This window comes from Melitaea cinxia, chromosome 13 (genome assembly GCF_905220565.1).
Source record: "Melitaea cinxia chromosome 13, ilMelCinx1.1, whole genome shotgun sequence".
Taxonomy (NCBI): domain Eukaryota; kingdom Metazoa; phylum Arthropoda; class Insecta; order Lepidoptera; family Nymphalidae; genus Melitaea; species Melitaea cinxia.
Window position 1 is genome coordinate 10769251 of NC_059406.1, and position 65956 is coordinate 10835206.

Here is a 65956-nt window from a genome sequence, read left to right on the forward strand (position 1 = left end):
AAGCAAACACTGTTGTGTTCTTTTCGCAGACGAGGTCTGGTGTCTATGTTAGTCCTGAATTTATAGGAAGTCGGCTTGTTCAATCAGATCTTGTCTGAACCAATATCCCAATGTGCTAAAACTATACTAGAGTGTGTATTTAGTAGTATTAAGTCTATGATCTAGTAGTATTTCTGTATTATAATTTAGTTTATTTAAAAATGTTAAAATTGTTAGTGTTATATAGATAAGTTTAGTGTAGAACTGTAGTAACTGAAAGATTTAAAAAAAATTATGTTCTCTTAAATACTGATATGTGATGATCGGTTTTTGGAACGAAGTTCCTTACGGCAGGCTTGACATTTGGCTGGGCGACCGCATTGAAAAAAATGTGATACTAAAACCGTAAGAAAAATATATAACGGAAGTGACGTAATATCAGTCACACGACTGTATAGTATGACGTTTGTAAAACTAAAATATTACTAGTAAAACTTTTTTAAAATTATTTATGTAATTTTATACTGTCGGTAAGGTTCCACAACCACCTTGGAACTTAAGAAGCCGACCGATGGCGGGATAACCATCCAACTGCTGGCTTTGAAATACACAGGCCGAAGACGGGCAGCAGCATCTTCGGTGCGACAAAGCCAGTACTGCGGTCACCAACCCGTCTGCCCAGCGTGGTGACTATGGGCAAAACACATGAGTTCACGTTATTTTTGGCGTAAACTTGTGGAGGCCTATGTCCAGCAGTGGACTGTATAGGCTGTAATGATGATGATGATGATGATGACAATAATAAATAAAGACATATGTTTTTTATTTCACTTAATAGTTTGAATTATTGTTATTATTATTATTTTCTTTGATTTATTTTATTTTACGGTATTTGTTATTTTCTAAAATACTAAATTTCCTAAATACTTTTTAACTGTACTTAATTAAAAACCAATCAACAAAATTGAAAAAAAAATCTAGGACTAGAAAATATATATAAAATTAAACATTTTTTTTTCAAATTGTGTTGCTTCTATACTATCGGAAGGAACTTCGTTCCTACCTGGTGTCCCATGACACCACGTAATTTTTTGTTTCTAATTTTTCGCTTGCTTTTTGTTTTTGGGTAAAATATACTTTTCCTTTATTCATTTAACATACTTTTTTCATGCAAAACGTCATGTAATTTCTAAGATAGGAACAATTGAACGTGAGCTATTTTTCGATCCGTTTAAGACTCCTCCCCCCTAGGTGAGATTTGGTGAGATTTGCCTGGACCCCCGTCTCTTTATGTGAGATTGACACTAAAAGTATTGTAAACTAACTCTCTTTTCTTGAATTCTTTTGAACTAAATGACTAATAACCATGAGATTTATTGTAGTGGGCAAAATGAACACTCTTTTTTTAATATTTGTTATATTGAATATTTTTTGAAGTTGAGGTGAGATTTCCGATTATCCCCCCTCGGTATTAGGCGAGATTTCATTGGACCCCCCCCCCTCATTTTGAGCTCACGTAATTAATGGATGTGCCCCAAACTAATTCATTATATGTCCATGCTGAATCAAATAACGTTTTACGTTTTTTTTTAAAATACGTTATTCTTCTACCTTGTAGTTGTATTATATGATACCCAGCCACACAATTATGTTCTGTACAAGATATTAATGACAAATATATGCAAGTTTAGTCATGGTACTGGGTTACAATTAGCGGTTCTTAAGACTGTTGAGTTTTTTGCCGATTTTTCTCAGCAGTATAACCAATACAGTACATTACAGTACATTTTAAATAGGTGATAGTTTCACATTAACTATAATTAGTAAAAAATAATTTAGTTTACTTTATCAATTGACGATTCAAATTTTTTTTAAATTCTTATTTCATTATTTTTCAATTCGATCCACAGGAAAATAAGTATATCAGCTTTGAGTTTTGGTACCTGTTAGATTACTTTAAAAGTCGTCCATAAGTCACAGCGTAATAAAATATAGCCTTTATTACAATCTGGCTAATGTAGTTATTTAATAGTGATAAAAGTATTAATACCGATCTAGTAAGTATTCTAAATTTATCGATTACAAATAAACAATCTCTTTCCAACTAACAATATAAACATTGATGTAGACTAAGGCGGTACTCCCAATTCCGACTACGTTAATATTTAGAGGCAATTATTCGTAACATGGTGTTTTACATACATCAGTCACTGCTCAATAAATCTCGTTAATGCAAGTTTCGTAATGATGAAACACTTATTAATAAAGCAATAACTGTTTAAATTCAGCTTTAACTTACAAAAATTTATTTTCTCTTTGTAAAATAACTGTAAGAATTAGGGGAATAGATAAAAAAAAACACAGACAAATAACTCGCTCTTATCGATCCCCTAGAATGTGATTTTGCATCGAGGGGTCAAAACTCCCAACACAATCCCAAACACCGAGATCACAACAAACATTTGCGCGAGCAATATTTTATTTTGTCATATGCAAAAATCGCTTCTTTCTAATAAGTTATTGAGTTATTTTCGTGTCAGGTACGGTTCGTTAAGTGATAACGTTGTGATTATGAAGAAATTAAACAAATCAGTAAAGCAGTCAAGTTCTATATTTATTGTTTACTTATTTTATTTTGTACAAACTTCAACAATATATATATATATAATAAATATTCAATTAAATCTCTATCATTCAGCAAACTGAACTCACTTTTTGTCATAAGTTTAGTTAAAGAAATAATACAATGATATCGTAACTTATTGTCTAAACTTAATTAAACACAACTTTTTTGTGCCAATATGCCTAATAGTAGATAAAATATTTGGTTCCACAAAAACAATAATAAACATAATAACTTTATAACCAGAAAATCAAGCGTCATATAGTCGAGCGTCACGGAGCGGTTCAAACAGTGAGTGAGATTTGAGCCATTCGCCGGTTAACTGTTCTGTCGTTACCACGTAGTAAATTAATTCTAATCTACAAATTTGTTTCTACGAAAACTTAGTTTGTAGATACCTATCTATCAGACAAAAGCGCATTACTAATAAAGGAACTACTTCCAGACATCTGGCGATAATAATTTTGATAAATACTAATTTTGTCTTCATAAATAGATTATAATTATATGTAACGTAATACGAGAACTGAAAATGAATTAATCTTAATTATTCGTATATAAACTTAGAACTTAAATGCCTAATATGGATGAACCGTTCCTTGACGCTATGCTACCGTCAGCTTGAGTGCGACCGCGACGCAGCGCGTCGCGAACCGCGAGAATGTCGAATGGCAATGGTAATCGTTACGAGTAACTGAACTCTGAAGTAACCAAGTAACAGAGGTTGCGCTGGGCGGCGCGGTGCGTGCGCTCGCGACGGGGAATTTCGCTGGCCCATGCACCGCGCTCTCGTAACTTTTTTATAAAATATCTACGTATTTATTATCTGTAACCGTAATTATTATTATTATTGCAAAATAGGTGCAAAACGTTAAGCGTCTCATCTTAGTTTACAAATACACCGACTCTTAAAACGTTGCAATGTTTAGATTGTCTTGCACTTTCACAATTTTCTCATTTTATAAAAACGAATTGAAAACAACCGACACACAACTATTCAGTGACATGACCCATAATAAAAAAGCGAAATTCGAGGACACGATAACGTTATTGCTTCAAGCTTATTACGTATCGCTTGCGCGACTCGTTGATATCAATATTAACACGATAAATTATGTGTTGCGTCGTGCGGGTCGGGCTCCGCCCGGCTGTAAGCTCTGAATATGTACAGAGAAGTAGAAAATGGACCACTTCCAAAGGTAATATACAAAAATTTTTGATTTATAAATTTTCTTGTGCTAGAAAAGACAAAACTGACGGAGCACAATTTCGACTAAAACAGATGCGTCGCTCGGATCCTCCGACGCTACGGTCGGTGTAGCTTTAACATCGTCACAATCGCGCTACTTCCATTATCTAGAGAGATGTCAATCGAAAAATAAAATATTTTAATAATATCTACCTTACTCGGTAAGGGACGTTCGATCTCTTAGGTTATATATTATCTCTTATTGCTAATTTCATGTCTTTCGAATAACCCATTCGGTTCGATTAATCGGGATAACATACACAGTAATGCACCTACAGCGCGATAGATTGTTACAATACTGCAGTCGAAAATATTTAAAATGAGGTGCGAGATAGCTTTAATTATAATAGAAGCAGTGCCAGCCTGCTGGCAGCGACAGACGGGGGAGGCGCGAGGGCGCGCGGGGGAAGGCGCGCACCGCTCGGCCGCAGCAGCTAATGTAATTCAGGGGAAGGAAATTACATTAACTACGGGAAGGTGCGCATTACGTAAAATGGCTCGATTCCAATGATGCGTACTGAATTAGGACGGAAGTGAACTCTGGTACCAATTTCACGGCTGTTTTGCTAAGCTTACACAGAACTTTGCAAAAATTTCCTTTTTAATTCCGAGACAACCGACGTCGATTAATAAGATGTGACTTGTTTTCAATATCGTAAGAAGTTTAAATATTGGTACTATTAAAAATTATTATGGACAAATTTGATAATAATGGGTGTAGCCATTGTTGTCTTAAGCATTAAGGTATTTTATACAATCACGCTAGCGTACAAACGCTGAAGACGAACTTGCAATAATTAATAACAGAATAAATAAAATGTATCGATGTTTATAAAAATTGCATAAGTAAATGAAGTTTAATTTGATCGATAATGTGAGCGCGGCGCCTGTCCGCCGCCAGCGGCACACGGCGGGTTCACGGCGGACAGGCAGCCGAGAGAAGCGGTACTCGTCAAGCAAACGTCACTCCGCGTCACTCTCCGGCACTAACACCTCGGACCGTCGGATACCATTTCAGGGAAGATAAATGATATCTCACAGTCGTTTACATTTAGACAATCTTAATATTCGTAGTGATCTGATTTATGAACATTTACACAGAAATAGTGTCAATCGTCAAATACAAAAATAAGCATTTAATGTTTTTTCAACTTTATCCGATATCTTACAGTACTAGTGACAAATAAACGGCGTGCTCGCTAAAAAGATTCTCTCCAAATGATACACGTTTCCTCTTCGAGAACGGGACGAACGCGTCAACGTTATTCACTAAAAGATAAACTCAGTAAACGCGAACATCGGTCGCAAAACAAATCGTCTCGCAAGCTTCGGCCACGCGAATATAAAACACTCCGATAGACGCTCACGTCTCCACACGCGCAAGGCTCTCGTCCGCGAGGGGGCGCGGCCGACTCGCGTCGCGTCACTCGCCCGCCAACACTACGTACTCGAAACATCTAGCGTAAAAAATAATTAAGTGCGCTTGGGTGGGCTCAAGAGCTCGGGCAGCGGTGCGGGCAGCGGCAGCGGCGCGTCGTCGACGAGCGCGGGCAGCAGCGCGAGCGCCAGCGCGGGTCAGACGGGCGCGGGCGGCGGCGCGGGCTCGGGCGGCCGCGGCGCCGCGCCCGCCGCCTGCAGCACCACGCGGTGCGCGCCGCCCGCGCCCGCGTCCAGCAGCACGGCCGTGGGCGCGCCCTCCTCCCCGCCCGCGCCCGAGCCGCCCGAGCCGCCGCCCGGCGACTGCGCCCGCCGGTGCCGCCGCCACGCGTGCTGTATCAGTCGCGCGCAGTACTCCTCACGCTGTCGCCACAGGGTCGACGACACGGGCTCGTAGCCCACCTCGTCGGGTCTTCCCACGTCGACGGGCTCCTCGATCGGATTACCCTTTCTCGCGAAGAAGTCCTTCGTGAGCGCGTCTAAGATGTCGACGCAGAACATCATATCTCCGCGACATATAGGTATATCCATGGATATAATTTTGTATTTGTTCGGTTTGTGGATTTGTAATGGCGGTTCGAGGACGTCTAAGAAATCTGATAGTTGATCGTATCTAATGTATTGCGTTCCTTCAGGATCGAAACGCTGCCATATTTCGTAGTACATATCGTAGTCGTCGTCGGTTAGGCCTTCCTGCACGTCTTCGGTAGCCTGAAATTTAGTATAAATATTACCACGGTTATGTATATGCGTAGATGCCAGAGATTGAGCCAGAAGATGGAACACATGATTCGACTGCAAGCAGTAGGAACACTAAGTTCCATACGATGAATTTGCCTCTAAAATTCTCTCGTGGTCGGTGAAGTAAGATATCGTAAATAAATCAGCATGTTATGAACGAAATATGTACATATTAGTTTAAATGTATAGTGTAACATCGTGGATTATTAAGCTCTTATCGTTTTTCTTCATAGAAAAGGCATTAAGTAGTCGAGATAGTGCTGTGATACAATATAACATAATCATATGGGACTGGTACATATTATTAGTTTTGAATACTTTGTACAGAGTCATACCTGAGAGTAATTTTCGAGAATCACAGCGATGTACATGTTGATGACGATGAGAAAAGAGATCACAAGGTAGGAGAGTAGGTACGTAATACCGATGGTAGCTGAACCACAATTGCCAGGTGATCCACGTTCGTTATCCGGTAGATCACACTCTTCCTCATTTATAATACCGTCTAACACACCATCCCAACCCGCTGATGTTGACATCTAAGCAATTTTTTTAAGTTTTGATGCTAATAATACAACACGCTTTAAACTTACAGATTCAGGATGGTATTAGTGAAAAATATTTACCTGAAATAGCAGAATCATACTCTGCACGAATGTTTTAAAGTTGTACACGTCATCTAGACCTCCTTTGTCTTTAACATGCATGAAAAATGACATTCCAAATATTGCGAAGATAAACATCACGAGAAACAGCAGTAGGCAAATATTGAACAGAGCTGGCAGTGACATAGCCAATGCAAATAGTAGTGTTCTTATGCCCTTTGCACCTTTTACGAGACGCAGTACTCTACCGACTTTTGCTACTCTGACGACTCTTAGTAAAGTCGGTGAAACAAAGTATTTTTCTATAATGTCACTCAAAACCAAACCTGAAGATAAGTTAGATAAATTAATATTTATTTGTCATATTTTATATTTTGTTTCAAATTTCAATTGTAAATATTTATTTCTACTTACTAAGAATAGAAAACATGACAACGACGAAGTCAAATAGATTCCATGGTTCTACAAAGTAATGATATCGTAAGGCAAAGATTTTGAGTAGGCACTCTGAACTAAATATTACGATAAATATCATATTGAGATAGTCCAATACTTGACTAAAGGTTTCTGATTGTTGGTAATGATCAAGAGTCATTGTTAACATATTAAGACCAATAAACAGCATGATTATCATATCAAACTTTTTATCCGTAACTATTTCGAACACAATTGCCTGCGGTCGCCACTGAAAAAACAAAAATAATCTTTATACTACTTTTCCTCTACTTATAAAATATGTATGTTACATTATATACTTATTACAAATATATACCCTTGGTCTAGGAATCGCTTTAAGCGGTTTTTTCGAGCCCATTTTCTTCATTGCATTGTAATACTTTTTCTGATCTTCAGTCATAAACATTTCTAGGCTACCTCCTGCTTTCTTCTTTTGTTCATTAAAATTGTCAATAATCACACCAATGAATAGGTTGAGTGTGAAAAATGAGCCGAATATAATGAAGAATACGAAATACAAGTACATGTATATGTTAGTTTCTCGAATCGGTTGACGACCAACCTGAAAGAAGTGCAATGATTTATAAGATAATATTATTTATTTTCAGTCTATATTTAAACAATTGGTCACATTAAATTCATCGTAATTGTTGGTACCTCTCGTGAATCGATAGCGTCGTTCATGATTTGAATCCAACCTTTGAAAGTAGCAACTTGGAATAGGCACAAGTAAGCCTTCCCAACGTGATCAAAATTCATTGGAGAGTTTTCCCAAGTGTAGTTTTCTAAGATACAAGCGTTTTTATCAGGTATAATTTCATGACTCAGTGTTGTGTGGTTCATATCGACGCACTGTAATTAAAAATGATTAAAATAATTGAATGAAGAATTTGAATAATATATCATCATTAAAATCTAAGAAAGTTGACTGTTAGCCTATTTAATAAAAAAACAATAAACTTACTAAGTAGCTAGTTTTTTTTCACGATAATAAAAATACACAAGTTTAACTAATTACGTATTTCACTGAGATCCATTTTTACCAGCTTAGTATTCATTTATAGCAAATACTTAGCACAAGGACTGAGGAAAAATTTATTGTAAAATTATTCATTTAAGTTAAAAATTAATAAACTGACCTTGAAATATTTTCCAGCGAAGAGTTGTACACCCATAATAGCAAATATAAGCCAGAATATCAGACACACGAGCAGCACGTTGAAGATGGATGGTATAGCTTGCACCAGAGCGTTCACAACCACCTAGAATTTGACAATTTTCTTAGACACCTAGTTAGTAATAACATTCATTTATGATAAGGTTGAATACTTTACAATAAAGTTAGGCAGATTGTTACGTTCTATACACGATAATTTGATTGATAGTAAATGAAAATCGTTTGCATATATTTTAAGTGATACTTTGAAAGAAAATCCTGTAAGCATCTGCAATTTACATAATAAAATATTGCGTACTGTGCAATTACTTATGGCATACACAGTTTTTATAACAAAACAAACACCAAAAAGGACTTTCAAATAATAAAATGGATACTTGTGAAGCCTTAAAGTATACTTTTAGCTCTGCATGAATGACTTGAATATGTTTCAATAATACTTACATTAACAATAATTAATAAAGAAAAAACTATACATATAATTAATCATGCAGACTAAGCGCGTGTGCACACAACCATAACAACAACGCATGTTATTTAATAAATAAAAAGCAAAGCTCTCTTACCAATTCAATAAATTAATCCAATAAATACGCGAATGGAACTATCATCTAACACATGCACGCTGGAATTCTTCAACATATCTTGTCATTGATGAAAGAAGTAAATCTAAGGTGCAATATCTAAAATACATTTCAAATATCTAGGATAAATCTACGCTAAAAATACTAAAGTAACCGAAGAGAAAAGTAGACCAAAAACATGATAGTAATATATATTGACGACTTAAAACCGACTGCTTTTAAAGAGGATGTGACGAGTCATGATGATACTAAGCCATTCAAGGGTGCCATCGAAGACTTCAAAATGATTTACTAATAATCAATAGTCCATTAATGCCAATGAATTGGTTGCGTTTGAAAAGTGAAATTTGATATCAGATTGTTTATTTCAAATAATGTAGATATTGAGTGAATGTTCTACGTTTATATATTTTGTTATTATGAATTTGTTGTGTTTGTGTTAAACGAATTGTGTAGTGATGGATGGTTAGTTAATAAGAAAGAGAAGTGGAGCTCGCGAGGCAGAGGTACGTACCCTCATGCCCTGCATGCGGCTCATAGCTCTGAGCGGTCGGAGGGCGCGAAGCGTTCTCATCGTTTTGAACGCCTGAATGCCACCGGCTCCACAAAGTGCCGCTACGAAGTTTATAAGCGAGACCTGATAAAATCAATAGTAGCTTTTTGAGAATACACAATATCAATACGTTAAAGTAACAGTCTCCACCTAGAGTAAAGTACATAGCCAGGAAATAAACTAGATCGAATATATTTATAATACAGATGTGAAGACTTACGATCCCAACAACAAAATGAAAGGACATTAAAATGTCTTGAAGATAATGGATCCTATCTACACTCAAACCTGCTGACAGCAACGGTAGCACAAAAACAAATTAAAAAAGGTTGAATACATAAGTTAAGAATTTTGTTACATTCCAGAAATACACAAAGCTTGAGAAATCTAAGAAACATTCATGTTTCCTAGACCTCTCAATTTTATTTACATCGAGAATATAGGCATTTGTTTATTATTTGAAACATATGTTTATTATATTCAATACATTGATAGCACAAAATACTGGAAATGTGCCATTTTTATATTTAACAATTGTTTATTTAAGTGTAAGTAATAAAATTTACCTCTTATAAATTGTTTCAAAAACGGCACAGTTGAGGCGAAGGTGAAGGTTAATTACCGTAACATGCAAGTTAAGAGTTTTCTGTGTTAAAAATTAGGATTTATTTATATTTAGTTATTTAGTCGAGGGTAAGACAGAAGCAAATCCACAAATACAACAAGACGACATTGAGAGCTGGCAACAGTTAGGCCGGTCTTGGCCCTCGCTGTAATAGCCATAGAACAGTCAAAGCTCACGCTTATAGGTCGCGCTGCCTGCATTGCTCAGGGTTTAAATTACAATTTTATTAAAGAGGTATTAAAAGAAGATAATTGCCACTTATGTTTGGCAGGCAACACGACGTAACCGTCTGTTGAACAACCAATCGCTTGGTGATGAGTGCGCGTACTCACGCGCATGCCCTCCCATCTGGAGACCGCGCGAAGAGGCCGCAGAGCGCGCAAAGTGCGCATCGAACGGAACGCTGGGATGTCATCTGCACCCGCCATAACGGCTCCGTGGTTTACGAGTGACAACTAACGATACCACTCGTGATTTATATAAAATTACTTAACAGATAATTAAAAAATTCTAGTATAAAGCCTATTTAGACTATTTACGAATATAGGTTTTTATAAGTAGGTACCATATTTTTATATTCAGCTGATAAAAATGTAGTTGTTTTAACTACTTAGTATTTCTAATTTTCATAGTTTCGTTTTCAATTAGGCAGTTAAATCTAGTTTAATACTCTGTTACCTAAATGTTATAAATAATAACAAATAACCCCTAAAACCGATAAAAATTACATAAATAAAAAAATTGCTTAATAACAGTTGTCGTTTACCATGACAATGATGAAATCAAGCCAACACCAGGCATTGGTGAAGTATTTTTGGAATCCAAGAGCAAGCCACTTAATCAACATCTCAATGAAAAATATAACGGTAAAGATTCGGTCCATATAGTAAAGGATATCTTGAAGAATCGGTCGATGCGGTAAATGGACATCTTCTAGAGCCTGAAAAATATAGGAGAGTATTAACTATTTTTTTACTATAGTTGATCATAAAAGAGAAAATTAAAAACAACATACCAAAGCCAAACTACTGAGTAAAATCATAGTTATCACAGCCGTTTCGAAGTATGTGTTTTCAATAAGTCGAAATGTTTTCAGTCTCAACATGGCCCATCCTTGCCAGAAAGGCGACTCATCATCTCCAGCCAAAAACGGAAAGCGTTGATAACACGGGTCTGGACAACAGTCTGCTGGAGTGTCATCAATCATGTCACCCTCTGCTGCTTTTATATCAACTTTAGGTAGATCCATTGGTCCAGCATCTTCTTCTGGTATCATTTCTGTAAAAGACACACAAATATAATATGTTGCGGTTTTCTTTTGGCCACATTTATTATTTAAGTAAAGGTATTTTTTGCGAAAGCCCTAAAATACAAAATATAGCCTCACCTTCCTCCAATCCTAATTCTTCTTTACTGGCGTCTTTCTTTTCTTCACCATCTATGGTGTCTGCTGAACCTTTATGACTTTCATCTTTAAAAGATCTAATTTTGTGACTTCCATACGATTTTTGACTTATCGTGTCATCGTCCTGAAAATACGTACTGTTTATTCAATTCACTATTTTACTACAAGTACTACTTGTATGTAATACTTTATCGAAATAAATGAATGATTATTGTGAAATTAATTATTACCTGAATGGGATATCCATGATGATTCAATTCACAATTAATTCTATTGTCTGTATGATTGTCCGTTATTGCATTTATATTGTTCATTAGTATTTTACCTTTCTTGTATTTATTGTCACCTTTAAAATCAACGTATAATGTAAAATAAGATATTATTTCAATCGTTAATATTTATAATGCTTAGAATTTTATTTTACCCGGTATCGTGAACTCCATGCCATCGCCGATTGCTACTTCTACTTGGTCTTTTAATTTTTTATCTTTGTATAGACCTCCATCATCGAGGTCGGCACCTAATTCGAGCTCGTTGTCCACCCGTTCTGAGGAGACACAGCGACCACATAAAGCCGCCTTTAAGCCTACGTGACGCGCGTCATTTGTCCACCGTGCGTAGACGCAGCACCCAAGCATAGAAATCAGACCAGGGCCAACAACTTAGTTACAGAATCCGTAGAAATTATGATTTATATGAATGAAAAAAATATCAACCAAAAATGGTAGTAATGGAAAAAGATTAGTTGGAAAATAACTTTTTTATTAATATCTTTTTTATTTTTTTCTTCAAATTAAAATAAATATCAAAAGAAAACAACGAGACATTTGGTATTTGGAAGCAGTGTTTCACATATTTTAAAGTAAAACAAACTTATATCAACACATGACTTGCATTTACATGCAAACACATATAAAGCATTTGGGTAGTTACAATGATACGACAACATAAGCAAAAATGTACTTACGACTGATATAAATTACACTGAGATAGCCACTCGAGTAAAAAATAGTATACACAAGGACAGATTATATCAACAAAAACAAATTCACGACAGGTCTGTAGCTCTACACTTGAATGCTAAGGGGACAAGCAACGCACAGTATTCACAAAAAGTATTGAGATAGAGGATACACACAAAATTTCATGCCCTGTATTGTATACGATTAATATTAACCTTGCGTGTTTGTAAAAACATGCCTTAATGTCATAAGTACTGAACACAAATCAAATAGTCATTAAATAATGTTTTAACTTTTAAATAAGCATATTTTCTTTTGAAAACATTTACAGCCTTTTTTTATTAAATTTGATCTCTTTAATCACAAATAGCAAAGCTGTCATAAAAGTGAAACTTCTTACTGTCTATTTCTCGTCACCTAGAGGTCGAAATTCGACCATAATTAAAAATTTAAATTAAAGAAAGCCAAAAACCACATAGAAGCATCACTCTAAGAACTTTTGCTCAAGAAGTTTCACTGCTGCGCGTCCATATATCGCATATTTAAATTAATTACATTTACAAACAACGACATGCCACAACACACTTTATAGAATATAACACATCTTACCGGGAGCGTGTATGGCTATTTGATTTGTAAGTTTATTTTTCACCAATTTCAGTATTTCCGCTGCGTTTCTTTTAACCCAGTCTATGAACCTTGAAATTCTGTTGAAAGCTTCAGCAATTTTGTTAGTATCTTGATCAGCAGTCGGTGATGATAAGTTTGAAGAACCGAAATTTGAGAGCAATAGGGCCAAGAAGAGGTTGAGAACCTAAAAAGAAAACTCTTTATACTTATTTGATTGTAAATTAGACCAGTACCGATGCCTTGAAAATAGTAAAAAGTAAAAATAATTAGAACAGGATGAAATCCATTACAAAAATAAGAAAATTTTATCATAATATCCAGTGAAATTTTGTGGAAATGAGGAGGGGACCCCTCGTCATTTCCCGACCGTAAATTATTTTTCCTTTTATTCTGTTATATTTTTTTACTTTTGTAATGGGTTTCTTCCATCCTATATGTATCCTATATATATACTTTTTTTTATTAAGATCAAGATAAATACTAACCACAAGATTACCAATGACAACCGTGGCTAAGAAAAATGGTATGCAGGATACGTCGCCAACGAGCATACAGTCCCACATGCTTTCTATCCATTCTCCACAGAGTACTCGAAAGACAATCATGAAGCTGTGCATGAAGTCTGTGAAGTTCCATCGGGGAAGGTCTCCGTCCGGAAAACGGTCTACGTAGTCTGTGCGCATACAATGGATGATTACTTAGTAATTAGAAAAGGTAATGAGGTGACTCTAGAATTTAATATGAGATATAACTTATTAAGTGACAAACATTAAAAGGGAAAATTAAAGGAGTTTTGTAACTGTACCTTGGAAACAATTACTTTATCTAAGTATATTAAAAACATGTAATATTTAAAAAAAAATGAAGATATTTATTTACTTGACTTTCTCGCATTCAAACAAATTATTTTGAAAAATACATAGCATTTTATGTGAAATATTTATTAAATAACACAGTTTTAAGTAATATTCACTCGTTAGCAGAGATTTCGTGTTCATTCATTTTGATTGAAAATTACTAATATATTTAATAAAAAAACATCTAAAGAGGAGTAAATCTGTTACATTTATTTGTACTTGTTCCGACTTCTTTAATTTAAGCCTGAGTAAGAATATTTGAAATTGTGACTTTCTCCTTGTTAACTTGATAACTAAAAAAAACGAAATCTCTGTTTATTCATTTTTATAGTGTCAGGAGGAAATTAATAAGAGAACAACCATGCATAAAAATTTGCAAGGTTTTTTACTAACCCCATTTCTTTTGCTGAAGATAATTTACTCCTAGCAAATACATGCAGATTTTAAATCTACTGAGCTGAGTTATTTTAAAGATTGAAGTGTTGATAGGAGGATACTATATATTGCTTGATGGCTTTGTTTGAAATTTGAAGAAAATTGGATGCAGATATATAGATAATTTACTAAAGTTGAAAGAAGTCAGAAAAGCTGGCAATGAATGTCTCACAAGTGAGGCGCCTTTGCTTGGGGCTTCCATAATTAATAGAATATACTTGAAGGTAAATAAAAGCTCACTTGGAAAGATTACACCGATTCTTGCCAATTACCTAACAAGATGAGCACAAGAGTGTGACGCACATCAACACAATAGTTACATTTAACTGTGACCGGTGCCCGAATTAAAGCGTGGAGTCGAACATGTCACCAGAGACATATGTACCGAAACTTTATGACGCAATCCACGCTTTAACAAATAACTTGATATTTCATGAATCTACTTCAACGCGGCAACTATTTTCACAAAATTAACTAACTTTACAAATACGAACGTTGAACACTTCTATATCTAAATGATTTCACAATCGTCACTCATGTATTCTACGAAAGTTGAAGTAGATTCATTTGCAAGTCCAGCGGGCATTCGCGTCACTAACGTTTAACATACACCAACGAACATGCAAGACTCCCACCAATTCGACTTACCAACATAATTTTTCCCGAATAGTTGCATACCCATCACGGCAAATATGAAAATAATGATGCACAATACGAAGGTCAGGTTGCCCAAGGCACCCATCGTCCTACCCATTATAGAGATGAGTAAATTAAGTGTCGGCCATGACTTTGCCAATTTGAATACTCGAAGCTGCAAGTACAAATTGTGAAACCAGGCGTCACACAAGCTCGCTTACCGGCGCTTCACCTATGCTACTGCGGCACCTTTCTGAAGACCGACAATCGCTCAAATAGCTGCGAAATCGATGTTTCAAAGTTTACACCTCCAATATATTTGAGCAATCCTGGGTCAATTTAACTAGAATTAGCAAATGTGTGCTTGAGTAACCTATCAAAACTGTGCGTTGACTTATTTCTGTATGAGTGGGATATATGTTATTCTATTTTCTATTATATCTATGAGTTTGTTATGTGAGAGCTTTTCGATTTATTCGTTTTTGGATATGTGACTTTGTTCTGTCACGAGAGTCACATAAGTGTTCTCTTTAGCCTAATATTACTGACATAGATCCCATCAGTTGTCGACCTGATCCATCGAAATACCCTCGGGAAGCGAAGCTGCATGTTACTTCTATATTACTTGATGCAAAGCTTAACTTATAATCACAAGCTGCGTGGAATAGCTTTATAACGTGTCTCATCTCAGGTCCATTCATGAGATAGAGCCACATTTTGTGTTATAAAGCCACTGCGGGAACCAAATGGTACCCTATGAAATTAATGGTTATTCAAGCCCTGTGTGAAAATACTGGGGAGTGTGAAGCTGAATAATCAATAATCAAGCCTAAATTCTTTAGAGATGCTAAATTGTTTTTTAAAGAGAACCTGTATAGTTTTTCCCAAACAACTGCATTCCCATCACCGCAAATATGAATATAATGATGCAAAGTACAAAGGTCAAGTTCCCTAAAGCTCCCACTGTCCTACCCATTATGGATATAATAAGGTTTAGCGCCGGCCAAGACTTAGCCAGTTTAAATACACGCAGCTGAAAATATTTCATTACACATAAATACATATATGTCATTATACCGGTGTGTGATGCATGTGGTTAACTGTGACTATAAAAAGTGAGGATACGTACTTACATAAATATGCGAATTTCTTTTAATTGAAAATCATATTAGAATATATATAATCTCGCTGTAATTTTAGTATTTTTGTTATGTGTTGGACATTTTTGTTATACATATTGTATACTTACAGTAACAAATCTAATACATATTTTATTTAATAATTAAATATAACTAATACAGTTAAAATGAAACTTACCAAACGAAATGAACGTAACACTGACAAACCCTGTACACCTTCCAAACCCAATTCCAACAATGATAAGGCCACAATAATGAAGTCAAAAACGTTCCAACCCTCTTGAAAATAATATTTAGGACTCATAGCTATTAACTTTAACATGGCTTCTATACCAAAGGTTGCTGTGAAAAACTGAAATAAATATAATCATTATAATGTTTTCGTTCTAATATAGTATTAATTCTACTTTTGAAAACTTACATAATTGCCACTTTTTAGAGCTTTTTCCATATCTCTGTCCATATCATGATGATCCAAAGCCATAAACAAAGTGTTGACCACGATACATAACGTGATAAACAGTTCTACGAAAGGGTCGAACACTAGTAGAGCCACATATTTTTGGAACTCCAACCACAACCAACAGCAATCCCATACACAGAAGAAGTCTATTCCTTTCATTAAGCACTCGAGGAGTCTTTCTTTGAAGGTGGGTCCATCCTCATCGTCTTCTGCTGTTGGGAAGTAGTATACTGACACTGTTGTGTCGCGTTTACCGTTGGTCGTGTGTTTTTTGTGTTGAAGAAAGAGAGAGAGAAAGTCTGTTAGTATTCGCTCATTATTTTTATACTTTAACCAATAACAGCTCCTTTAAACTAGGAATTGTGATTTGGCAAATAATATGGTAGGGCCAATGTTTACTTCAGTTTCAGACATCAATATTCATATTTTTTGAATTTTGTTGGCTGTCATTTATATCAAGGAAATATTCTCTTGTAACGGTTTTTAGATTTTAAAGAAGAAGATAATGGAAGGTTAGTCACTAACTGGTCAATGTGCCTGTTACTGTGCTCACACCATAAACCACGTTGAAAGCGGCTCGCAGAATTCAATTAAGTATTTAAAGGCCTATCTTAAATTTGCAATTAAGCTTACTTAGCTTACATGATGGCGATGTTGCATCAAATATTACTATGTTTCTAAGCTATATTTATATTCAAGGGGTCAAAAAATATGAATATCGTGATTTATCAATACACTCTAAGACTAAGTGATACCTATTGGTACTACAAAGATTTGTTAGAAATTATGTTATATTTACTAAAGGTAAATTATATGTATTGAAAATAAAGTAATGTAAAACATACATGCATTTGATCGCTACAAGCTTGTCATTGTAAAAATTAAATAAAATTATTGAATTAAATCATTTAGATTTCGTAAAATATCATAAATGAGAATTAAATTTAAAAAAACAAAGGCTGGACATGTGTGGTTTATTGACATAGTTTAGGAAAGTTTAGTCTATAAATGTTCAATATGTAACGTATTGTTTTAATTAATTTTATAAAAAGTGCATTATTTGTAATAATGGAAGTTATCTATGTGTTAAGCTTAGCGTTTTGTGTCAAGCGTTTGCAAAATTTCTTAACAAATAAGTATACGTGAAAATAAATATGCGCATTTAAGATATTTTCCATCATAATATGCATAGTTAAGTTACTATTTTAGCTATAGGTACATTAGACAAACAATATAAAGCAAAGCATAAGCATATTGAAGAGAAGCATATTAGTATTTTTATGTTATATTATCTTTTTGACTTGTGTAAGTTTTTGGTGCGTGCTACTCAGAAGTTAGAAATTTGTGCTCCGAGTGCGTTGTCTCTTTAAGATATTTAATAAATGACATCCACAAATGGTTCATTTTGCCAATTATGCTTTTTGCCGCATAATGAGCAAATACCTTTGTGTTTCGTTCTGTTGTGTGTTGTATATGCTGATCATGTACAAAATATATAACAGTGTATTAGTGATTATGTATATTATCTTTTATTATTAATATATTTTACCATAGCCACTTTAAGTATATAATTTTATATAATTATTGTAAATATAAGCGGTATTGTCAAGGAGAAAACATCAAAGGAATAGCTACAAAAATTTTTGCAACTAATGCGACGTACGGAAATAGTTTCAGAAAACATAAAAACATTTATAAATTTAACTTTAACTTATTACTCTTACCGTTTTGTTCGCTGGCTCTACTTTGTCTGCCTGCTTGTTCGATAATTTCATTTAGTACCATTACATCTGGAATAAAGAAGGAAATAAATATACAAATTGTTTTGTATGTGTGTATAATTAGCTAAATCTAAATAAAACACCAACTTTTATCGCGAAAATAATTTTTACCTATATCTAAATACAAACAAAAATAAAATAGAGAGTCATCGGTCTAACATATTATTATTATTATTATTTACCTCTCATATCTACTACGTTGGGCTGCTGCGTTGATTCGATAAAAGGATTGTCGTTAGATTGTTTTAAGACTTTACCAGCCTCGTCTGTGCATTCTGTAGTGCTTATTTCCTGAAAATGTATGTTTATTTTATTAAAACCAGACTCTAAAGCGACATACCATATTGCTTGAACTAAATAACATCGGATCTAAAATATACAAGATTCATTCTTTATAACTCACATATTCTCTAAGCGGTCTAGACGCAAGTGACGAGTCTTGTCTAGGCAGTGGGTAAGCATGAGGCTGTGATGTAACGCTGTGGTTCCTCGAGGCAGATCGTCCTCTTAGCCTCGCTTCTTTCGTTTGCGCTTTTCCACCTAACAGGTCTCCGTGCGAAGTGTACGACAACCGAGATTGATGTGACGTGTAAGAAGAATGTCTCGAACCTGTAATGAACCGCAACCAATTTTAAATATTAAAACGTTAAAGGTTTTATAACTTTCATTAAAAACAAATAAGAAGTTTCTGTTTACACTCACAAATTTCTGGATATCTTTAGGTTTAGAATAAGTAATAAAAATCAGCAAAAAATTTGGTAAAATTAAGTTTACCTAAATTTGCGTAGTAGACAGGTATAATAATAGCTCCGTTTTCTTCAGACATCGGTGTTACAGCATTAGAATCATCAGCGTACGGTAGATGTTCTTGAGCATCCAAATACGTTGAAAGTACAAGTGGTTTGCGGTCAGCACCAGGAGGATATCGATTCCTTCCATTCGGCCTGAGAGCCATTTGATGGGACCCACGAGATCCGCGACGTAAATTGAACGGTGATCCGGGCAGTGACAATGAAGCCTAAAGTCATTTTGAATTTTAAAAATGTTCATGAAACAGGCAGTAGAAGTTCCTATCGCAAGTAATAATAAGATTCAATATCAAGTTAAAAGATCATCTATCATCTTTTTATTTATTTGGATTCGAGAAATACTAAAGTTTTTTTTTCGTCATTGATTCAAGTACAAAGTTCCTCAATTCAGATCGAGTATGACAAATGCAGATGAACTAGAACTGATCGGGAATCGGTCGCAGAGGCATTATTAGTTTAAGCTTTTCTGAATTATACCTACGGGTATGAATTCAACTTTTACATTACTATGCCTTAATACTTACTTTCATGTGCCGATAAACAAATGGTAAACAAAATGTACAGTCAAGAAAATAACTAATAAGGAAAAAATACAATGAAGACTGAAAAAATAATAGTGCTTTCAAATCAATTGCATCAATGCATGACTTTTAATGTATTTGCTCTTAATCGAATATTCAATACTAAAAAAGAATATTTAGAATGATTCCATGAATTGCTGCAAATGAAATGTAAATAGAACCATAAGTAGAATCAAAGTTACGTAAAATTCGATTTTATAGAAAAGAAAAGACAATTTTTTTAAATAATCACAGGAGTGGGAAGAGGAACACAAACACCAATGTGGCTACAAGGACAAACCTGTGAGCCTTCGCGCAGTGGCCCATATGATAACTGTCCGTATTTATTTATGCGTTCGGGGTGGGGAACCTTTAATACACAGAAAAAGTGAATTTGTAAATATCGAGAATTTAAGTCAAAATATAATTAATTAGACATTCACTTAACAAAGAGGATTAAGGATTCCAATAAGAACAATTTGGAATAAGGAAGTTGCAAATAAGTAATACGAAACGTGAAATGAATGTGTGACTAGAATAAATAAAAAATGGACTACTATAAATTCTAACTAAATAAAAATAAAATTAAGTTTAAAATGAAACAGATTTTTTACAATAAGGTTTTGTAGTCACGTATCAGACGATTTTTTTTCACTTTGATCACTGATTTAAACTACAATTCTCTTATTGTAATACACATAAACAAGGAACCAAAGACAAGCAATGGCGATGATGTAAAAGCAACGGTTAGTCAAGTAACTTTGTTTATAAACACATGAAGTAATGTGGGGTTAAATTTCATGCATTTTTGCATATGACTATTTCCTACCATAGCTATTATTTAACATCTACATCTATAGTCATGAGGACTGTTCTTTATATTTAAAATAGATAGCCTCCGCATATCACTCATCGAAATTGAGGAATTCCTAATTTGTATTACAGTTCCTAAAAATCACAATATATGTTATGTTAGTTATATTGACCGAACCTACCTCTCCACCGGTGATATGTTCAGTCTCAGCTCAGCCCGTTCGTACATTCACATTACGAAAGAAACAATCTAACATGACAATAGACTCTGTTTCTCCAACAGTATTTATTCGAATAGCCCTTTTCGGCCAATATTATTTATTATTTGTTATTATAATAGTAAGATAGCCCACGTAGTTGAGCCCTAATTTAATTAGTAATCTTTAAGTTTATTTTTGAAAAAATAATATTGGAGATTGAGGTATTCCAAAACGAAAGTATACTAAAGTGCACTAGATTCAATCTAGAAACTAAGTTGACAGTAAAAAGTACTCTAAGACATGCTTACGTAATTAATACCCCTCTTGTACATTAGTTGCATGTTGTTGCTTGCTTTATGCAAATGATCAAAAGAAAATTAATAAATGACATTAATCAAACCACTTTTTAAAATAACCGTTTATGCATACATGTAAATAAGTAATGCTCTAAAGTGACTTGAACAGATGCAGACATAATAATAAGAAAATGATGGAGTACGAATGAAGGTGATAATAGAGATGGTAGGAGCAACGAATAGCATGCCTCGAAACCATTATCCAAATAAATTCACAGAATCAATGTTTAAAACAATAAAAGAAAGTTAAACAAAATTTAGTTCGCGACAAATATTCAGATTTTATCCGTAAGTTTAACTGTTAAGTTTTTTCTAAAATAGTACTGACTTATATTTATTACGTTTGAGACTTATTTATTGACTTCAAATATTCTCTTTTCACGTCTAAATCTGAATTTTGAAGCTAGCTTCGATGTTCAAAGGAGAGTACTTAAATAATTATATCAAAGCTTACATCAAAAATTATTTTTTCTTTTCAACTTGAATTTTTTGTGACATCGAGTGTTAACAAAGGGTGAGAATGAAAGATGAATGCTTAAATTGTGTTTTAAAATTTATTTTAAATAGAATTTATCTATGTAGTGTAAAAGCAGCGTGAACTCGAATTGAAATCAAGTTGAAAAGATAGTGTTTCGCTGCCAATAGTTCCGTAAGTTATCTTTAGTCTTTACGTTTAATATCTCTACGTATTTGTTTAAATAATTAGACTGAAATTATCTGCAATTTTTATATTATCAAGGCTTTTTAAATTGTTTAATTTAATTCAAACTGTATCATGTAAGATTTAATTTGTAAGAAATATTTTCAAAATCTTATTGTAAATTAAATTTAATTAATGTTTCAAAATTTACGTTTATATTTATTTATAGTTAAGTCAAATTAAAACTAGCAGTTCGATTTCCCAATCAAAAATACAGATATAAAAATCTTTTTCAATACAAATTTAGTTAAACAATTGGCAGCGTGATGGGGGCGTGAAAGGCGCGTATACTCACCATGCTGACCTTCCTCTGTCGGCGTGCCGGTTCGTGGTGCGATTCGTTGGCGGTGGGCTTGTGCGTTGGCTGAGTGCTCACCGAGTCCTGGAAGGGGTCGCTACGGAGGGACATGCGCTCTCGCGTATTGTCGTCCTGGTTGCCGCGCTCCTGATTCACGAACAACTCGTAGCTCTGACAGGAGGAGTCGCTGGGGGACTTGGCGGGGTGCGCCTCGGCGTACGCTGCCGCCTCTGCCGCGGCCGCTTGCTCGCGAGCATGAGCCTCTCTCGCTTCTTGCTTATCAGCTCGAGCAGCTGCTTTTTGTTCCGCTTCCTTTTTTAACAAACAGAAGAGACTTTATCATCATATCATATGAAAAAAGTATAATAAGACTACAATGCTGCAAATTTTTACCCTAAGCGCTTCTTCTTCGGCTTGTTCTTCTTCCTCTGCCTTCTTTTGCAACTCATCATATGACATGGCGACGATGGCCAAAATCAAGTTGACGAGATAGAACGAGCCCAAAAAAATTATAACTACAAAGAACAAGACGTGCCATGAACCTGCTGACCTCAGCACCTTAAAAAGGGAGGCAAAGATATGTTTGTGAATTCATCACCTTTAATTTTATTGTTAAAAAAGATATCCCATATTATTGTTTTTATTTTTAATTTATTGCAGTTATTAATTACCAGTTGATATAAATTTTCCCAGTAATCCTGTGTCATGAGTCGAAAAGCTGAAAGAAAAGCCCAGCCAAATGTGTCAAAACTCGTATATCCGTAGTTTGGGTTTGGTCCATAGCCTTGCAAACATACATAGCCTGGTTCACATTGTCTGAAAAAAAGTATCAGAGTACCAATTAGTAAAAGAAGTTCATAGTTCAAAACTTAACGTTAGACTTATATCGACATGTAGTAATTTCTTACCCAGCTCCGGAAGAATTTCCACAAAGCGGATAATCTCCATCTTCACCATACCAATTCGCTACAAGTTACACATAAAAATATTACATGTTTGTTCTAAATTCGATATAAAAATTTAGAAATTAAATTTGTTTTGGAGCAAACTCACTTTCATTTTGACAAAATCTCTCCCAATTCTCGTCAGTTAGATTACCCCAACTACCATCTTCCGGAAATACTTTTATACACTTCTGTGTTAACACACCCATATAGATTTGTAGACCCATAAGTGCGAACACGGATAATGAAAACATTGTCAATATTATCACATCTCGAAGATTTTTCACTGACTCTATCACCGCACCCACGATAGTCTTCAGGCCTGTAAACCGCATTTATTTCATCATTGTTGAAACAATATTCATTTAATAAAGTTATATCACTCGGTGCTGCATATCATTTTGAATTGTTAATAGAACAAACCATCATACTTACATCTTTTGTCTTTACAATTCATTGTAACCATTCTTTTTTACTAAAAAATGATAATTTATACATCTATTTTTAAAAGCATTTCATTACTGCCTACTTTTGATTTCTAGACACTTAGAAATTTATAAATCAAACTTTGCTATGTAAAATATAATACAAGTATAAAATTACCCGGTACGATGGCCACAGTCTTCAAAGCTCGGAGAACTCTGAAGGTTCTGAGAGCGGCCAAGTTGCCGAGATCTATGCCCATCGTCACATAACTGCAACACACACCCACAACCACAAACGTCTAGATTATTTATGTCTAGCTACAAAATACTGACGTTTTACTAGTTTATGTCACGTCTCTTTGATCGACGGAACTTATCTAAGTTCCCTGACATATACCTCTACACATAGATCGTTTTATAAAAATATTTTTAACATACAATTATCTAATTTATATGTATATATATATTTTTCTATACAAAAACTATTAAATAAATATTTAGACATATAAGAACGAAAATCTACAATTAAACGTTGTAACATTTTGCTACAAATATATATTAAAATTGTCTACTACTCACGCTAAAGCTATAACTACGAAGTCAAGCCAATTCCATGCATCTCTAAGGTATGTGAATGGCTGTAGTATGAAACCCCTGGCCATTACTTTCACCGCCGATTCAAAGGTGTAGATGCCGGTAAAGATAACTCTGTAAAAATTCACCTCCATTGTGGAACGCCGCTCAAAAAGTAGACAAAATTGTCACAATAAAACAATTATATCTATTTGTTTGAAATCAAATAAAACATCTAACTTGAAGTTATGAAGGATAAGGTGGCGGTAACAATAAAATTTACTAAATACTCCTATTTCTAATGAAATTGAAATACGTACCTATTTATTTACAATTTATGGCCTACAGTAGGTAGTGTCGTAATCGGAAATTTTAAGAAGAGATGGATTTCTAATTAATTAAGGAACGTTGCATCAATTGTGGGTTATGAAGTGTAATAGTGTGACTACAGTATCAGAGAGGCTCGCTCAAAACTTTACTTTCATAACAAACCGAAGTCCGCAATGAAAAATTTTATAATGCTTGGTGAAGTAGGGTACAGTTTCATTATTTTTCAATAATTAAGGGTTCACTATTTCTGGTATAACAGTGTTTTGGTTATTATCAGAACACAAACTAATCTGTTTTACAATAATCTTCTGCTTAACTAAAAGTAAACTGCTTAGATAAATACTAATTCTATTTCCAGAGACATTTATATTCTTAGAGATTTATGGTTTAAATTTATAAAACTAGTAAGTAGTAATAATCTAATAATAGATATATAAAATTTACTTCCGATTAACTAAATTATAGAGCACTTAGAGAATTTGAAATCTAACTGAAGACTAATAATTTTGAAACTAGCGTGCATTCTACTAATGGTTAGATGACATATAAATTCATAATTTTATATAAAATTAAATCATTTAGAAGTTTTAAGAATTGACTTCAGTATAAAGGTATATACTTACTCAGTACTCTCGACAGTTGGTGTGGTAGGCATTATCATAAGTATACAGTTCACAAGGATTGTAGTAATAATAAAAAGTGAGAACAAAGGATGCACTAATATGTATATGGCCACTCTTCTTATGGGATTGAACGGATCCAGTATCCACAAGGCATTAGACGCCGAAAATCTGAAGATATCTTTACCCTTGCTTATGACTACGAATGTCTGAAACAAGAATATGGTATTTATGTATATGATTGAATTTTAAAACCACATTTTACTATCCTTTAAAGAGTTAAAACTGTTCTTACGGTTTGGTTGTGGTAAAAAGGATCGATGTCCTCGAGAGGTGTGGACGCAAGTTCGAGGGGAAATGAGCCCTGCATCCGCACCGGCAGCGGTAGGCCCTGTTCCAGGGTCGCGTCTGGTTGGGGACCCTCGTCTTCATCCTCATCGTCGTACCGCACCTAAATCACACACAATTCATCACTACGGATACTTTTTTAGGACCTCCGATGGTTAATCTAAAGTATAATAGTAGTTGTACTTCTACATTTAATTCAGTATCAATTTTTTCTTTAACGATAGCTTTTCTAATTAGTCATATCATTAATTATAATGGCATTGTTTTTTGTGTTATTTGATTGTGAAGTACTTACTTGAAGTTTTATATATATTTTGCAATATCTAAATCTAAACTAGAGTTGTATGTGTATGTACAGTTTTTGTAGACCAAAAAACTTTGTGTATATTATCATAGTTGCACAATTTTAATGGTAATATAAGAATCATATTACACTACTATATCAAGGCTTCATGTAACAATACTGTTGGTCTTATTCTTTATAGCTTGATGACTGAGAATAACAACTATATAAATGCAACTAGTATTATTACTATAGTTGAGCATGGCTCGTGAGCGCGTTAGAAGCTTATTGCTCTTTGTGCTGCTGCTGTCGGTGTAACCATGATGCGATTTTGGCAAAACTAAAAGCGATTGCAGAACGTTTCCCGCTATTGTGTTACCATTTAGGAAGCCAGAAGTAAATCGTTTATAAACAATTTATACGTATAATTCCTTATCGCGCAGCACACGCACTGAACAGGAGGGGAATGAGATCGAAAAAAGCGTAACAATACTTTTTCTCGACACTTGTTTCTATAGTACGTTTGCTTTTTTAAATTTTATTTATTTATTCTTACTATATTACTTTTTACATATAAACTTTCTCTTTACATTAAATTATTATATAGAAATAAATATATTTTATTAGAAATAATTCAATTAAACTCTCTATGTAGTATGTAACTTGATATTTTACAATATAATTTATGACTGTACAGCAAACATCTACCAAAAAGCGAAAGAATCTTCGTTCCGACCGGGGGCCCATAGACCCCTTACGCCTTTTTCGATATTTAAAGTTATGTACTTTTTTAAATTTTTGATAAACAAGATCTATCCAAATTATAGAAACCATTTTTAAGATATAAATATACATACTTAACTTGGTCAACTAGAAACGGATAGTTTAATTTATTGAGACGATAAATAAAGTATGCTAATTATACTCGGTGGTTTATTTTTACTAAAATTCGCCAATTTATTTATTAATTTTACAATAAAAATAACGGGTATCAAAATAGGGGATCGTTCATATACTTGCGCTAAACTAGCTAGGTGATAACACCATGCTAGACCTACATAAATGACAGCAGCTGATGATTTTGCAGACATGAGCCAATCGTGTGCAATGCATGATAATGGTAATATGTTATGTGCTAGTGTAGTTTATTTACTAATCATTAGGGCTGTATTACATTTTTTCTGATTTTGGGATACAGTTGCTTTAACGACTGAAAACGATGTGGGGACAAGACAATATTTTTATTAATCTTGGGTGTAAGACTGTAGACAATAAAACGTGAGGCTCATTTTTAATAATTTACAGGGTCATCTAAACATTTTGCTACATTTTTCTATGTCTAACTTAATGGTTTCTGAGGTTTTTCAGAAGGGAATGTGGCTTATTTTTCAACCATTTTGCATTTTGTTTCGGTATCTTCAGCAATTTAACATAGCGAAAATACCTTTATGTATTGAAAATGCAAATAAACATGACAAGCTTTCTTTTCGTTAACTACTAAACATTTATCATTAAGAATTGGCTGTATGATTCAAACAGCTAAGCTGCGGGTTATTTCGAAACATTTAATTAGTTATTGACAAAGCGATGTGTTTAAAAATGCGATCGATAATAAATTAGAATGCAATGCAAGTTATCGCACTTTGTCTGATGTCTGCCAATGGTTGTCGAAATTTGTAATGTCAGCTAAGAAGTTAATTTTGAACCAGCGATAACTTGCTAAATATTTTTCTAAAAACGAGCCTTAAAAGGTAAAAGGGGCAAGCAAGCACTCTTACTTCTTTTTTCTTTTTCGTCCGCCCCAAATCGGTCTGGAATGGTTTAAATAAAAATTATCCGTCAGAGCTATTATGTCACGAAAAGCTCTTTGGTATTAAGTTAATACTTATATATTTTCTGTGTTAAATATATATTAGATATACTTATATTATTAAATTTATCATAAACTTAAATATTCGCTTATACCGTTGGCTGTTTAGTGATCGTTGAATCGTAGACACTCGTGATAAAGAGCACGCAGTTATTAATTCGGACTTACCTCGCCTTCCGCTCGTTTTTTCTCGAGTTCCTTTTGCTTGGCATGCTCTTCAGCTATGCGGGCCTCGATAATGGCCAATGACTCTCGGGTGAAGGGTCGGAACAAACTTTGTTCTTCCTCGCTGATCGAGTCCAAATCCTCGGACATTGTCTATCGAACTCCCCCCGAGTAAACTGCCTACTGAAAATTAAATTAAAATAAATTAATACCACTTCGGTGAATTGCTAATCAAATTACAATAATATTATTGGTAAAGATCATATCATAAACGTTATGAAGCTTTTAAATTTTTGTAGAATAAAAGCTTTGTAACGTTTATGATAACAGAATAAAGAGATATGGAAAAATATACCTGCTAACAGTGAATGGGCGGGTGTGTGTGGTAGGGAAAGCGCGTGCGGCAGTACGCCCTGCGCCCGCGTTCTCCCGCCGACCACCTACGGGCGGAGCGCCCTTCTGTTTCAGAAATTAAATAAATTAATATCAGTCTTAACTGTTTTATAAAACCCATCAACTTTTCTTAACTTTATTTACTTAAATGATTCAAGATTTCTCACAAAATATTTTTTTACATATTTTTCATTCAAAATGAAGTAAAAGTAACCATTGAACATAAAAATTTTGTCATCCAAATAATAAAAAAAGTAAAGGAAATTAAGAAAGCTCGAAGGAAAAAAGAAAAATCTCAAATAATGTAGAGTTAAGTCTTAAGTTTTAACAAGAAGCTTTTTCTCTTATTTTGTTATGTAGTTTGTTGTAAGTTTATCATGCTCTATGGGCGTACCCACAGTGGAGAGAGGCCCCAGCAATTACCCCACCCTGACCAAAAACTAATAAATAGTTTAGATTTCAACAAGAAAATCTTAGGTTTAGTCAAAACCCCCGTAATCTATTGTTACTATAGTGTAGATAGTGCAGGTAAATGAAAAGTTACAGTAAATAAAAATCATTTTGTATTTCTACTATTTACTGGGTTTTTACATTTAATTGTATTTGCCCCACCTATTCCAAATATTGGGTACGCCTATGCCATGGTCCACACATAAAATCACGTGATCTCAATTATGTTCACATGTAGATGTAAGAACAGGCAGACACATAACTAGTCGATTTTGTTACCAAATAATCATGTAACTATTTAATAGTGGTATTCCTTAATAATTGTATGCTACGCTTACTATATGTATCTATCATATTTTTTTGGATTATCTATTTTTAATTCGTATTCTTTTTTAAAACCTTGCCTGAAATGGAATGTTAACACGATAACTTCTAATTTACTTTATAAATTAAAAATAGTTTTAATTTAGTCATATTAGAAATGTATGTGCCCAACCTGTCGTCCTCGAGAGCAGTGTGGCCGCGGCTACTAAAGAGATGAACGTCACCACGTACTCGCTGATAGGGACAGCCAGCAAATAAGCGAGATTTTTCATGTCCGACCTGAAACAAGTACCTGTACATAACGAACAGTAATTTAGAAACGTGTAGCATACAATAGCACACTTAATGGTGTATGTAGATACTACGTAAAAAATTACGACTCGTATAACGACAACAGCGGAACTTCTAATTTATGCCAAAATGACTAGTTGACGCTTGAATCATCATTAAATTTGTTAGAACGGAATAACACAATGACCAACACTGTATAAGGTAAAATATTATTATACTTTTCACAACAACGACAAAAAAAAATGTTTTCTTTTTGTTGTGTTATGACTAATAAGTAATCAAAAGGAATGTAATTGTTTAAGGAAAGTTGCTGGTAAAGGATAAATAGTATTGTAAAGTACCTTATAGTAATGCAGGGTTTTGTCTAGAGGGCGCGCCGGGTGGTGGCCGCGTCGCGTGCAGGCCGCGCGCGCTCCTCTCTTCTACTTCGGCGCGCGCGCAACATCTGCGATATTACTTCAATTGCGCCTGCAATCAAATGTAACGCTATTCAAGTTTAAACCAATCAAAGGTCAGGTTTGTAAGAAATCTTGACTGTCATTTTATATAATTGTATATTCAAATGAACGAAATGTCACTAACGAACCTTTTTATAGTATTCTAAAAAGATTTTTCAAAAATCAAAGACAGAATACAAAAGGTAGGTTTGAAAATTATTATGAAATTATATTTATAATAATTGTGTTGATTACAATCGAAAAAAAAAAACTGACTTTAAATACATGAACCAATAATACGACGTAGGTAGACGAAAAGATAGTCCAGTCAATGCTCATTATTATCGATAACTTAAAAAGTACCAATCAGATCTCGATTAATTAAAATGAGACACCACGACAAGCATCAGCTTTCGATTTCATTTGGCGTGCTAAGCGACGTTTTTTAATAATCTTGATTGATCAGGGTAACAACTACTGAGATTTTTGTTTGTTTTTGTAAACCCTAAATATAAATAATATCCTACTGAAAAATAATCCTGATAAGAGGTTAAATATAATAAGTATTTATATATCTAATAAAATGATTATGAATATAAAAATTGTGTATCATGTTACCGGGTACGTTAAATTAATATGATGTATTGCAACTACACACATGAGTTCAAGCCATTTTTGGCGCGAACTTGTGGAGACCTATGTGCAGCAGTGGACTGCGATAGCCTGAAGTGATGATGATTGCAACTACATGTGCCTTCTGGTTTTGTTCGAATTACGAGCCTTGAAAAGCTTTACTTTCATATAAGTATACCTATTACGATGTCAACACGGATTAGTGTTACATAGTTTAAGATAACAAGGAAAACGTTTTACCTCAATATCTTAAAACCTATAAATTGTTTTATCTATAAAATAACTAATCTGAAGATTCATTTAGAATCATTTTTTGAGACACAAGTAATCTCTGCGAAAGAACGTTGGTATGTTAAATTTCACCATAAGGCAGATTCAAAAATCTAAGACTATATAGTCTATTATTTTGAAGAAAGAACATGGAACGGATGTTACAAGGCTGTAACAAGCATTTGTGTTTATTAATAGATGATAATGAGGTATAGTAAGAATCTTAGATTTGGACCATCTGGTATTTTATTTATTAAAAAAATTACCTACTACCGAGATCTTTTTCTTCTCATTTCCTTATTATATAAATAGCCTATTTATTGCCTTACAAAAAAAAAATTGCTAACTTCTAGAAAAAATTACATAGAACTGTATCTACGCCGCCTTTATAATGTTTTAATTTATTTCTTTGTGACTAAATCCGTAGAACCATACCAAATTCAAGCTTTCTATGAATTTGGAAAAAACCTTAGAGATTTTAAGGAGTCAATCTCTCGCATACATACGAGACGCAAAATTTGCGTATCAGTAAAGTCTGTATCTATATAATCTAAAATACTAAAAATCCCGATTGACATATGAAAACTACTAGCCTAAACCACTAATGGAATTTTGATAGGATATTGATTTTATACTGTAAGAGTCACTTTTAAGACCAAATTTTTCGAAATTCATCTTCTGAAGGTAATGAAATAGGGAATGAAAGCTTGTATTAAGCTTCGTTACTTTTAATTTAAAATGAGAAAAATGTAGTTTTCTATTAATATTTGTATTTTAGCATCTAAAATAATATTAAGAGGTGTGAAAGTTGGTATGAAAAGTAAATTGTTTATCATTGAGATTATTTGGAATGAAGTATGTATGCTCTTCATTTAAATCAAAGAAACATGAATTAAAGATTTTTTTTTGAATTTCACTTTTTGACGATTCAAGTAGGTATCTAATGTACAGTACCCAGCCGTAAACACATCGACCTTAGTAAAGAGAAAAACGGCTAATTTCAACTTTGTAGACTGTCAGTATTTCATATGACAGATCTAATAGTGTAAAATCTCAGGAACTCCAGACTTTTCTTATTTTTTGAAGATCAAAATACATATTATTATACATATATTATATAGCATAAAAAAATGTCATTTCCCCCTGTCTGTATGCTTAGATCTTTAAAACTACGTAACGATTTTTGATGCGGTTTTCTTTAGTAGTGATTCCAGAGGAAGGTTTCTAATGTGATGTCGTAAATAAACACATTGTTTTGCGCTTACATTGCAAATATTTATTTTATATTTAATATCAGCATTGCACCTATGTGAAGCTGGGCCTGTGGGTCGCTAGTATACAATAAAGTACTGTTATATTAGCTGCTTTATGTACGTGAAATTGTATCAACTAACTATTTTACATTACTTATTATATTTATAGAATATTGTAAAAAAATATGACATTCATACTGCAGACACCTTCTGTCGGCAGTATTTATTGCCAAACACTAATGAGATTATATTTTAAAATCCGTACCAAATATTTTAGCAACTTATTATACTACTATATTGTATATATTTTGTCAATCCGAAAATAAGGAAGGTCTGGGGTGTGGGATCCTGGACTATAGAGCGCTACAAAGTGGAAATTAGCCGATTATATCTTTCATCATTCATCATCATCATTACAGCCTATACAGTCCACTGCTGGACATAGGCCTCCACAAGTTTACGTCAAAAATAACGTGAACTCATGTGTTTTGCCCATAGTCACCACGCTGGGCAGGCGGGTTGGTGACCGCAGTACTGGCTTTGTCGCACCAAAGACGCTGCTGCCCGTCTTCGGCCTGTGTATTTCAAAGCCAGCAGTTGGATGGTTATCCCGCCATCGGTCGGCTTCTTAAGTTCCAAGATGGTTGTGGAACCTTGTTATCCCTTAGTCGCCTCTTACGACACCCACTTACCACCATTATATCTTTAAAAAGCCGGTATTTTTTTTTAGTCGGGTACTGTAATTTGTTATTTTCATTATAATATGACGTATTCTATTCTGTAAATAATGCATGGTTCCTATACCATAAAGTATAGAGTATCAACAAAATTTCCTAACAAATGGGGTCCTGGGCATATGACATGATCCAAAACACATCCAACATATCCAACACAAGGTTTTAAGTTAACATTAATTAATTAATTAATTTATTTATTTATAACATCACTAATATACTGTACACTATTGCTACATAAAATATAATAATACGCAAAAAACGCAGCCCATTGGCTTTTCTATGCTGCGTGACATTGACGAAATCGCCAGTACTTCCCTGCTACAATTGAAAGCCTTTAAATGCAAGAACTCATTCAACTCAGCCAATTAAAAAAACATAATAAGCGTTACATTTATATATTTTAGAAACATTACTCTCGGACTCGGATACAGTTTGAATTACAAAAGCCTGTCATTTTTTTTTCAGTGATCCAACGTCGAAAAAAAAATTATTACTCGCACAAACAAATAGCAATATTTTTAATATTCCAAAAAAAAGAAAAACATAAACAATAATTATTCGAAGATAATAATTATTCAAATAAGTTTTACGTGGTATATTTATATCAATTCATTATTTTTTGTATATAAGGTAATGAGTTAATCCGAAGTATTTATTACCAATGAGAAACTTCTCTGTATTAACATATATTTATTCTTTGTTTTCATCGAATACAACTGGAAATAATAAACAACTATAACATTTAAAAGAAAGCCTTTAAAACTGTGATATAAATATGCAATGAGTTATTTTTTACATTTAATTTTATATAAATACACATTTAGAAATGTCGAAATCTTTATATTAATCCTATTATTTATTATATTTGCCTTTTCTCTTTTTTATTATTTACGAGGACATTTAATTATTGAAAATCGGAGAAAGTTCAAGGATTATCAATAGTTTTTATCACAAATACTTTTAATAGATACCGCATTGGCAAACATATACGTACAAACAATTTTACGACAAATATGAAAAAAAGAAAATCGTGGGACTGTATAGTTCGACCAGTCCCTGCTTTTTGATTCGGATCCCAAAATTTTGGAACATTCACGGATCGTGGGATATAAGTTAGTAAAGAATGTCTAGGAGACAATATTTTTCCCGCGTAATGACAGTTGTGCTAGCGGTTGTCTTCGGTATCGTCGGGAAGGTTGAAACACAACAACAATTTATTTACCATATGAAATAAAATATATAAACAAGGTGAACCAGAACTCGTGGGAGGAGGAGGGGCGGTCGGCAACCCGCTTGCAATACTTATGATGCTGTGATTGGTCTATAAACTCACGGTGATCGCTTATCACTACGTGAGCCGTAAGCTTACTTTCCGACCTTGTCGTGTAAAAAAAAATTAAAGTATCTGTAAGTGTAGTGTGTCCTTAGTAATCTGTGAACTGTCTGTTGTGTACTTAAGAAACCTCAGCTCAGATTAGAAATACGTTTTTGCGTTGCTTATAAGGAAGCTGTATAAAAAATCACGTCACAGCTCAGTTACCTCACCATTACGTGACTGAAACTGAGAATGTCATTTAATTATATTAAACAGAAAGTAAGAGAGAATTCCAATAAGGACTGATATTATTTGTATGGTACACTTTTTTATATAGGTATAGGCCGGCAAACAAGCATTTATATTATTTTAAGTGTGTGAAGTTTGAAAAGCCTTATTAGGAACCGGCCTTTTTTAGTCGAATCTACTTAGTAGGTATCAATTTACAACACATAACTCTACGATATATTAAAAATAAGTATGTTTTAGTAAATACTATGTATAATAGGTACATAGTCTTGCTCTAAATATTGTTACAAGGAAAAAAACATTTTTTCTATTGCACGTAACATTTATTACTATTACAGTGTGCTAATTTAATAAATTAATATAAAATCATAAAAATATATCGCTTATTCAAAGTGATCTCCATTGGCTGCAATACAATACTTCAAACGTTGGGGCCAGTTATTGATAGAAGCACGCACTCTTTCCATGGGAAAATTCTTTACTGCTAATCGCGTGTATTGTTTTAGGGACTCCAAATTACTCGTATCATGGCATTTAGAACAAGCCACTCTATAACTGACCATAAATCATAATCTAGCGGGTTAAGATCGGGACTAGATAATGGCCAGTCTTCAGCTCTGATGAAGTCCGGAAAGTTGGTTTGTAACCTAGATTGGATGGATCGAGCTTCATGACGCGGTGCCTAGTCTTGCTGAAAGGACCATTCTTGGTTATTGAACATGGTGTTGTTAAGGGGCTTAACTACCTTTTCAAGAATGTGCGTACACTTGTGCCGAAGTTTTAATACCTTTTTTACAAAAATATAGCAATCACTTCCTTATAGCTAACACCCCACCAAACCATCACTGAAGTCAGATAATGCCCACGTTGTACTCTGTTGACTAATTGGGAAGCTTCCTTACAGTTTAAGTAACATTTTGATTGTTAAAATATTGCTTAGTTGTAAAAAAATATATATTTTTATTTATTTATTACTTCTTGCATAAACACTTGTACGTAGTAAAAAAAAAAAAGAAAAAAACAGCAGTACAGAAATAAAATTAAACAAAAACTAGTTACAATGACAGCATGCAAAGGCGGTCTTATTGCTTTAAGCAATCTCTTCCAGACAACCCCAGATCAACCTCCAATTTTTTCATCCGTAAACAAAATTTTTCTGTAACCTCCCTTTGCGTACCGCTTAAGTAGTTGTTTTGATTTTACCATCCTATTCTTTTTCAAATTATCAGTCAAGGATGACCATTGCGTCTCTTAGATGCCCAAAATTTCGGTAATTTCGCAGGTGCCACAATAAAGTGATCATGATAAAGAGAAAAGATTTGATTGTTTGTTTGTTTACATGGAACAGGCTCCGAAACTACTAAACCTTCTTGAAATTTTTTTTCACTGTTGAGAAGCTACATTATCCACAGGTGACATAGGCTATATTATATTTCCAAAAAAGTTAGGGAAAAAATTATTTTGAAATTTTTGTTAAATACCCGTGCGATGCCATGGCGGGATGATAGTAATACTATAAATTGGCTATTTAATCGTTATAAACATATAAGTTGAAGTTTTCTATGTATTTTGTTTATGATACTGCCCATCAGATTGCTGTGGCAATGAGTAGACGTTAAACACTGTCGGTTCTGGTATGTATTACCTATGTATGTCACTGGGTTGATACGTATATTGTTGCTAGTAAACTGCAGGCTGTCACATTGAGAACTGGCACAAATCTTACTTCTTTTATATTAATTATTCTTTTCACCACGGTCAACCTCGGTCTTCCTCGGATTCACTCGGGTCTTTTTTCGTTTTTTTATTAAATGAGTAACAAATAAACTGTTACTAATAACATTAAAAACTATGCAGGTTTAATAGTGTTTAGTTAAAATGGATATAATATACACGATGGCAGTTACACGTGTACACACCTTTTTTTTAGTAGAGAAGTTCTGTTAAATTTTACGGTTTGCAATAGTTATATTCACTGTAAAGTAGCGATAACAGTTTTAATTTTTTTTAATACACAACCAGTAAAAAAAAGTATTGTAATATCAAGAATAAATTAAGAAATTAAAAGAACTTTATTTGAAGATTATTAATTGACCTACAATTTCATAAGACTCATTGACCTTTCAAAATATTCGAGGAAAAAACGATTTTCATAACCTTCAGTATCCCGCAACGCCAGCACGATATCGATGAGGACTTTATAGTCGTTAAAATAACCTAAAATTTTGTACTAGATGACCCGGTGAACTTCGTATCACCTACATACATTTGGGAAAAATAACACAAAAGATTTTCTAACGCAACTACAAATATTTGACAACCAAGTGACAATTTTTTATTTCTAAAAAGACATCAAATGTTTATCCTATATATATCATCTCCTTTGCCCTAAGGTTGCCTGGAAGAGATTACTTTTAAGCAATAAGGCCGCCTTTGTACATTTTTCTACTAATTATTGTAAATGTTGCTTGTTGGAACGAAGTTCCTTACGGCAGGCTCGATATTTGGCTGGGCGACCGAACTGAAAAAAATGTGAAAAATAACGTAAAAGTGACGCAATATCAGTCACACGACTGTATAATATGACGTTTGTAAAACTAAAATATTACTAGTAAACTTTTTTTAAATTATTTATGTAATTTTATACTATCAACAAAAATAAAGACATGTTTTTTTATTTCACTTAATAGTTTGAATTATTATTATTATTATTATTATTATTTTGTTTGATTTATTTTATATAAAAAAATACTAAATTTCCTAAATATTAAATTAAAATTATTATTTTATTTCTTGTTTCATGTACAATAAAGTGTAAATAAACTTTTGTTTTTAGTATTGTTCGTTACTTATTATTTTTATATTTATCACTGTTTAAACCATCCCTTAACTCCCATAAATATTTCACAATCAAAATCATGCAAATCAGTTCAGCCATGAGTTTTAGCGAGACAAACGAACAGCTATTGATTTAAAAAATGATATATATATATATATATATATATATATATATATACATATATATATATATATATATATATATAACATATATATATATATATATACATATATATATATATATATATATACATATATATATATATATATATATATATATATATATATATATATATATATATATATATATATATATATATATATATATATATATGTATATATATATATAGGTAAATTACTTTTTTTGTATAACTAATAACACCATTACACGTAATTACGTCGTTTAAGTAATGAATGGATTATCTAACTTTGTTTTATTGTATTCATTCTACATTCACGTATTTGATGTTTGGATACATTTACATAACTTTAAAGTTTAATAAATAGAGATATTGTAATACTTCTGAAGATATCCATAGTAAATTAGACATACTTATATAGACAAAGTGATAGATGCACTTATGCACATAAGTAGGTATATTATAAGTATATTCATAACAAAGGCAAACAATCTTTCTGTAAATATTTATTATTATTTACACATTTAAATCAACCGATAAAACAAAAAATGCTAATAAACATTTTTGTGAACCAAATGACGACTGCTATTCGCACAAATGGAAACTCAATATTCCAACGATTCAACGTCCTCACGAATAATCATTATTATGTAAAACATGACAATAATGAAAAAGTCACTTTATATATTATGTAAATTCTTGTATTTTTGGTGTCTTAAGACTACATTAATTATACATTTCATTGAGCAATGCTGGCGGCAACAAGTCTCGCATTTTTCGGTTATAGTATGAGATCCGAACTAGACACAAACTTTACCCGTCTGCTACGGATGAAAACTATTTTACATTTATTTTAGTATATAAGAAAAATAATTGCGAAAGCAAATGGGTGAAGATCAAGTCTTGTTCGAATCTTAGACTATTATAAATTACTCTTGAAGTTTTGCCGAATTAGGTTTTTGACAGGTAGGTAATTCTATCGTTTTAAGACTTCAAACCTAAATTTTTATAATTGTGTTTGCAGGCAAACTACGAAAAACCGACTTCAATTATATCGACAAGTATACAACATAGATAGATGAAAAAATAGTCAAGTAAATACGCATTATTAAAGATTACTCCATGATAAACATCGGCTTTCGATTAAATTAAAAATCATCAAAATCAGTACACCCAGTAAAAAGCTAAGCGGATTTTCGAGAGTTTCACTCGATTTCTCTGGGACTGGTACCAAACTAGGGATGTCTCCTTTCCAACAAAAAAGAATTATCAAAATCGGTTCACAAACGACGGAGTTATCCCCGAACATACATAATATATATACATATACGGTCGAATTGAGTAACCTCCTCCTATTTTGAAGTCGGTTAAAAATAAGCGGACTTGTTGTAAATTACTTTGCAAAAATAGGTGGTGTAATAAAAATATCATTATGAAAAAGAGGAACAGTTAGTGTTTATTAAAAATTAAAGAACGCTCACGAGCGTGCTTACTACGACATACATAGAGTAGTAACGAAGAACTAGGTCACGGGGAGCTAAAAGCCCTACTTTATGTCTGCCTGAGAATATGATCATACATTAATTTATCTTTTACTTTATCACTGAAAGTATAAGGTCAATATTTTTTGTACCAATTTTCGATTTAAGGCAATAGAAATAATGAGACAGTGTTTGCTCGCAAACGAAAAAAACCGACTTCAATTACATCGAAGTTATCCCCGAACATACATTTGAAAAAATAATATTCTTTATTGCACACCATTAAAAGATACAAACAAAAGTAGTGCATTTAGAGGAAGATGTACAAAGGCGGTCTTATCGCTAAAAGAGCGATTTCTTCCCGACAACCTTTGGGTATAGAACAGGGAAAAGCCGTTAGGAAGTGTACAAATAATTCTTATAGAAATTAGACTACATTACAATAGAATATAAAATTATACATATATACATACATATCCATGCAAACTTACATACACTCACATATAAACATATATATATATATATACAATTCATACATATATCATCCAGAGGTGAAAAGATAATCATGGCGAATTTTAGCGACAAATAGTGAGCCTTAAGATACTTTTTGAAGCTGAAGAGTGATTGAGCTTGTCTTATAGAGAGAGGAAGAGAATCCCAGAGCTTAACAGTTGTTACGGAGAAGGAGTTGGCGTAGAACGAAGAAGTGTGATGTGAAATCTTAAAAACCAGATTTGAGTTAGATCAAAGAGACCGATCATGGGTGTCGCAAAGAAACGCAAAGCGTTCTTTGACGTAGTGAGGTGTGTCAGGATGGAATAATACACAATATAACAACGACAGGATATGAGTATTCCTGCGAAGATGGATTGGGAGTCACTTGAGTTGCTTACGAAAGTTGTCAAAACATGGTCATATTTGCGGAGAGCAAATATGAATCATATGCAAAGATTCTGGAGGCGATCAAGCTTATTCAATTGTTCCTCATTGAGGTCAAGATAACAGGTATCAGCATAGTCAATAATTGGTAGAAGGAGTGACTGTGCTAACGCAATTTTAGTGGGCAGTGGAAGGAAATATTGAAGCCTTTGATGTGATCCGACGGCTGCGAATAGTTTGCGGCTCAACTCTAAGATACCCAAGATGGCTATCGAAAATGAATCCGAGATTTTTTACCTTGTCCCTGTAACTAATAATGGAATTATTAAAAATGACAGATGGTATGTCTAACCAATCTATTCGTCCCACTAGTTTTGGACTACCAATAATAGTCACTTGACACTGATGGAATGATGAAATATATATATTTCATAATATATTTCATATATATATATATACGGTCGAATTGAGTAACCTCCTCCTTTTTTGAAGTTGGTTAAAAGGACTTGTATTTGTGCTCAATTGTTATAGATTTAGATCTACAAATAGGCATATATTGTAAAGTACAAAAAATAGGCATGTCAAAATAATATAATAAAGTTTATTAGAAAAAAAATACACATCAAAATAATATTTTCGACATTAATATTTTAAAAAAATAATTAGTAGTAAATAAAAGTGCTTTATTAAAATCAAGGATCTTATCGATTGCTCATAGCAATTCTAATGAGATTTTTAAGTCTCTCTAAGACGCCTTATGTCAGCAATCTAAAGTGTTTTAATCTAAACGTTATGAAATATTATTTTGCCACGTGACATTGGCGAAATCAACTGTGCCCCCTGGCACAACTGAAAGCCATTAAGCCCAACAATAATAATATTATTTCGGTTACTGGGATTACTTTTGTCTATTTTCTATATTCGAATGACGTGTGGGAGTAATATGAATTTATGCATGCTTAAGATAGGTCGTTATTTTATAATATACTAGCTGTACCCTGTACACGTTGCTACGCTCCATTTTTTTGGTCGTACCAACTCAGAAACCTTTGTGGGCTCATGCACAACACTTTGAAACACATCATGACGGAATCAAATGCATAGTTTACGATTTTATAAGGAAATCGCTTCTAATTGGCGAACAAAAGGCATGAACTCATTTTTGACTTTGAAGTGAGCGAGCCAGGCTGCTGAAAAGTGAAAGTGAAGCTGAAAATGTGCTGTAGGAAGCAATTGAATGGGGTCTGAAGACAGACTACTTAAAATCTAAAAGACGCATATTTGGTGGTTCCCAAAATCGAAAGAATCTTATTCAGCTTAGCTATGTCGAATATAAATACTTATAATCGATATTGCTTGCGTCACTGATGTGGAACTATACAAAAGCTAATGACTTGATTCTATATAAAGCATTCAGTATGTGAGTTTGTTTCATCTAAATAATGTTTTAACGTGGCCGTGGTCATTTCAATGGAAAAATCATTTTATGAGACAAAGTCGCTTTTTTCTTCTTATCGCATTTTAAACATAGCATTCGATTTTTTTTGTACTCAACTTCGACGTCAAGATCTATGATATGAGCATTTGTTTTCAACTTAGTCTTGTGTGGCATTTTAATTAAGGCGCTGAATTTTAATATAATGTATAAATCACGCGCCAGCCTGCATTGGAGCAGCGTGGTGGATTAAGTTCTGATCCTTCTTCTACAGGCAGTAGACGCCTATACCCAGCAGTGGGATATTACAGGCTGAAGGGTACAAATCAACGTTTTATTTCGATTGTGCGCGGATAAAATGCTGCACAAATGAGGTGCTGTACTAATGAAAGTCATAAGCTAAACGGAAAATTTTAATATTTGATGCATGGTGCTTTATTTTCATACATCTTATAAGACTAGGCAAGGCAGCTTCCTATATCCGGGGCGATGTGGCAAATACTAGCGCGACCCCATCTCGCTGCATTCAGGTGGTCTGCTCACACGTGGTGGTTTTTGGTCAGTAAAAGACATAACCTCTTTGGCGCCGTCATAACCTCGCCGGAGTGGTATAGTGTATGAGGATTTTACCCACGTAAAAAAAGGCAACGTCCTGCATTCAAGTTTGTTATACTCCTTTCAGACTAACTAAATTCTTAAATATAACGATAATTATCAAATGAACTCATAACAAAGCCAAAACCGTTTGAACAAAAATAATACTGTTTTAAAAAAAATTATACTTTAGCTCATCGTCATCTAAATGGAGACAAAATGTATTGTAATGTATTTCTATTGTAGAATTAACAAACATACGAATGAAGCCGTTGCAACGTAGGTCGTGAGTGTCCGCAATTGCTGATAGCCAACGCGCATGCGTAGACCGTCCTTAGCCTCTAGCTATGTAATGTGTGTTTATGTAACATCTTCGAAGGATACTTACAAAAGTTAAGGATTGTAACATAGATGTTGTATTAAATTTAGCCTTTATTTTTAAAGAGACCTCAAAAATATGAACCAAGAAAAAATATTAAGATACGTGTGTGATTATTATAAACCACCTAGAGGCCTTTATCATCATCTTCACTCATTCATTCACTCACGAGCTATATGAAACTGTGTAGAATAAAGATAATGTTTTTGTGTGAGTGACTTTGATTACAGGATTCATAGGTAGTAGATAAAGTTACTACAAGGTACATAAACATATAGTATACAATGAAATACAATACCGAGAAAGGACTATGATCAGCTCAATTATCTGGATCTTGTATAAGTAATAATATTAGACAAAAAAAAAAAATTGCCGTCAAACGATATTAATATGTAACAATATTATCGATTGGTTTAACATATTTTTCATGTAAAACATTCAACACAAGAGTTTCGAGCTTTTAAAGTTTTGGCAAAACATCAAGTATCTGCTTGAAGAATGGACTACGGTTGCACTAATAAAAATTTAAGCAGTTATAAAAGTCATAGAAATTGTAAACTTATAGAAAATTCTCGAATGTCTTGTCTCAAACCACATATAACTATAAATATAAATAAGTAAGCACGGGTGTTGGTGTGTGTGGTTTTTGTTAAGTTAAGCAGTAACAAAAATGTCTCTTTCATTAATTAAATGCTATCAAAGTGTTACTTTTAATATTGGCTGTTCAGATAATAGCCTTATTGACTTATGAAAAAAAAATATATTAATTTAAAAAAAAGCTGACGGTTAATGGTAAAACAAAATTTTATACAGTAGTATTAAAATGTTCTAGTAAGGACAAACTTGAAAACTCAACAGTTAAAAATACATGAAGAAGGAACTGACTTAACAACATCTAACTTATTTATAATACCATCAACTTTGTTATCATAACATCTAACTTATTCTGAAGAAATTGCATTTTCATAAAATAAAATTAGTAGATTCATTTTATTTGGCTTTATATTTATTCCTGCTCATTATCAATAAACATTCAAGTAAATTTGCTTCCAGGGAGAGCCAAGTTCTTCCAGACAGGCCGGCGTCAAATGTCTAGAGCGACCAGACGTCGAGAGAAGTACATTATTTTATCTTAACGGTGTACTATTGTTAGAAACTACTTTACTTTTTATAAATATTTATTTTAGAGAGAGTTTAGTAAGTAGATAATAAATGACCTCATTGGGAATTGCATATCGAGTTATGTATTTACTGTCCGCAAAAGTAATTACTGTTTTGTACATTAATCCTTTGTCTCAAGTTCTTTGATATAAATAGAACAAATACTGCTATAAACATAAATCATTGTTAAGAGAGTTGCAGACATTAAACCCGCATGACCCTTGATAGCCATTCAACAGATTTTAGTACAAAGTAAATAGAATACAATCTGGTTAAATGATGGTTTTCACTTTTGACGTACTTTTATGAGTGGTTGAGTTTACCTGAAAAAAAATACCGGCCAAGTGCGAGATGGACTCGTGCACCGAGGGTTCCGTACAAACAAAATTATTAAAAATATTTTGATTATATGATGAAACTAAAAATTTAAGCTTTTCGAAATTTTTCCTTTATCTTGCTGCTTCGCACCAAATTTCAAGATTGTGTCAAGTGTTGATGTACCCTGTAGGTTTTGATTCCTTTGCGAGTATCGAAAATTTGCATCATAAACGGCTGTATCTTTTGATTGCATTGGTTTAGAAGTTTAATTTTTTAACAGCTCCAAAGGACAGTGGATAGTCTCCAAGGGATGGTATTTGATATAAATTTCAGCTTGATACCTCCACGCGTTTCAGAGAAAAAGGGTCTTAACACACAGACGAAAAACAAAGTGATCCTATAAGGGTTCCGTTTTTTCTTTTTGAGGTATAGAACCCTAAAATTGAGTGAATACAATATTCTTAAATCGACGTGTAAAATTTGTAAAATGTGATTTTTCAATGCATTATGTTTTTTTAACCGACTTCCAAAAAAAGAGGAGGTTCTCAATTCGACTGTATGTTTTTTTTTTATGTATGTTACATCAGAACTTTTGACCGGGTGGACCGATTTCGACAAATTTTGTTTTAATCGAAAGGTGGTGTGTGCCAATTGGTCCCATTTAAATTTATTTGAGATCTAACAACTACTTTTTGAGTTATATCTAATAATGCGTTTTTACTTGTCGCTTTTATCGTCGACCTACGTTGTATTATACCGCATAACTTTCTACTGGATACACCGATTTGAATAATTCTTTTTTTGTTAGAAAGGGGATATCCCTAGTTTAGTACCATGATAAGGAAACCAGGATCTGATGATGGGATCCCAGAGAAATCGAGGGAAACTCTCGAAAATCCGTAATAACTTTTTACTGGGTGTACCGATTTTGATAATTTTTAATTTAATCGAAAGCTGATGTTTATCATGTGGTCACATATAAATTTTATCGAGATCTGATGACTACTTTTTGAGTAATCTTTGATAACGCGTAGTTGCTTGACTATTTTGTCGTGGATCTACGTTATATTACTTGTCGATGTAATTGAAGTCGGTTTTTTTTCGTTTGTCTGCAAACACAATTATTATAAAGAAATACTTACTTTTTCTTCCATTTTATTTGTAATACACGAGTCTTCGTTTTTTTTAAATAACCAATTTATATTAAACTTTCTTGAAAATTAACAGCTTACTATCTAAATTCAATATTAATAAAGGGATTTTTATTTCTAAACGTTATGAAAGTAATTTACTAATGGATTTTATATTGAATTATTTAATGATTATACGTCTTATTTCTTTACGTTCAGTTTTAACGCCTTTCAACTTATAGGTAGAGGGTTGAAGTATTAACCCTAAAGCTTGTTACACTGTAACTTCTCATCCGCATTATGGAAATTAACACGCTTAACACACGCTTGCATATAATACGATTCATAAGATATTGGAAATTGCTTCTAAGTTATTTTACAGGATTATTAAGTCGTACAATTATTCTTTGCCATTAAACAACAAGTTTTGTTCTTAAGACTTATGAATAAATGTGTTAACTATAGTGTACGTTCTTGTTACTAATTACAAGAAAATTACAAAGTAAAGTACTATAAAAAATCTACTAGTACAGAACTTACGTTTACAAACACATTATTATGTGGACATTTTTTATCAAAAAGCCCAGTTAAATGTACGATTAACAGAACTAGGAATTTATAAGGGCTATGGAATATTCACGCTTCGACGTGAATCTAAATCGCAGATAAAATTGCCCGTCTCGTCAAATTTGTTAAATTAATACAACAATAACAAGAAAATTATAATAACACTCCGAAGAAAGACGGTATACGTGTATCCAATTTTTTTATCCTTGTTTTTTTTAACCATGATCATATGTAAATAATCAGTATAAAAAATACTTCCCGCATATTTGTAAGAACTTAAGAACGGTTCCATCATGCGAGATTTGTAAAAGAATCAGAGCGTAAACTAAGAAATTGAAATGGTATTTTTTTATGTAGCTATTACGATGAAATATGATTTTCCATTCTTCTATGATCCTTATCAATAAATTTCATTTTCAATAAAATTGGACGAATAGCTACTTGAAAATAAATCGATATTTCATCACATCATCATCATCATCACTTCATCATCAGCATCACTTCAGCCTATTGCAGTCCACTGCTGGACAAAGACCTCCACAAGTTCGCACCAAAAGTGGCGTGAACTCATGTGTGTTGCCCACAGTCGCCACGCTGGGCAGGCGAGTTGGTGACCGCAGGGCTGACTTTGTCACACCGAAGACTCTGCTGCCCGTCTTCGGCTTGTGTATTTCAAAGCCAGCAGTTGGATGGTTATTCCGCCATCGGTTCGCTTTTTAAGTTCCAAGGTGGTAGTGGAACTGTGTCTTAAGTCGCCTCTTACGACAGCCACGGGCAAAGAGGGCTGGCTATTTTCTTTACTGCCATTTTAATACACTAGCACAAACCATTTGAAAATCATTTTTCAAATGATAACGACGTAATATTACAATTTAGTATTGAGAAAATATTTTATTGCTTAATTACAATAAAATGATAGGAATAAGTATAAAAATACATTTATTTGCAATATGTTTTATAAATAAGTATCACATAATAAATTCATACGCAGTGGTTCTTGTCAAGTGTTTCACAATACGGAGAAGTGCCATTCGTAACAAACAAAATGCTGTTTATTCGAGTTTGGCAACATTTTTCAGGCGCAAAATTAATGACGTCGTAAAAAATTTCTGTAAAACATTCTTATGCGTCTGAATTATTTTTATGTATCTTCTCATTAGCGTTTTAAGAAGGTTCGTTACAAATTTTATTTGCTACCCGAATGCGTTAAGTTTGAAATGTCACTATTGAGAAAAATAATATTTACAAGATTAAAAAAAGGAAACGCTTTTGCGCTTTAAAAGAAAAACTCATAGTACAACTATTTTAAGTCTTCAACAATTCACATTTAATTGTTTGCTCTCAAAGATATTCAATATTAAACTAACCCCTAACATCTGTTACTGCAACCATTTTCTTTATCAGTCCGCTCTACAATTTACAAACTATCCGTTTTGGATCTTGACACTCGGAGTTTCTCATTTTCAGACATCCCTGTCACGGAGAGAAATTTCAAGGAATGTTCTTTTATTTCTTGACGATAAAAGATAGAATTTAAATATATCTATTTCCTTCTTTTGTATAAATTGACAGGGATGAGTAAAAATATTTGTATTTTCCAAATATATTTGCACTACAAAGACAAATTAAGCTTCTAACTAAACGTACCTAAATGAAGGTGAAGAGATTATTTTTATTATTTATCAGATTTTTTAAGTCTAATAAATATTAAAACGACATATAATTCTTTTGAACAGACGCAACGACCTTTAATATCAGCTATCACTAAACCCTGACATATAGAATAACATATAGAATATTATAAGCGCTATGGGAACGTTGCGCATAACAACGTATTAGATTCGTGTACATTCGGATAAGATAGTGCTAGTTGATGTATTTCTTGTAATTCTCGCGGATACTTGAAATGGCGTCATTTTTTTAAAGCCTAAAAAGCCTAAGCCTAGTTGTAGTTACCTTACATAAAACTCTTTTGATATTATTTAAAAGTATGAAATTAGATTTGAAAAAAAAATATTTAGTAAAGTAAGTTTAAGTATAATAAATTATGTGAAAATAACTTTATCAAAAATTATTTTGAGAGTTATTACAAGTAGAAAGTCCAATTCAATAAACAATGTAGTCACATTGTCAAGGTGGTCAATATTTAACGTCATCTGTATTAATTAACAGAGAAAAGCTTAAATAAATCAAAAGCTACACTGAAATGGTACGAAAACATCATATATTTTATGAATTATTAAATACTCATACATTGGCGCAGCGGTCACAGTACTGGCTATTGCGCTAGCGATCGGCGGTTCGATCCCCACACATGACCGACATTTGTATTGGTCATATAGATGTTTATAGTGATCTGGCCGTTTGTACTTGTGTATTGTGTCTCTCCGGACCCCCGACACTGGAGAAAATCCTATCGGGGGCTGTTAGTGGGAAGCGTTTATGTTTATTTTACGGTGTGGCTTATTTTAACCTACGACGCTAACATCAACTTACAAAAAATGTGGTAAGTATAGTTTATAAAACGTTCTATAATTAGCTTCATTTATATTTAAAATAAAAGCTATTAATTGAATGTTTTACATATACACATATACTGTAAAATTAAATCCGACTAAAACAGCTCCATTTTATTCGCAACATGAAGTGAGTTAAATATCATTCGATAATCAAATATTTACATTTCATTTAACGTAAACTATTTCATACTTAAACGACTTAAAACATTAGTTCCCCCAACAGATAATTAAAAGAAGAACCAGGCCATTAAAATCAGTTAACGAGAGCATGTTTTGAACACTTGAGCACGGCCGCTCTCATTTTCATTGAAAAGTAAAAACTGTAATTTAGCGCCAACTGAAATAAGAGAAATTTTAATATTAAAATGGTTCTAGACGCGTTCTTGATAAAACATTTTGAAATATTAAAAGTGCGCTACATTATCAATGGAAAAAAACGACACTATGATATTTCGCAATAAACAGACTACGTTCTTTCATAACACTAGAATTATTTTTATTGAATACTGGATAGATTAAATTCGTAATTAATAAATACTTTGACCAATAAATAATTTATAGTTTCATATGAATAATAAGATGTTGTTAGTTTAATACAATCTTTTTTTATATAAATGTTATATAATAATTTCACGAACTACCAAAAAAAAAACACAAAGTGCAAGACGACTTCTCGCACTGAGTGTTATGACGACAAATATAATTAACAAAATAATATACATATGGTCGAAAAATGACAGCACTAGTTAAAAGATTTTTCCATACATTTTAATGCAAATCGCTGTACACAAAAAATCACACTTTTAAAATAACATTTCTATACGTTTTTCTAAATCTACATTTGAAAAGCTGACAAGTCGTGACATCTAACCAAGCGTCTCGCTATTTCGATATTAATGTTTTTGTAACACGAACGTTTTATTTGTTTTCTTACACATACATATTTTTATTTCATGTTCTGTTTTTGGCAGTCACATGAGTTTTCAAATCTTCAATAAGGTACTACCAAATGTATAAGGTTAGAACTACCACAACCTCGAGCTACATCTGGCGCTATATCCTCGTGAGTAATGTAATCTAACAATCCCTGAAAGACTTTAAGATCTCATTGAAATGTTCCATTCGGTAGACAATAAAGTCGCTATAATTTTTCATAGATCAGAACACATCAAATTCTATACTCGTATGAATTCTTTGAAGTAAGAGTCACAAAAAGGTTACATAGAGGAGAGAGAGATAGAAAGTTGTTACACAGTCTCTCCTTTCCCTACTTAGTTAGTATTTAATCCTGGGCTTGTAACCAAATTATTTAACCCTCAATTCTTAATCAATTAAAGGTTAGTGAAATGCAATGATTTTTGAGGTGTCTTCAAAAACGATCTCAACAACCTCATCGAGGTGTGCCAATATCAGGACGTAAACTTTTATGACCTTTAACGAATACCTTTTGGTAAAAATAAGGTATCCAACTTAGGCGCGAGGTACTTTTGAACAATGAAAACGACATCACTACGAGACTAGCCATTCCGGTGATGAAGCGAGTTACCGGATTAAAGTATTATGAACTTTCTCTCTATCTTAGATGTTCTAAAAGTCTTATAACATGACAGTGTAACTTTCTTAATATTTCTCTCTGTTTAAGTCTTCTCATTGATGCTTAAGTTAAGTTTACTTTATATGTTGCCAAGTTAAATAGTGGTGGCATTGGCAGCAGAATATCTGCTTGGGATTTATAGTTTGTACGTACACAATATCTTTTTATTGTTTAAACGGAACCAATTAAAAACTATGCAATTAACCCTCGAAATTTATAACGACAACTGCTATAATATCTAATCTCTTCTTACATTTCCAATTTCATTAAACTTTAATTGGTACTAACTCGATTGTCATAGCCTACAAAATGACATCAAAGCGTAATTAATGAAAATACCAAAGTCAACACGGTTACAATTACAAATGAGAACTTGAATACACATGCATATTAATTCAAACTAGCGACTGGGTAAAAGGTACGAGAACTACTTGACTCGAGTCTAAATGTACAGCTTACATTGTTGAAACTTTGAACAAACCGCTTTTAAACTTAAATACAGTACGTTTAAATATGTACTCTGTGTCAAAAGTGGTCATTTCAATATGAGACCGCTTTGAATGGCTATACAAGTAACATTTTTCCGATATTACACATTAATGACCTATAAGTTGTGACTAGTTCTACTGTAGCGCCTAGTTAAATAGAGCTTAAACGAATGGTACAAAGCGGTTGGCATTTACCGCTGTTGCAGTTTCGCAGGGTTCGTCCCGATCGAGCCGATCGATCCCCGACCCGGTCAACGGTAGATAACCTGATGCATGACCCCAGTATTTGCGGGTTCACTTTACGCTCGATAACGCTTTCTGGACAGGAAACTTAGTCATTCCGCTTATTATCGTAAGTGATGGGAACGGTCGGTATCATATAATATACTGTTATATAACAGTCTGTGTAGTTTTTGTTTATTTTTACGTGACTAAGTAGGTAGGTAGGTAGGGAGGTTGTAACGGAAAGATAATTATGCATCTACTCTACTGTTATTATTCGTATCAGCTCTTACAAAATTAGTAAAATTTATTTTTATTACGTCTATGTGTAGAAGTAGTCAGAGATATAGGAAACACATGATATTAACTGTCTATTTCAATTCGTGACAATTTTTATGAGTCCTTTAATGAAAATTGCATGAATCGTGGAGAAATGTCGCTGAACTCTCTATGTACCTGTTTTTATTTTAATTTGTGCGTCAAAAGAACGCTGCATTCCTAATGAAGAGTCCTTTTTCCTTTGCCGTATAAAAACAATTTTAATTGGTATTGTAGGAGTGATTTTCTGAAAACATTTAACAATAGGAGATCTGAACTAGAGACGAACTTCACCCTTCTGTTTAATGGATGAAAACTATTTTATACATAAGTTTATACACATATTGGTACTAACTACTTTCACCCACATACTTAATATTTAAATCTTACATCAAAATGAGCACTATTGCATTGCGAATACGATAGCTCAGGAGGTCAGGGTTGTCTGCTAAAAATTTGGTTTGAATGGCGACTGTCGAATATTATATAGCCTGGCCAGGAATTTTGTAGCCAACTCTTTTGCTATATTTCTTTAACATTCTAAAGTAGATATAAAATAATTTTTATCCATTAAGCAGATGGGCGAAGATCATATCTACTTAGTTCGGATTCTAGGTTTGATCATTGGCCTTAGTCCGTCTATTGCAGACGATTTAGACAGTGTCAGAGAGACATTGTGTCGCCTAGGACACTCTTCAGGAAGCACAGAGTTGCCTAAGCTCTGCGCCACCCTCTCGACCTTACTGGCTAGGCCCACAAGAACGATGAGTCGATACGTGTAGAGCCAGTTCGGCTGCAGGAGTCTTTCGCATTTTAGAGCCATGTCACAAATGCTTGACGGAGACCCCATTCCGGGTTTGAAATGAAGTTTTCCTTCTTCTGGACCCTGATGATTTTGAGTCAGATTTATCCCTCGGTCGCCTTTTACGACCCCCACGGGAAGAAAGCGGGTAGTGCTACTCTACTCGGCCGAAACCACACGGCACAAATTTTTCGGATTCTAGACTATAATTATATCAAAAACCTAATTCGACAAAACATTAAGTGTACCAATTTATAATCTAAAAATGCGAGACTCGTCGCCGCCAGCATCGCTCAATGAAAGCTATAATGAATGTAGTCTTAAGACACCAGAAATACGTCCATTCTAAAGTTGATGAATATCTAGTATGTACCAAAACTTTTGTAATTTTCAACAAGAATTTCCATAATATGTTCAGTGAGTTTTTCGTTATTGTCATGTTTTACATAATAATGATCATTCGCGAGGTCGTTGAAATGTTGAAATATTAAGTTTGCTTTTGTGTGAGTAGTAGTCATAATTTGGTTCACAATAATATTATAATTTTATCGGTTGTTTAAAAAAAAAAAAATAATAAATACATTCGTTAACATTCGTTAATTATGTTGATTAAAAAATATGTATACCAGTTATAATGCAACAACTTTTTCGGGTTTGGTTTACTCGGATTTGGTGGATTCAACCATGGACACGGAAGGACTCCCGTGACCATGTTTTCTGTAAAGTATCCCAAATGTCGGCCATCTAAAAACTTAATAAGCCGCGATAAAATCAATAAAAAAATATTGTATAGAAAATAATATTATATAATTTAATTCTCGCTCGCTAGTATTACAATATTATATAAAGTATCTATGAGAATCGGCCAACATCTATTTTTCATCCCCCTAAATGTTAGGGGTAGTCCACCCCTAAATTTTTTTATTTTTTTTTAGACAAAATTTTTAATTTCTATTTTTTTATGATACAACATTAAAAAATACATACAACCCTAAATTTTCAACCCTCTACCATCAACCCCTATTTTTAATAGCGTTTAGCGGCAAGACAACGATTGCCGAGTCAGCTAGTATGTATATAGAATCTGAATCTCGGAAACGGCTCCAACGATTTCCATGAAATTTAGTATGCAGGGAATTTCGGAGAAGATAAATAAAGATTCTATCTATTAAATCCTAATTCTATCCTAATAAATAAGATTCATGTATCATAGAAAACAATATGTCAGTAGTGATATTACACAAATATTATTACAACTTTTGCAAATAAGATAACGTATCATTAAATATAGTGTAATGCTTTTATTGGTTTTAAGATTTCACACCAATTTAGTTGCGCTGTAAAGGCATATTTTCTCGTGAATTATTATATAAAGGAAACTTTCATTTTTTTAATACTTTGAATCAATCAACACACAAAGTTCACAAATTTAATGAAGCTCAGACTCCACTTACATTTCAATCTATGTATGTAAATTTGAAATGTGTAATGTATGTATGTATGTATGTATGTATGTATGTATGTATGTATGTATGTATGTATGTATGTATGTATGTATGTATGTATGTATGTATGTATGTATGTATGTATGTATGTATGTATGTATGTATGTATGTATGTATGTATGTATGTATGTATGTATGTATGTATGTATGTATGTATGTATGTATGTATGTATGTATGTATGTATGTATGTATGTATGTATGTATGTATGTATGTATGTATGTATGTATGTATGTATGTATGTATGTATGTATGTATGTATGTATGTATGTATGTATGTATGTATGTATGTATGTATGTATGTATGTATGTATGTATGTATGTATGTATGTATGTATGTATGTATGTATGTATGTATGTATGTATGTATGTATGTATGTATGTATGTATGTATGTATGTATGTATGTATGTATGTATGTATGTATGTATGTATGTATGTATGTATGTATGTATGTATGTATGTATGTATGTATGTATGTATGTATGTATGTATGTATGTATGTATGTATGTATGTATGTATGTATGTATGTATGTATGTATGTATGTATGTATGTATGTATGTATGTATGTATGTATGTATGTATGTATGTATGTATGTATGTATGTATGTATGTATGTATGTATGTATGTATGTATGTATGTATGTATGTATGTATGTATGTATGTATGTATGTATGTATGTATGTATGTATGTATGTATGTATGTATGTATGTATGTATGTATGTATGTATGTATGTATGTATGTATGTATGTATGTATGTATGTATGTATGTATGTATGTATGTATGTATGTATGTATGTATGTATGTATGTATGTATGTATGTATGTATGTATGTATGTATGTATGTATGTATGTATGTATGTATGTATGTATGTATGTATGTATGTATGTATGTATGTATGTATGTATGTATGTATGTATGTATGTATGTATGTATGTATGTATGTATGTATGTATGTATGTATGTATGTATGTATGTATGTATGTATGTATGTATGTATGTATGTATGTATGTATGTATGTATGTATGTATGTATGTATGTATGTATGTATGTATGTATGTATGTATGTATGTATGTATGTATGTATGTATGTATGTATGTATGTATGTATGTATGTATGTATGTATGTATGTATGTATGTATGTATGTATGTATGTATGTATGTATGTATGTATGTATGTATGTATGTATGTATGTATGTATGTATGTATGTATGTATGTATGTATGTATGTATGTATGTATGTATGTATGTATGTATGTATGTATGTATGTATGTATGTATGTATGTATGTATGTATGTATGTATGTATGTATGTATGTATGTGTTACTCTTTCACGCAAAAACTACTGGACCGATTTTAATGAAGCTTGGTATACATTAAATTTATATATAGCTGGAGGTCTAGATCACGGGATCAGAAATTACGTGGGTGAAACCGCGTTGCGCAGCTAGTATAGACATAAGTTATACTTTCGATTCGATAAATGTAAGTGGTAACAAGACACTCTAAAAGTTACCACGCGTCATGTTTAAGCAAAACCAACATTGTGTTGAGTTACATTCTGTTACATAGAGAAAGCGTAAACACTTATAGCACCTACTTATAATTGAATATTGTATGATGTAAGTATATTATTAATGTGTCTTATTTAAATTTGCATATAACTTCTATATTGAAGTAGTTAAAGTATTTGGGAAATTTTTAACCATATTTTGATCAAAATTAAGTTTCCGTCTCCTATTTTTTTTACTCTTAAAAATTTTTTTACCATTAAAATGGTTGAATATTAAAAACCGTCGAAACTTGCCTATATTTCATAAAATAAAAGAAGAAAAAACTTTTACATTTCTAAAACAATGTTTACCTGAATTTCTTTTAAGAAAATTATTTTAGTTTGACTTCCCTTATTTAGTAGAGTTTTCAATAATTATAGTATAGATATATTTATACAATAATTTATGGCACATAGATCTACCGCTTTAAGCTAAGTAGTCTGGAAAATATATAATATTTTTTTTTAATATAGTTACTACAAATTAGTAAAAAACATATTTACAATTGTACACTATGTATAAAGTAGGACTTCTCATAAAACCGATTCGCACGGTGAGTGATGTATACAAACACCGTGATGTATGAACTACCTTCGTTTGACGACTACGTTAAAAAGAACTAGTTATGCGATGTTCACTCAAAGCGAGAGCTTGGAATAGACACGTGGACGTGGTATCGATCGCTGTCATTTACTATTCACACCGGCTTAAGGAGAGCTGCTTTAAAACTCTAAACGAATCGTCTTTTCTCCACTTTTTTAGATATATTTTTTTATCATAAAGTTATATATACGTAAAACTTACACAAATAAAATTATCAATATTTATGTTTGATAAATGATCAATTTATAGTTATTTAAAAATATGATATAAAAATTTTCTGTAAATTGTAAATCGCTTTCGATTCTATTGACTAAGCTCAAGTGACACTCATATTTCAAAGATTCATTAGATCCTATATAGATTACACCTAACCACAAAAAGAGTCTTTAAACTTGAAATTTCATTATTTTTGTACAGGAAAATGTTTCTGAATTTGCGCTATATTTTTTTCTTACCTAAATGAAAAGGTTGAATTTCAAAGGGTATCTGAAAGAGATATGCATTTCAATAGCCGCGGCCGCGTGTATGTCGTGTCACCCATGCTATACCTAGCTATAGTATTTTAGCTTGGTGCAGTAACGGAAGAGTGCCCTTTGCCTTCAAAACAAAGACCCAAAAAACTAGAATCAAGTCACTCTTCAGATGCACTATACGCACTTCTTACTTAGCCAGTTTTTTTTTTCTGCTTCTGGTTTACCTCGGGTTTCGCTAGTAAATTTATGAAGTGACTAGCTGTGGAAAATTTTGATAGTTTTCATATCATTAAGTTTGTCTTGTGGTTTTACTATGTGCTAATTGTAAATCCTCATGTATCTTACCAAGACGGACAGGATGGCATAAAAAGTTATTTTCTAATTATCTGACCATCAAAAAGCAATCAAATTTATACAAATAATAGTATAATACAGTGTTTCGAAATCAAGGTTTATTGTTGTTTCCTTTCTGGTTTAAGGAAGATAAAACATAAAACTATATCTCACTGATTCCAGCAATTTAACAGTAGCGATTGGGTTCACATAATGCTCCTTAAATTTTAAAAAGAATTGTTTCTGTAATCAATCTATTTATTCAAAAACGTCTTCAAATTAATACCAAGAAACGTACTTTCGGGTTTCTTGTATAAAAAATGAAATAATCTTATGTTAATCTACAGAAGTATACAATACAATGTCTTCTGCCCTAAATAGCGTTAAAAAAAACCTTTCGTCTTTAGAGTTATGTCAAGGTAGTATAAGATATAGAATGGAGGTTAAGATTTTTTTGTTTCAATTTTACGTTTAAGAGGGCAAAAAGAGGGCTTGATGTTTCTATAGAAATTTTATTACATTGAGTAGAAAAATAATTCACTGACTTAAAGGTTTTGATAAACATTAAGTACGGTTTTGGAACTTTTATACTCATCTATTCAACTTTATACACTCCTTAATAAAAATCTACAAATTCTCTTTGACCACGTTTTCATAGCCAATATAAATTTCCGATATTTTTAGGAGAAATTTATTTCAATTAATAAATAAACGCTTAAGCTCAACGGGCCCCAGACAAATAAAAATCCCCTGCCAAGGGTCCGGACTCACGAATATAAATGCCCAGACTGTAACAAACATCTATAAACAGCGGGGATCGAAACCACATCCAACGTCATTACAATTTCTTATTAAGTTGTAACCACGGCGCTAATCAGTCGTCTAGCTCTAGACTCTAAAACATCGAATATCAAACATTTATGGCACATATTTGTAGTAGTAAAATATAAAATTTTACATACTGTAAATAAAAAGATATTTATTTTTCTTTTCTTTAATCTCAAAAATTGTAGTCAATTTGCATAGCTCAAACGCTAAGTTTATTAAAGATACCTTGGACCAGAAAACGCGCTCACACGGACATACATAATCGATGCGACACAATTGGACAATTACTCCGAGGAAGTTTTAGTTGACAACAGACAAGGTTATAATAATAATAATACTTTTTACTGTACACCATTAAAAAAAAAAAAAGAAAATGATAACATAACATGCAAATTATAAATAGAAAAAAAGTTCTTAAATAGCTGAAAAAGAAACGGTGCTAATTGGTGATGTAAATACAGTAGAGCACCTGAAACTCTTTAACTCAACTCCTACTCTTTGTGCAATTAATTTTAAAAAACTTGCATCAAGCTGCGATCGTTCAAAATCCGTCATTCACGAGCGAATAACGTCGACGACTTTAGCGGGGAACAGGATAGTAGTAGTTCTATTTGTTCTAAAATGTAGGGTATAATTCGCTACCTAACCATGATTACGAGCTGTTTCAGAGAGACACTCCGAATCATCGATATTTTTTGGATTCCCAAGCATACCAACCGAAAAGATCTGTTCGAATGACCATCGAAAGATAACAGCGACTGAAGCTGTATCTAGAAGATTTGTATGTCAATCTGTTTGTTTTACGGCTTCTATGTAATTTCATACGGCACTGTTAACCTTTGACAAGATTGAGTACATTTTTTTATGTACCACCTGGTGCGTGTCATGTGGTCCCATTTAAATTTAATTGAGATTTATCAAATACTTTCGAGTTATATCTAATAATGCGTATTTACTTGACTATTTTTTCGTCAACCTGTGTTGTGTTATACCTACCTCATAACTTATTACTGGGTATACCAATTTTGATGATTCTTTAGTTTTAATCAAAATCAGATTACTTGTCTTGTGGTCTCATTTAAATTTGATAACGATCTGATGATATTTTTTTCTTTATGAGTAATCTTTGTTAACGTGCATTTACTTAAATATTTTTTCGTCCACTGACGATGTACTTATCGATATAATTGAAGTCGGTTATTTTTTCTTTTGCGAGCAAACACAACAATCAATACGACGAGATAACAAAAACAATTTATGTACACATTGGAAGATTGAGGATCTCTTAAATATTACTGGATATACCCTCTGGTACCCTCGTTATCTCTACTAAATATCTGACTGTCATATTTTGGTATTGGCAGACAAGATCTTAGATTCTTTTAACGCCCTCTTCGGGAAAGAACGTCTGTCGGTATCCACGTTTTTTTCTCTCATCTTGTTGTAACATAATATTAATAAAAATTCTAGCAAAACAAATGTAAAATATAAAAATGCAGAATTTCTATTATTTCTATCAATTAACTTAATCTCTCTAAAAGATAGTTATTTGTTTAAAAAGAAATAATTGTATTTGCTCGCAAACGAAAAAAAACCGACTTCAATTACATCAACAAGTAATCCAAGGTAGGTAGACGAAAATATAGTGAAGTAAATACGCGTTATCAAAGATTACTCAAAAAGTTTTTATCAGATCTCAATGAAATATGACCACACGATCAAAACCAGCTTTCGATTAAATTAAAATTCATCAAAATCGGTACACCCAGTAAAAAGTAACAAGTAAAGTAGTAAGTAAGAACGCATTATTAAATATAACTCGAAAGTATTTGATAAATATCAATTAAATTTAAATTGGACCACATGACACGCACCACCTTTTGATTAAAAAAAAATTGTCGAAATCGGTTCCCACAGTTAAAAGTTCTGAAGACATAACATAAAAAAAGTACAGTCGAATTGAGAACCTCCTCCTTTTTTGGAAGTCGGTTAAAAAGTATACAGGCACTTATTTCATTTTATCGGTTTTAGCTCTTAATATCAAATCAATTCATATCAAATCAATACTTTGTAATCGCCTCTAGTATTTTAATTAAAGTGTCTGATTATGAGCCAGTCTCTTTAACATAACATCCAAACAACACCTAATTTTTGCTGTTACCATCATAGCTTATTATAAATTTCCAACAATGAAACGTTTCAAATGTTAGTTGTAATTTTTAGGTCACAAGAACATAAATAAAATACATATAACTTAACTCTCTATTAATTTTCGATTTCCTAGTCAATTAAAAAAGTAAAATAAACATGCAATGCACGAAAACGTGAAGCATAAATACGTTAGGCATAAATTGTGGCACCATTTCACGAACACAAAATCTTTACAAAGCCTACTACAGAGCCCTCGGCATTGGGTCATCGGTATTGTAAAGAACAAGCAGATGTTGACATTGTCCGATCAATGCCGTGCCATATTCAGCGGCCTTGTTTCACGGAGTAGTATGTTATCTTAGAAAGGAAAAATATCAATTTTTGACACGCTCATCATTGTATATCTACAAAACATGACATTCTTCTGTTCGTTTATTTATTTATTGTTTTTATTTATACTATATACAAATCTAGGAATAAATTATTTTTCATCGGTAATCGTTTTTGTCCTTTTGATTATCAAAGAGTGAGAAAGAGACAAATAAAAATAAAGTAAAGTAATAAGTAATTGTAAACCACGAGTGTCTAAACCAAAACGTTGTTTCAAGTACGTATAAAACTAACTACTAAATAATTCAGAATCAGAATATTGTATGCTATAACAGTTGCACATGGCCTGTACACGCACTGAGAGGGATGAGAGTGAGATCGAAAAAGCGTAACAATAATTTTTTCGACACTTCTTACTACAGTATATAATAAGATTTTAAACATGCATATATGTCATATTTTAGTTACCACAAACCAATTATAACTGTGATTGAAAATAATGATTAAATATATATTAACTTTATTTATTTTTATAATAAACTAGCTGCCCGGATAGACTTCGTTCTGTCAAAAGTTAATAGTAAAATTGATTTTTTTAATTTTTTTTAAACTTACCGTGGGACTTAAGAATCATACAAAAATATTACCAGAATAGTTACCTATGGTATGGCTATGGTAGTACGAATGGGAAAATATTACCAGAATAGTTACCTATGGTATGGTATGGTATGGCTATGGTAGTACGAATGGAAAAACACTATTTAGAAAATAATTTAAAAAGTTCCTAGGACAGCATGTAATTTTCTAAGTAACAAAAAAATCAAAATCGACAATTTGCTTTATTCGAGTACTTATTAAAAGCATTTTAAAATAGAATATTTCAAAAAAAAAATACAAATACCATTATACTGTCGATTCGGAAAATAGATTCTGCTGATAGATGCAGATTAGAAGAACGGACAGAAACTTAAAAACTGTCAATATAGGTAGATGTTATAAATCCCCGTAATCCCCCCCCCCCTTATAACTTAGGGGTATGAAAAATAGATGTTGGCTGATTCTCAGACCGACCCGATATGCATACAAAATTTCATAAAAATCGGTTCAGCAGTTTTGGAAGGATATGGTAACTAACCTTGTGACACGAAAATTATAGATATATATATATATATATATATATATATATATATATATATATATATATATATATATATATAAGATTTTTAAAGCGTTACAAGCAAAGAATGTCTGAAATTTTTTATCTTAATATGTGCAAACATTTTTCTTTCTTTTGAATCATTCGACATCAAAGCTATCTGCAATGCAGATGTTTTGTTTTCATTAGGAGTTTTAATTTTGTATTATTCTTTATTTTTGTAAAATTAATATAATATTAATAAATTATATTTATGATAGTCATATCTTAAATTAATTGTAGGCACTTAGGAAATGCGTCTATAAGAAAGAACAACACCTCTAATTTAGTGTGAAGAATGACGCATTGTTCGACCAAAAGGGTGCCTCTATCAAAGTTCAAGTTTAGAGTATTGATATTAAAATTTTTTAGTGTTTGTTACTTTACAAAATAGCATTTCCATCAATGTATTATGAATTAGGCCTAATAAAGTAACAATCAGATAAAAAACAAATTTTGGCTAGTTAATTTATTAAACATAAATTAAAATTATCGATTAAATGTGAACAATTGAAAATACAACTGGGTAGGTACACCTACAAAATAGAATGGTTTACTTTCAACTTTTTTTTAAAGTGTTTTCTTGTAAATTTTTCTACCAGTTGAGTGAAAAGTGCAAAATTAAAGGTGATACTAATGACTCGACCCGCAGACCGGTGTACACTCGCCTACATCGGTGACCCAGTTACGATCCGTGCCAGCCACACCGACAACTCGCCGCAAAGCGGGGGACTTCCTAGAACGTGATTTTTTTCTAATTAACCGCACTCTACATGACGAAACGATGGCTGTCGTGACACTCAATACATTACACTTTATTATTATTGTTTCTATACTGTATATAGATATACTCGTAAGTGTTATATTCGTAATGCAGTATAGACCTAAAGATAATAGGTTTATTGTACTTAATGTGGTAGAAACAAGTGTTGTATTAATTTACAGTACCTGGCATCCATTTTTAGTTTAAAATATTGTAACCGTAAAGTTTCTTAATCAGTGGTATAAGAATATCTATTTTATATCATAAATTAATTTGTTAATCGACATATTAATTTCTTTAAAATATTTAAAATCTTAAATTTGCTTAATAATATTTTAAGCGTAAAGTATGAGAAATGTGATAAATGGAACTTCAATAAATTAAACTTAATACTTTATTTATTTAAGATATTTACTATGTATAATTTACTTCTAAAAATACATTGATAATATTAAATTAAATTCAAACATTGTTATTTTAACGTTTGGTCAGATAAAGAAAAACATAAGGAGAGTTTCTCGAGGCCGGGGGTTGGGGAGGGAGGGGGATACGCGGCACCGAGTGGGTTGAGGGTGCTGGTTCAAGGTTCCAGTTTCAGGCGTCACTGCGGGATTACGCATATTACCCGACTAAATAAAAATTACACCTTTTTTTCCTAAAAAACCAGTTGATTCGAGCTTTCAATTAATATTAATTAATTGCTCTTTTAATCCATTACCATAACATTTACATCTCGAACGGCGTCTGTATCAACATTAATGAGACAGTATGAATTAACCATTCGTGTTTTCAGGTGTTTTACTTTCATGACGTGACGCGAGTGCGTGACATTTTATACTTTAAGAACTTTATTTGTATCCCTTTGCAAACAATAAAATTTTACGGAATCTACTATAATAACTGTTTTACTATTTCATAAAAAAGTCAAACGAGGAAAAATACGATGAAAGGCCAAAAATAAAATATTACAAGGTAGGTAACAAAATATTATCTGCAAAGGAGTTGAATACTTTTGTTTCTAGCATATATTGCACTATAAAAGTGTAAAGATATCATCACTTCAGCCTATCGCAGTCCACTGTTGGACATAGGCATCCCAAGTTATATAATTCCATAATGTCTGGTACCACGCTGGGCAGGCAGGTTGCACCAAAGACGCTGCTGCCCGTCTTCGGCCTGTGTATGTCATTACCGCAGGGCTGTCACGTTTATTTACTTACCCTACTTTCAATATTATATATATATTGGTCTTGCTTGTGTTTAGGGCGATGTAAGAGCCTAAAGATTTGCCACTACTAAAATATCCCACTGCTATGCATAGACCTATCCCCATATGAAAAAGAGTAATGTGCATATAAGCAAATAGAATTTGTACAGATGGAACTGTTAATAAAATAAAAACTCGGCTTTTAGTAAAATATTCCCACATACTAAAAGAATATCTAAACAATAGTTTAATAAAAACTAAAATAACACACTTTTATAAATAAACCAAGCAAAAAAGTTTAAATTAAATCTAACGTTTGAAGTGGGCCAAAATGAAGTCCAAAGGAGTCGGTTACAAATATACAAACATACCGGTGAAGCTAATAAAAAGCGTGTCATAATAGATATTATATTTACGAGTATGTTAATATTATTTTGTTTTCTATAGAAGATAAATGTTATGAAACCAAATATTCACTACAATACCTTTTACACCAAATTTCATGCAAATAAAGATTTTTAATAGTGATAAAATATTATTAGCCTATTCAAAAATACATTTAAAAAGTTCAATAATAAAATTTTGTTCAAAATATAAATACTCTTTACAAGAACGTACTTCGGCTTTCTACTTGAACAGTGACTTTCTATTGTGTCTCTACATCAGACTAAATTAAATACACCTTTAGGATTTATTTATGCTACATAAGGGATTTTACCTCGTGACTTATTCAATCACAGTTTTGTAATGAAATATTGACGCAAAATGAGTAATGTTACTTTATACCTTATTTTTAAGAGGCTGAGATTATTTTCGGTCTTTATCTGAAACTGGGTACATATTTGCATAACCTATATTTGGTTACCCTATTACCTTGGTGTGCTGTGTGGCTACGGCACTAAAGAATTTAGCCACCCCCTCTCTTCCCGTGGGTGTCGTAAGAGGCGACTAAGGGATAACAAGGTTCCACAACCACCTTGGAACTTAAGAAGCCGACCGATGGCGGGATAACCATCCAACTGCTGGCTTTGAAATACACAGGCCGAAGACGGGCAGCAGCGTCTTCGGTGCGACAAAGCCAGTACTGCGGTCACCAACCCGCCTGCCCAGCGTGGTGACTATGGGCAAGACACATGAGTTCGCGTTGTTTGTGGCGTGAACTTGTGGAGGCCTATGTCCAGCAGTGGACTGTATAGGCTGTAATGATTACCTTGGTATTTATATTAAAATCAATAATTAATATTTTTAAAAGCTATCTTATAAGAAAATAATCAATAAATATAACAAACAATACATGTATCATTAACTATAGGCTTTCCAGAAAAGATATAATTTTACTTAAAATAGTTTTAATTGGTTTTCACTTCGTGTTTTGTATGAATATGGCTAATGATTTTGCATACTACGTATTTGAAAATCATTTTTAATTCGAGTTTTTGTATGTTGATTTTAATACAATAAAAACTTTCGAAAAAATTATAATAGTAAAGCATAGTTTAATAATCTAAAATTGTGTTTGCAGGCAAACGAAGAAAAACCGACTTCAATTATATCGACTAGTAATACAACGTAAGTAGACAAAAAAATTGTCAAGTAGGTAAATACGCATTATCAAAGATTACTCGAAAAGTTGTAATCAAATCTCGATGAAATTTAATTGTGACCACATGATAAACATCGGCTTTCGATTAAATTAAAAATCATCAAAATCGGTACACCCTTTAAAATGTTATGCGGATTAGAATTATCAAAATCGGTTCATAAACGACGGAGTTATCCCCGAACATAGATAAAAAATATATATACATATATATGGTCGAATTGAGTAACCTCCTTTTTTTGAAGTCGGTTAAAAATAGAGGAACACATACTTGTACAGACTAACACAGTCGTCCATAGTAACGCCCACTATCAATATAATTCTCAAAATTTAAACACGAATGTTAAAATGAATCAATAATTATAGAAAAAAAAACATTAAGGAGTAAGTACCTACCGCGTGAGCATCTGTTGACACGTTTGATGTAGTTTCGAGTAATAGATACTTTTGGATAACGAGGCTAAGATAACTGTCTTTTACCAGTCAAGGCCATGTATAACGTACGACTCAAGTAGAGCAATTTATACGTAAAAAACTACCATTAAATCATATAATATCAGACTACATGTGACAATTCCAATTAATCCAAAAATCGTTTTATTGCGGAGTTCTGTTGAGGACTTCCAGTGGCCATCGATAACGACATGAAAGATTTATTCCCACATTTTTTTATGAAAATGAATGTATTTATTTATTTATTTTACCAGGCAATCCAACAGCGCTATGATACAATAGTATATTTGGGAAAACTAATAATGAAATATATATTTGATAGTCATCCACAAGTATTGACTGTTAATAACAATTTCCTGATATTTTCATCATCACAGCCTATACAGTCCACTGCTGGACATAGGCCTCCACAAGTTTACGCCAAAAATAACGTGAACTCATGTGTTTTGCCCATAGTCACCACGCTGGGCAGGCGGGCTGGTGACCGCAGGGCTGGCTTTGTCGCACCGAAGACGCTGCTGCCCGTCTTCGGCCTGTGTATTTCAAAGCCAGCAGTTAGATGGTTATCCCGCCATCGGTCGGCTTTTTAAGTTCCAAGGTGGTAGCGGAACTGTGATATCCCTTAGTCGCATCTTACGACACCCACGGGAAGAGAGGGGGTGGCTATATTCTTTAGTACCGTAGCCACACAGTACATCTATCTAAATAATTTAATATCTTAGACCAAAGAGTTGCGACATTGAAACTTGCCCCGATGCACGCTGCGGTTCTACTTAAAGAATATTTCAGCAAATCTAGTAGTTAAAAAAAATAGTATTAGGTATAATGTTAACGAACTTGGTTTTTTTTGTTCTCAAAACGAAAATGTTTTTAAAAACAATATTCAGACGTATTAATTTATATAAAAAATGAATACACTAAAAGATAAATACAATACAAAGAATTTAATAAACGTAAAAAAATTATACGTCATACAATCGGCGGCCTTATCGTTAACAGAGCGATCTATTCCAGGTAACGAGCTTGGTAAAGGGCAATATAAACAATTATGTTAAAATAAAATGAAATTGTGATATGATATTACACATAATTGTAAACTAAATATTTAATAAATTTAAATGATTCAAATCATTTTGCTCATGGCACATGAACTGGCACGTGAAACTATTTAATCGACGTGGTAAAAATATTGGAATATACGTACAAAAATATAACAATAACAAATGATGGTTATATAATAAAAAGTAGCTTGTCCATAAGATCAGCTGTTTGAATAAGATTTTTTCTCATAAGTGTATTGAAAAATTTACTAAGTAACGGTTTATGCAAACAATTATGTTGCAGACAGTATCGATTTCATGGAATTATCCTTCTTTCTATATTATAATTCTTTCTATATAATAGTTTTTCAAATTACAACTAACCCTTTGTTTTAGTTACAACTAACTAAAATATCAACTTACTAAAAAAAGAAAACTTCTTTCCGAAGTTTAGAAAAGATGATATTTTTTAATTAAATAAGTAACTAGCTTCCCACTCGCGATTTCGCCCGCGGTGATTTCACGATTTTTTATTTCCTTTCTTTTTTCTTTTTTATTCGTTAAAATATATGTATCTATGTCACTCAGTGATAACGTAAAATTATTCTGGTGAGAGTTATTAATGTCGGTCCAATCATTTTTGAGTCTAATTATTACAAATTATGTAAAAAAAAACAAAACTTTCCTCTTTATAAATACGTATACGTTAAAAACATTTTATAATTAAACTAGCGACCCGCCCCGACTCCACACGGGTGCAATGCTGATTCTTAATATAAAATATAAAATAAATATTTGCAATGTAAGCGCAAAATAATGTATTTATTTACGACATCACATTAGAAACCTCTAAAACTATCAGTGTTCCTCTACTATATTATGCATGTATTACATACATATAAACCTTCCTCTGGAATCACTCTACTATTTACTAAAGAAAACCGCATCAATATCCGTTGCGTAGTTCTAAAGATCAAGATTTAAGCATACAGACAGCGGGAAGCGACTTTGTTTTATACTATGTAATGATTACGTAATACACTGTTCACTGTGCTATAAGTTTCT

General features: G+C 32.8%; 1 protein-coding gene across 1 annotated transcript; it reads right to left on the reverse strand.

Annotated features, from left to right (window-relative positions):
- Positions 1-5426: 5426 nt before the first annotated feature.
- On the reverse strand, positions 5427-29530 carry LOC123658831 (sodium channel protein para). Its single transcript, XM_045594129.1, has 35 exons — positions 29431-29530; positions 28971-29077; positions 27987-28090; positions 27635-27814; positions 25261-25416; positions 24969-25174; positions 24022-24150; positions 23621-23712; positions 23127-23339; positions 22982-23039; positions 22745-22889; positions 22467-22631; positions 22071-22385; positions 19112-19355; positions 18741-18946; positions 18520-18628; positions 18281-18346; positions 16515-16792; positions 16272-16445; positions 14967-15129; positions 13512-13699; positions 13006-13210; positions 11859-11981; positions 11665-11780; positions 11417-11558; positions 11045-11307; positions 10796-10969; positions 9366-9488; positions 8230-8352; positions 7748-7942; positions 7407-7652; positions 7049-7319; positions 6656-6960; positions 6365-6568; positions 5427-5999 (listed from the first exon to the last, which is right to left on the reverse strand). The coding sequence occupies exons 4-35, from the start codon at positions 27779-27781 to the stop codon at positions 5427-5429; spliced, it is 6117 nt and encodes a 2038-aa protein (XP_045450085.1). The 5' UTR covers positions 27782-27814; positions 27987-28090; positions 28971-29077; positions 29431-29530.
- Positions 29531-65956: the final 36426 nt, after the last annotated feature.

Bases quoted from the DNA above. Each gene is read 5' to 3' on its own strand.
- LOC123658831 (XM_045594129.1), bottom strand. From the start codon at position 27,781: ATGTCCGAGGATTTGGACTCGATCAGCGAGGAAGAACAAAGTTTGTTC. The intron at 25,175-25,260 runs GTAAGAACAGTT...TTCTTGTTTCAG, and splicing joins CTTTTTACCACAACCAAACC to ACATTCGTAGTCATAAGCAA. The intron at 9,489-10,795 runs GTAAACGACAAC...TGATTTTATCAG, and splicing joins TTGATTTCATCATTGTCATG to GTCTCGCTTATAAACTTCGT.